The following is a 72089-nucleotide window of genomic DNA, read 5'->3' on the forward strand; positions in this document are numbered from 1 at the left end:
CAGTATCAAATATAATAGATGCGGATAAGTTATTAATGGTAAACGTACCCGTAACAAGCTCCGGGTCTTCACATGCCTCTCTAGCATTAATAACAAATGCTCTCCCACGTGCAGGTCCGATATTCTTCTCTGGATTCGGGCACTGGCTCTTATAGTGACCTTGTTTTCCACACCCAAAACAAGTAATGGTAGCCAAAGCAGTTCTATTTGCATTGGTGGCAGGAGTCTTGGTACCATTTGTATTTGTAACGAGAGCCCTACAATCTTCAGCAAGATGACCCTTTCGATTACATTTGTTGCATACCACATTACAGTAACCAGAGTGATGTTTGTGGCATCGGTTGCATAAAGGATTTTGTCCTTTATAACCAAAGCTTAAACCACTACCCGCACCTTGCGTGTTTTCTTGTTTCTTAAAAGATTGTTGTTGGTTACCTCGATCATAATTTCCATTCCACTTTCTTTTGTTACCTGATACCTTCACATCAGTATAGGATACTTTCTTATCCATGATGACCTGATCCATTAGCTAGTTTGCCATGGTTATAGCTTCATGAATTGTCTTAGGTTTCGATGCTGTAACATTTGCCTTGACCTTTTTGGGCAAACCATCTTTGTACATTTCAATCTTCCGTTCTTCGGTTGGAACCAATTCAGGACATAGCAAAACTAATTCCATGAATCGCTGATTGTAGTTGGTGATTTCAGTACCAACAACCTTCAGGCTTCGTAATTCATCTTCCAACTTCCTAACCTCGTTCCTTGGACAATATTCGTTAATTAACATTGTTTTGAATTCTTCCCATGGAGTATCATAAGCTACATCTCCTCCTACAGCCTTCACATAATTTTTCCACCACGTGAGTGCACTATCTTGTAAAGTGCACGATGCATACTTGGTCATGTCCTTTTCAACACAACCACTGATTTTAAACACAGTCTCCATCTTTTCTATCCACCGGGTTAAACCGATCGGTCCTTCCGTTCCACTGAATGATGAGGGCTTGCAAGCTTGAAAAGTTTTGTAAGTGCACCCCACACGAGGATTTGGGTTAACTGCAGCACCTCTTGCAGCCTCGACCCATAACATTCTGTCGTTCACTCGCTGATTGATGAGTTCCTGGATTTCTTGTTCCGTCATTCGGTTCAATCGCGCCATATTCTTCTATAAGAATGAAAAGAAAATAATTATTCACATGGAATATTATAGATGTAGTGTATATTTACAGTACATTATAGCTTATTAATAATATGAACCAGGTATTATTATAAAAGCCTTTTCTTCTTATTAGCGTTTTATAATTATATCTAGGGTAGTACCTACCCGTTAATGTCCATACTTAATAGCTTAGTACAGAATCAATTACTACCATCTAAATAATACTTAACCATGGAAAATTATTGCATTTCACACTTCACTATTTTACATATGCTTATCTTACATCGAACATTAAGCAAACCACACTAATAATATTATACAAAACATTATATGATCCCATGGTTTAATACGGCAGCGCATCGTTTGGTCTATTTTCTAGGACGTTTAGGTTCAAAGAATCGCTTAACGCTTATCCTGGATGTGTGCCTATATTTTGGCTGTGGGACTGAAGAACTGGATGCCGGGATAGAATGAATAGGAATAGCGGGAATAGGGGTGGTAGTGTCTAGTGGAGTTGGTGCCACATCATCCTTACTAAACTCGGGATTTGAATTTTCTAATTCATTAGCCTTTCGTTTCTTTCCTAGTTCGAACTCGTCTTTTGTAATTTCCTGTATTTCTTCCTCGGGTTCACTTTCCTCCTCGGGTTCACTTTCCTCCTCGGGTTCACTTTCCTCCTCGGGTTCATTTTCCGGGTTCTCTATAGTCGGTTCATCCGAAATTTGTGAGTCTTCCCCAAAGATATTATTTTCGTCATCGGATAGGTTAATGACTGGAACACCATCTGAAGATTCTGGTTCAGAGTCGCTGAACGTGATGACAAGTTTTGAGCCCGACATCTATCACACAACAACTAACCCATTAGTACTACATAATATTTACATATAAATTTTAACCAACAATGATAAGCAATGGTTTTTAAATCAGACCCGGTCAAAGTCCAGACTTACTAATGTATCCTAACGACTTATCAGTTAGACACACTAATGCAAACCTGGTTCGCTAAGACCACCGCTCTGATACCACATGTCATAACCCGTCCTTAACCATAAGAACGAGTTAGATAACGTATGATTTCATTGCGAGGTATTGACCTCTATATGCGACATTTTTAAAAGAACAACTGCATTTATTTTACATTACAAACCATAACTCTTATTTTAATACAAGCTTTAGACAATAAAAAGATGATTATCATTTAGCGATAATCTTAGACTTACAAACTTTACATGTGATGATAACAATACGATTTCTAGCATATTTTACATTACAAATCCTCCGATATGCAGTTTTATTTTTGACACAAATATGCATACTCAAGATCTTGTTTAAATTCAACATGTTGCAGCGGAAGCTTCTAATTATCACCTGAGAATAGACATGTTTAAAACGTCAACATAAAGTTGGTGAGATATAGGTTTAATGCCGGCAGCAATATATATATAGACCACAAGATTTCACATATAAACATTTTAATAAAAATATTCTAAGTGGTTGAGCACTTGGTAACCATACTTAACATTTAATCACGTCGCATATTCCCTTTATTATGAAATCTTACTACACCGTACCAAGTGTAGTCACGAAACGAAGTACTGTGCAACCGTTGAATACTGGTCGTCCAGTCCGGTTGGGGTTGTCAGGCCCGATAGATCTATCAACAGGATTCGCGTTTACAATACCGCTGTAAATAACAGTTACCAAGCTACAGGGAAGTATGCCAGTGGTACAACTCAACGTAGAATATATTTTTCAGTTACTTGTGTCCATAACGTAAAACATAAAATACATGTATTCTCATCCCGAAATACTTAGAGTTTAAAAGTGGGACTATATACTCACTTTCGTCTTGAAGATATGAAATTTTGACTTGGTCTCCGATTGATATCACGAACCTATCCATATATAATATATCAATACCTTTTCTTTTTAAAACAATCGTCACATATATATACTTATTATACTTTTAATACTTTTAATAATTTCTTAGTCCGTAGTTAGCAGTCCGATGTTAGTAATTCAATTTTAATGGTTCATTTTTAGGTGTTTAATAAACCCCCAATGAAATAAATAAAACCCCCATCGTATATATATTGGTCGAGATTAATCTTGACCCACGGTACCGGTGTTGTCAAATGACGTGTTGCGTACATAAAGTACCGGTGTTGTCAAATGACGTGTTGCGTACAATCATGGGATCTTATGATTAATCTTCTCGTATTTTTTACGGGTGATCCTGAACCATATAAAATTAAATTATGAGTACATATATATAAAATATCATGTTATTTTAGAAAGATGTGATTTATTTAATTTTTTCCAATTAATCACGTAGCTAAATTAGTCTTGGATATCCGATTTCGTTTTGGTCATAGTTTCTTCGTTACAACTCCGTTTTCGTTGGTTCAACTTGCCACTTCCTTGGATCGAGTCCCTCTTTAAGAATATGAACTGTAAATACCTTAGTTTGTATTCGAAATCACAGGTCATAGGTCAAACTTTGGTGAAACTTATGAAGTTAATCATTTTCCATTATGTAAACAACCTTAAATGATTATTTTTCTAAAAATACTTATACTTTGAGTTAAATCATAAAATTTTTATGCGTTAACATATTCATAGTAAAAATCATTTTTCCAGAAAATAAACCTCCAATTCAAAGTTTAAGATGGTTTTTAATTATCCAACCCAAAACAGCCCCCGGTTACACTCCGACGTCGTAAAAACAGTTTTTAAGGTGTTCTTTGAAAAACCAAGTTAAACCTTGTTAAATTAGCATATATTTAAGATATATTACAGGTCTTGAAGTATTTTAAAAGTTAAGTTAGAAGGATCTATTTAGTTTGCAAACAAGTTTGAAAACATTCAAACTATGTTCTTGTTGTTAAAATTTTATACCACAAAATAAGATAGCTATATATATATGAATCAAATAAGGTTATGAACATAGTTACTACCTCAAGTTCCTTGGACAAGGTTGCTGTAAAAGATGAGTAAGAACCTAGAACCAAAAGGGTGATGGAATTGGATGAAAGATTGGAAGTAAGTTTGTGTTCTTGGAAAGGATTCTTGAAGTGTTTTTGTAAGGGTTTTCTTATGGTGATTAAGGCTTGTTTCTATGGCTAGATCTTCATGGTTTCTTGCTGAATGGTTATGGAGTTTAAGGGTTAAGAAAGAGTGTGTGTTTTAGCTAGAAAATGGAAGTGAAAGTTGAATCAAAATGAGGATACATGATCCTCCTTAAAAACGTGATTTAGGGGGGAGCAAGGACAAAATTTTAAGCTTGTAATCTTGTGTATTTGTCAAACAATCATACAAAAGCAATTACCTCTACCTTAGGGCAGTAACAAGGGCTAGTTAGGTGGTGATTTGATGTGTATATACCAATAGTAAATACGTATAGAAGTTAGGTATGATACGAGTACATATACTCTAGATATACGTATAGAAATCTTGTGAAAAATAGAATGAGGATTCAAATATAGCTATCTTTTGTGAATACACTTATATGATTTTATGTATTTAAGTCCTTAAAAGTGATTAAATACATTACATATACGATATATGTATAAACATTATAGGTTATAAGTATTTATGTCAAATAACGTTACGTATGGTTATCGTTTTGAAAACTTAAGTTAGTAGTTTCATAATATACTTATAACTTATTGTTATTAATACAAAATGAGATATTAAAACATTCATTAATCATGTTAAATATGTATATATACATATATATACACAAACGTATAATTATCATATATTGTATAGTTCGTGATATCATCGGTCAAACTAGACGGTCAAACGTTGTGTAAAACTCTTTTCGGAAACATAAATCTCAACAATTTGGATTGCTTATCATGTTGGTAAGGTTTAATTTATATAAATATTAATCTTATAAGTATAGAACGATCGAAAAAGTGCGGGTCATTACATCATCTTTTACTACTTCCAAATCCTCTCAACATTCAATCCTTAATTCATCATCTAAATCCGATTTTGGAGGCTAACATCAAAACAAATTACATATTTGGAATCCTCTCTTCATTCTCTACGTTTTGATACTAATTTCAACTCGATTGGGTAACTTTCTAAAAACTCTAAATTTCATAATCTTAGTGTTCTTGACTTAAAAGTGTGTTAATTAGTGTCTATGGCTCATTGTGATGTCGTATATGTAATTTGTATGCTCGATCTTGTGATTTGACATAACTAGCATGAACTTGAAAAAGTGTTTGTTAAATCTTTGATTTTGGATGATGAAATGCGTTTAGATGTTAATGTTTGTATGTTCAAAGTGTTAGTTACTTCATTAGATTCGTTTTGGTGTGTTGATTGACATGAAAACCTTACATTAACATGATTATTGGTTTTGAGATTTTGGTTAGGGTTTGATAGGCTTAATATGAACTTTTGATGCATCAAATGCTATGAAATGTTGTTGATAAGTGTTTGGTTGCAATGTGTGTTTGATTACCTTCAAAACGGCATATCATATGTGTGAATTGGTTTCCCGAAACTTAAAATGCATTTGATGAACTTGAAACATTGATTCTGAACGTTTAATGATCATTCGACGAGGTTTTTGTTGTCTTAAATGATGAACTTGATTTAGTAAATGTATATAGTTGTGTTCCTTGTCAAAAGAGCTTTTCGATGATATAAGATACATGTCTTGATTGTTTGCGGATCATAAACTAGGATTGATTGAAGTTTGGTTCGTGCACTTGTTTTTCTGCAAACAGGGTCTGAGTACCAACTGGGACGCTGTCCAAAACTTAATTCTGGACTCCTTCCAAAACTTAATTCTGGACTCCTTCCAAAACTTAATTCTGGACGCCGTCCAGATACACTATCAGATTCTGTTTTGCTTGGTCGTTTCACGAAAAATGTTTGCTATGCTACGCACCTCCGATTGACATGAAACTTGACCAACATGCTCATACATGATTATAAAACTTAGAAAAATTGTCGGGTACCCGACCCGACCCCGTTGACTTTGACTTTGACCAAGTTTGACTTTTAGTCAAACTTAACCAAACGTTTATGCAATCGTTTTAACATGCCTTTATACTTGATTCTTGTATGAAACTTGACAACGTGATTCACATGCTATACTATTCGAGTCGTATTGAGCCATAGGACTAATTGAACATCTTTGACCAATCGTGACTATCGTTATTGATACAACCTATTTGTTTAGGTCAAGACTAGCATTGTTCTTTGCACACGTTACATGTCGAAGTACTTATTTGCCCTTGCGCTCAAGGTGAGATCATAGTCCCACTTTTACTCTTTTGCACTTACATTTGGGATGAGAAAACATAAACGTTTCTTTTTACTAAGTGAACACAAGTACAGGAAACCAAACATTCTACATACGAGTTTGAACAAAAATCCTCAATTCGATTATCATTAGTTACACTTGCCGGGTGTAAGCGAGAACTTATGTTATATGGCCATATGGGTTTGACAAACCCTCATTCAAATGGTTCGCTACCATTTACGAATGAAATATATTTTCGAGAAACAGTATATGTTCTAACACTATTGTGATGGGGTTCTATGGAAGGAATGTTAAGCATTGATAATTGGGTGCTCGTGAAACAAACTTTTGGAATGTATTACTATTAATTCATTGTTGCAAATCTTGTGGTTCACTTGTACTTACTTATTCAAACCTATGATTTCACCAACATTTTCGTTGACAGATTTCTATGTTTTTCTCAGGTCCTTGAACATTTGTGTGATACATGCTTCCGCTCATTACTTTTGATACTTGCTTGGATGTCGAGTAAACATGCATACGTGGAGCGTCTTTTGGCTACTTTCATTTGTGTCGCATATGTTTAAATTGTACTTTAAACTTTGTTATGTAACTAGTTGTCAAACTACCTTGTAAACCTTGAAACATCTTTACTTTTGAAATGAATGCGACATACTTTTGGTCAAACGTTGTTTTAAAGACTTATGACCACGTAACGGGACCTAAGTAGACGGTGCCGTCAATGACGATTTTGTCGGGTCGCTATAGATGGTATCAGAGCGTTGGTTGTAGGGATTTAGAGTTCATTGGTGTCAACCCCGAGTCATAGGGTACATTAGTGAGTCTAGACTACAACCGGCATATAGACTTGAAGTAGGAATTACTTGACTACTTGTGCATTATACTCGAACGTTTCTACTCACATCTACTTTTATTTCATCTTAATCTCACGTTGTTTAATTTGATTGACGCGCCACCTTGACTTAGTGAAATGATGTCGAATGCACATATGAATCAGGGTAATATAATTTCCGGGATTATATTACGGTGACTCATATGAACGTTCCGATATTGTGGCATAAAGAATTTAAGGCGAGTCAAGGAAAATTTTTCTCTCTATCCTTATTGCATATCATGATTAGTATTATTGAAAATACTAATCAACGGTATTCTTGTGTTTTGAAGGAACAATTCCTCCTCGTCATGTGCCACGCCATGAGACTCCCGAACAAGCTCTACAACGAATGATAGCCACCGCCGTGGAAGCAGCCATGGCCGATCACTCCTCCAACAATAACAACAACCACAATAACAATCAAGGAGCCGGTAACTCAAGCGAGGGATGCTCCTATAAAGCCTTCATGGGGTGCAAACCTCACACTTTTGATGGAACCGGGGGACCGGTTGTACTCACTCGATGATTCGAACAAACGGAAGCCGTTTTTAGTATAAGCGGTTGTCGAGACCAAGATAAAGTCAAATATTCCACCCACACCTTTTCCGGTATCGCCCTCACGTGGTGGAACACCTATGTACAATCGGTGGGTACCGATGAAGCTCACGCCCTCTCTTGGGCCGACTTGAGGGAAAAGATGATTATCGAATATTTCCCTCGTGAAGAAACCCGAAGGCTCGAACAAGAGCTAAGAACTTTAAAGGCAATCAGAAATGATCTCAAGGCTTATAATCAACGATTTTACGAACTAGCCTTGATGTGCCCAAATCTTGTGAACCCCGAAGCTTTAAGGGTTGAACTTTACATGGATGGTCTTCCAAAGAGTATCAAACACGGAGTAATGTCATCCAAACCCACTAATCATCAAGAAGCTTTGAACATGGCCCGCAAATTGATAGAAACGGTGGACGAAATTGTAGTACCGGCACCTAAAGTCGAGGATAAGTCGGGTAACAACAAAAGAAAGTGGGAAGCCCCCCAAACAAGCAACAACAACTTTGCTAAGAAGCCTTACACCTCCGACGGCAAGAAGGGTTATGCCGGGAACCTACCTCTTTGCAACAAATGCAACAAACATCACTTTGGTGAATGTGGCAAGTTAATTTGTCACCGGTGCCAAGGAGTTGGTCATAAGGCCAATGAGTGTAAAAGTGTTGCCCCCATCGCTCGAAAGGGGCCCAATGCACCAAAAACGGGCACTTGTTATGAATGTGGCCAAACGGGCCATTATAGAAATGCATGCCCGAAGAGGAAAGATAACCCCAATACGCGCGGCCGAGCTTTCAACATCAACACCGAGGAAGCCCGAGATGATAATGAATTAGTCACTGGTACGTTTCTTCTCAACAACACTTATGTTACTTGTTTATTCGATTCGGGTGCCGATAAATGCTTTGTATCCAAGACTTTTATTCATTCTTTTAGCACTCCACCACTCCCACTAGATACCACTTATACCATTGAAGTGGTAAACGGGAAACTATTGAGTGCCGACACATATTACCGGGGGTGCACATTAAACATTTTGGGTAATGAATTTGAAATTGACTTGATACCCATGGAACTAGGAAGCTTCGATGTAATAATCGGTATGAATTGGCTAGCCAAAACGAAATCTCACATCCTTTGTGATCTTAACGCAATCCGAATTCCTATCGAGAATGGTGAACCTTTGATCATTTATGGCAATAAGAGTTGCACCGGACTCAACCTCGTTTCGTGCCTTAAAGTTAGAAAACTACTCCGTAAGGGTTGTTTTGCGATCCTTGCTCACGTTAAGAAAGTCGAGTCCGATGAGAAGCACATCGATGATGTGCCAATTGTTAGTGACTATTCCGATGTATTTCCCGACGAATTGCCGGGTCTTCCACCTCATCGACCGGTAGAATTCCAAATCGATCTTATTCCGGGAGCCGCACCTGTAGCTCGTGCACCATATAGACTTGCTCCATCCGAAATGCGAGAATTGCAAAGTCAAATCCAAGAACTACTTGACCGTGGTTTTATCCAACCTAGCCATTCACCATGGGGCGCTCCGATTTTGTTTGTTAAAAAGAAAGACGGATCCCTACGAATGTGCATTGATTATCGTGAACTAAACAAATTGACGGTTAAGAACCGATATCCTCTTCCTCGCATCGATGACCTCTTTGATCAACTACAAGGGTCTTGTGTATATTCAAAAATCAATCTCCGCTCGGGTTATCATCAATTAAGGGTTAAGGGGGAAGATGTCTCCAAAACCGCTTTCCGAACTCGTTATGGTAGTTATGAATTTCTTGTAATGCCATTTGGTCTCACTAACGCACCGGCGGTGTTCATGGATCTTATGAACCGCGTGTGCAAACCGTATCTTGATAAATTCGTTATTGTGTTCATCGATGACATCTTGGTCTATTCTAAAAGCGAAGAAGAACACGAACAACATCTCCGACTTGTGCTTGAACTTTTAAGACAAGAACGGATCTATGCCAAATTCTCCAAGTGTGAATTTTGGTTGAAGGAAGTTCAGTTTCTTGGTCATGTTGTAAGTGATCAAGGTATTAAAGTCGACCCATCAAAAATCGAAGCCATTAGTAAATGGGAGACTCCTACTACTCCTACTCACATTCGTCAATTTTTGGGTCTCGCCGGATACTATCGTAGATTCATCAAGGATTTCTCTTTGGTTGCTCGTCCTCTAACCGCGTTAACTCACAAGGGAAAGAAATTCATTTGGGCAACCGAACAAGAATCCGCATTTCAAATCTTGAAAACGAAGCTAACCACCGCTCCTATCTTGTCACTTCCCGAAGGCAACGATGATTTTGTTGTGTATTGCGACGCCTCGAAACATGGTTTTGGGTGTGTGTGGATGCAATGAACGAAAGTCATTGTTACGCTTCTCGACAAATCAAAATTCATGAACGAAACTATACGACACATGATCTCGAACTCGGAGCCGTTGTCTTCGCACTTAAAATGTGGAGACACTATCTTTATGGAACTAAAAGTACCATCTTCACCGATCACAAAAGCCTTCAACACATCTTCGATCAAAAACAACTAAACATGAGACAACGACGGTGGATTGAAACTTTAAATGATTATGATTGTGAGCTTCGTTACCATCCCGGAAAGGCAAATGTAGTAGCCGATGCCTTAAGTCGAAAAGAAAGAGCGGTGCCTCTTCGTGTCCGAGCTTTAAACATCACCATCCACACCAATCTTAATAACCAAATTCGAGTAGCCCAAGACGAGGTTCTCAAGGATGAAAACATCTCTTTCGAACACTTGAACGTCCTCACCTCTCGATTCGAAGTTAAAGAAACCGGACTCCGACATTTCGCCAGGAGGATTTGGGTGCCTAGTTATGGGGACCTACAAAGCCTTATTTTAGATGAAGCACATAAGTCACGATACTCGATTCACCTCGGTGCCAATAAGATGTACCACGACCTTAAAGAACAATATTGGTGGCCGAACATCAAAAGGGACGTAGCTACTTATGTTTCCAAGTGTTTGACATGTTCCAAAGTCAAAGCCGAACACCAAAGACCGTCTGGACTACTTCAACAACCCGAGATCCCGCAATGGAAGTGGGAAAGGATAACGATGGATTTTATCACCAAGCTACCAAAAATGACGGGCGGTTATGATACCATTTGGGTTATTGTTGACCGTCTCACCAAATTCGCACACTTCCTTGCCATGAAAAAAACGGACAAAATGGAGAAACTTGCACAACTTTACATTAAGGAGATCGTAGCCCGACACGGTGTACCTTTATCGATTATCTCCGACCGAGATGGCCGTTTCGTTTCTAGATTTTGACGTACTTTACAAGAAGTGTTGGGAACGCGTTTAGACATGAGCACCGCATATCATCCTCAAACCGATGGACAAAGCGAACGTACAATTCAAACCTTAGAGGACATGTTACGAGCTTGCGTGGTTCATTTCGGAAAAGCTTGGGACAAGCACTTACCTCTCGCCGAGTTCTCTTACAACAATAGTTATCACGCTAGTATTAAAGCCGCACCTTTTGAAGCGCTATATGGCCGAAAATGTCGTTCACCTCTTTGTTGGGCCGAGGTAGGCGACGTGCAAATCACCGGACCCGAACTCATTCACGAAACCACCGAGAAAATCGTTCAAATCCGAGATAGGCTTAGGACGGCCCGAAGTCGTCAAAAGAGCTATACCGACAAACGATGCAACGATCTTGAATTTCAAGTCGGTGACCGAGTAATGTTAAAAGTCGCGCCTTGGAAAGATGTAATCCATTTTGGGAAACGCGGGAAGCTGAATCCAAGGTATATTGGTCCTTTCGAAATCTTGGAGCGTATTGGAACCGTTGCTTATCGTTTAGATCTTCCACCTCAATTGAGCTCCGTTCATCCTACCTTCCATGTATCTAACTTAAAAAAGTGTCTTGCCAAACCCGATATCGTCATCCCTCTCGAGGAACTTACTATTGATGACAAACTTCATTTTGTGGAGGAACCGGTTGAAATTGTGGACACCTCCGTCAAGACATTGAAACAAAGCCGAATTCCGATTGTTAAAGTCCGTTGGAACGCCAAAAGGGGACCCGAGTTTACTTGGGAAAGGCAAGATCAAATGCAAAAGAAATACCCTCACTTATTCCCGATTCCGGAAACGCAAGATTTCGAGGAAGAAACAACGACTACTACGCCTACTTAAATTTCGGGACGAAATTTCTTTTAAGGAGTATGTAATGTAACATTCCGCCTTTTTCCATTTACTTTTCCGTTATACTATTTTAAACTCCGTTATATGTTTATAACATCTCCCGTTAATACGCATTTTAAATTATCTCGTTTAGGAAATTCACGCACCCGAATGAAAGTTGAGGGACTAGACTTGACAAGGGATCAAACCCTTGACTAGGTCAAAGGGTCAAACTCCTTTCATCCATTCACTTTCATCCTCATCTTTTACTACTTCCAAATCCTCTCAACATTCAATCCTTAATTCATCATCTAAATCCGATTTTGGAGGCTAACATCAAAACAAATTACATATTTGGAATCCTCTCTTCATTCTCTACATTTTGATACTAATTTCATCTCGATTGGGTAACTTTCTAAAAACTATAAATTTCATAATCATAGTGTTCTTGACTTAAAAGTGTGTTAATTAGTGTCTATGGCTCATTGTGATGTCGTATATGTAATTTGTATGCTCGATCTTGTGATTTGACATAACTAGCATGAACTTGAAAAAGTGTTTGTTAAATCTTTGATTTTGGATGATGAAATGTGTTTAGATGTTAATGTTTGTATGTTCAAAGTGTTAGTTACTTCATTAGCTTCGTTTTGGTGTGTTGATTGACATGAAAACCTTACATTAACATGATTATTGGTTTTGAGATTTTGGTTAGGGTTTGATAGGCTTAATATGAACTTTCGATGCATCAAATGCTATGAAATGTTGTTGATAAGTGTTTGGTTGCAATGTGTGTTTGATTACCTTCAAAACGGCATATCATATGTGTGAATTGGTTTCCAGAAACTTAAAATGCATTTGATGAACTTGAAACATTGATTCTGAACGTTTAACGATCATTCGACGAGGTTTTTGTTGTCTTAAATGATGAACTTGATTTAGGAAATGTATATAGTCGTGTTCCTTGTCAAAAGAGCTTTCCGATGATATAAGATACATGTCTTGATTGTTTGCGGATCATAAACTAGGATTGATTGAAGTTTGGTTCGTGCACTTGTGTTTTCTGCAAACAGGGTCTGAGTACCAATTGGGACGCCGTCCAAAACTTAATTCTGGACTCCTTCCAAAACTTAATTCTGGACGCCGTCCAGATACACTATCAGATTCTGTTTTGCTTGGTCGTTTCACGAAAAATGTTTGCTATGCTACGCACCTTCGATTGACATGAAACTTGACCAACATGCTCATACATGATTATAAACTTAGAAAAATTGTCGGGTACCCGACCCGACCCCGTTGACTTTGACTTTGACCAAGTTTGACTTTTAGTCAAACTTAACCAAACGTTTATGCAATCGTTTTAACATGCCTTTATACTTGATTCTTGTATGAAACTTGACAACGTGATTCACATGCTATACTATTCGAGTCGTATTGAGCCATAGGACTAATTGAACATCTTTGACCAATCGTGACTATCGTTATTGATACAACCTATTTGTTTAGGTTAAGACTAGCATTGTTCTTTGCACACGTTACATGTCGAAGTACTTATTTGCCCTTGCGCTCAAGGTGAGATCATAGTCCCACTTTTACTCTTTTGCACTTACATTTGGGATGAGAAAACATAAACGTTTCTTTTTACTAAGTGAACACAAGTACAGGAAAACAAACATTCTACATACGAGTTTGAACAAAAATCCTCAATTCGATTATCATTAGTTACACTTGCCGGGTGTAAGCGAGAACTTATGTTATATGGCCATATAGGTTTGACAAACCCTCATTCAAACGGTTCGCTACCGTTTACGAATGAAATATATTTTCGAGAAACAGTGTATGTTCTAACACTATTGTGATGGGGTTCTATGGAAGGAATGTTAAGCATTGATAATTGGGTGCTCGTGAAATAAACTTTTGGAATGTATTACTATTAATTCATTGTTGCAAATCTTGTGGTTCACTTGTACTTACTTATTCAAACCTATGATTTCACCAACGTTTTCGTTGACAGATTTCTATGTTTTTCTCAGGTCCTTGAACATTTGTGTGATACATGCTTCCGCTCATTACTTTTGATACTTGCTTGGATGTCGAGTAAACATGCATACGTGGAGCGTCTTTTGGCTACTTTCATTTGTGTCGCATATGTTTAAATTGTACTTTAAACTTTGTTATGTAACTAGTTGTCAAACTACCTTGTAAACCTTGAAACATCTTTACTTTTGAAATGAATGCGACATACTTTTGGTCAAACGTTGTTTTAAAGACTTATGACCACGTAACGGGACCTAAGTAGACGGCGCCGTCAATGACGATTTTGTCGGGTCGCTACAAATCTCAAAAAAGGTAGGCAATAATTCAACGATCCAATAGTCAACCCGATATTCAAATCAAACACCACGAGGTACCACTTAAGGGCAATCACCGGCAGAAAACGTGTGAACCAATCACGACAACCACAACAACACCCGAGCTAAATCCGATGAAACTATAAACTGATTAGTATGAATCACACTCAATCTAACCAAGTGGTGGAACCATAAAATGTAGAGAAGTAAGCGGATAGATAACTACGATCGTAAAACTAAAACCAAAATCCACGACTTGATACTCGAAACCACGACTATCAACCGAAACCCGTTTGAAATGGCCACAAAACAACTACCCTAAACTACTACCATTAACCGCCAACAAACATCACCTAAGCCCTCGAAAACCACCGTAAAACACCAACAATTACAGTGGGAGTAAAGGCATTCATCACCAATCATCATTCTGTTTGGTTTCAGTGTGTTCTGAATCGACAGTCCAACATATCGATAGATCTGATAAGCATCTTGGAACCACGATCTGTTAACAACGACCCACCATTATACCTCGAAAAAATGTTTGCAACGACGGTGAACGACCCACCAGAATACCTCGAAAACCCGATTACCTGAAAACCCGATCAGAACCACGACATCTGGATCTACACCACAACCATTGGATCTAAACCACGACCCGATGAGAACCCGAATTTGGACCTGTTGATCGGAACACCTGAAACTCCGATTAGAAGCCGATCGGTAACAACAACCAACCAACGCGACCTTAACAGTTGATCTAAACACGATCTGAAAATCAGCAACGAAAACGAAACACTCGAATGTAAAATCGAAACCTAGAACGAAAAAACAGAGAAAAAAAAAGAAGAAGAAAATACAAAGGACAAATGTGAGGGAGAGGGTCCTCCGGACCGCCGGAGGAAACCGACGGCCGGAGGAGATGAAACAGGGAGGCGGCGACTATGTTAAGCTAGGGTTTATTTTCTTCTGGAGAGAGAAAAGCCTTATTTTAAAAAATAAGTCTCCACATAACTTTCTTCCATTTACAAAAATCAAAACTAAAACATTTCTTACCTCTATTATTATTATAAGTAAGGATATAATAGTTAATTAGGTGTGTATGAATCACATTGAGTGTGTGAGTATCATTCCTTTAAAAATTATCACATTTGGTATATATATATATATATATATATATATATATATATATATATATATATATATATATATATATATATATATATATATATATATATATATATATATTACACGGTTCATCCCTATTCTTTGTCCAAAATTACACATGTGCCTAACGAACATTAGTCAAGCTTCATTACGTGACCCATGTGCGAGAGCATTTTCATCCATTCAATTTTAGCATTCTCTTTCCTTCATCCCATCTCTATCCTTCATCTCATCTATCCTTCAACCCTACTACATCCACATAACTTTCTTCCATTCACAAAAATCAAAACTAAAACATTTCTTAGAAAATTAAAAACTAACACATTTCTTCATTTTAATTTAATATTCCATACAAACATATTTGACAAACATTTATGATAAATCAAAACTCAGATCCTTATCAAAGCTTCATCAACAAAATTGAAACCTAGATGCTTCGTTTCAAACAACAAAACCCAAAACACATTCAAAAAATAAAAACCCGGCATATCATGACTAGGACCGGAGTTTAGGGACTTATACCGAAGCTAGGGACCGTTGCCGGTGGGTCGTTGCTAGAGTTAGGGACCGTTGTTGACAGTTGACACCCATATCTCTCGTTGAGAATACCGTGACCAATAAGAGCTACTCGGATAAGATTCGCTTGAATAGCATTATGTGTTGCCAGTAGTGGAAACAAATTTTTTTTCCACAATGGGCAAAAGATATTTAAAAGCGTAAAAAAAATTTTTAGCAAAATATGGATGCTTTTGGGTAAAATATGGATGTTTTGAGTTAAATATGGAGGTTTTTGGGCAAAATACTGAAACATTTAGGCAAAATATAGAGGCTTTAGGAGCAAAATAGGAAGACTTGGACAAAAAAAGTCCACTAGGAACAAAATAAAAAAAATTCAAACTTTTTACTCTAAAAATTTCGAATCTACTGGGGGCGGGTGCCCCCTCTAGTCCTTACTATCTACTTCCGCCCCTGTGTGCCGCTAGATGCAGACCTTCCATAATAGTTATGTAAAGTAATGAAGATAGGATCTCCTTGACGAGAGCCATATTTAATGAAGAATTGACGAGGGACTTCCGTTTACAAACGGAAGAACGGGCATAATCTAAGCATGCTTGAATCCATGATCTCTATCTCATACCAAAGCCAAGTCGAGAAAGAGCAAAATCTAGATAATTATAGTTCACCGAATCAAAGACTTTCTCAAAATCAACTTTGCAGATGAGAAGTTTTTTGTGCTTCTTTTTGTAGCAGTCGATAACTTCACTAAGTATTGGAGGCTCATACAAAATTTGACGTCGCTGAATAAAATTCACTGCTTACAACACTATTAATGACTTTAGATAATCAGTTCGCAAGAACTATGGTAATGATATTATATGGGGCTCCAATAAGAGAGATGGGTTGATATCCTTAATGTGGATCCCATCCGATGTCTTTCGAATCAAGGTGATAAAACGAAGAGTTTGAACCACACTACATGATACTCGATTGTGAGCAATCTGAAATGAATTTAATACAACTTTTAACAGGTCCAAGGTTTTTTAATGAAGAAGTATTGAACCACCACATGAATCTATCTTCAACAGGTTAAGATACTGGTAACCTGTAAAAAAAAAAAAAAAAAAAAAACACGTGAATCTATTTTTAACTCGCAGAAACCAGTGGAGCAAACTTTATTAATAAGCAACAATTACAACTCGAAACAATGAATTGTCCACAAAACATGTGACGAAAATCATTGAAGTTACCAACGAGCTTCTAGCTCAGTGGTACCCGATGCCTTTGATCCCTGGGCCCACAGTGGGGGAAGCTTTGACACAAATCATTGAAGTTTATAACTCAACTCGACAAATACACCATCAATTAAGCAATGAACACCCTAATTTTGATGTGGAAACGAAAGACAGAAAACAGAGAAATTGTAAAACTGAAAACGAAATGAGTTGCACAAATTAATAAATAAATGTGTTTTATACTCCAGATATTTTTCCGACTTTCATTTTAGCTCCGGGAGAATTGTTAATGACAGAACCACCACAACCTTTCATTTGAGAACCTGAAGTTATAACAGAATGAACAGAAATATAACAACTTTATAACTGCACATTAACAAACTCAACAAACCTTATCAATACATAATTACCAAGTCCAAAACCAAATGTTCCATGGATCCTTTGAACCTTCTTAACAGTCTCCCCTCCAAACCAAACCAAACATTCAAAAAAATTTGAGAAAAATATGTATATGTATATGTATGTTGATTATATGACAATCCTTCAGTCAATATAGGAGCTACATTCACATTAGAATGAACATTAACGATCTCAATAACCTTCTTAATAAGTTTCTCTCTCACAAAATACAGGTCAAACTATAAGTGTTTAGTTATGCAATCAAAAATAGCCAATTTATTATCACAATATAACCCGAATGGAACAAGTCCAGTTATTCACAAGTCTGCCATTATCCTAATTACTTAGATTATCTCACAAGTAACAAGAATTATTGCATGTACTTTTACACTTACCCCACTCAAAATCAACATATGCACTTAAAGACAAATTAGATTACTTAGAGAACATAACTCCTTCACCGGGAGCAAGTTTTAAGAATCTTAAAAGTCTTAAAGCAATTTTTAAATGAGACTCCAAAAAATCATGCATCAGCTAAACTAAACATTGTACAACTTATAAAATATGAAATATCCAATATGGTCAAGGTAAGCTAGATAAGTCTTCTAAAAAGTTATAGATATTCAATTATGTTAGTTAAAAAAGCAGTAGCATATAAGTTTTATAAGAATAAATAGTGTTTTTGACTCCAAAAGAGTGTTATCAGGATTGGAGCCTAACAAACCAAAATCAGAAAGTAATTTTAAACAATAGTTTCTTTGAGACAAGCACAAACTTTTACTACTTTAAAATTACTACTTTAAACAAATTCAGTACCTAAAAAATATTTCAACTTGCCTAAGATCTTTTATAAGAAACTTTGTACTAATAAATTTTTTAACATTATTAATCTCATCAAAATTATTTTTATTAATGCTTATGTCATCAACATAAATCAACAACACAACTAATAAACCTGATATCAGATTTAACAAACATAGAGTAATCATTCAATATCTGCACAAAACCATATTCATTGGAGCTCCAATGAGCTTTTCATTCCATTTACTTAGAGCCTGTTTCGGGTCTGACAAAGACTTCACAAGTTTACATACCTTAATCTCCCCTATTTAGATAAACCCTCTTGTAAATCTGTGTAAACATCCTCTTCTAACTCACCATATAAGAAGGGTATAATTTATATTTATATTTATATTTATATTTATATTTATATTTATATTATATACCTATATCTAAAAACTAAAGGGGAAATGAATAGTACTATTCTTTTTTTAATTTTCACAAACTTAACCCCCTAACTTTCATTAAAATACATATCGAACCCCCACTTTTTAAGTATATTTTTCCCCAAATTTCACAAGCTTAACCCACTACCTTTTATTAAAATACAAATCGAACCCCTACTTTACTAATTTTTTTTTCTTCCTAATATTCAATTTTCACAAACTTAACCCCCTAACTTTTATTAAAATACAAATCGAACCCCCACTTTATACGTAAAATTTTTTTCAAATTTCACAAACTTAACCCACTAACTTTTATTAAAATACAAATCGAACCCCCACTTTACTAACTTTTTTTAAAAAATAAAACCCGAACGCTAAAAGAAGCAACTTTCACAAAAGGAACAACCCTTCAATGTTATGTCGAAAAAAATTCTTTTTTTCAAAATAGATCAAGACTTTTTTTTTTTAACTCGCATTCAAAACGGAGCCCCCGGCGCGAAGCGAGGGCTCCACAACTAGTACTATCTAACAGACAAAAACTGTGAATAGTAACTAGGATCACTTTCGTCCTTTCACCTTTTTTTGTTTTTTTTTTTTTGTTTTTGTGTTTTCACCTTTTTTCCCTTTTTTCAAAAAAACTCCCAAACTTTGTTCTAAAATTAAAAGCGGCCCCCCAAACAGAGGAGTAAAGTGTCAAATAATCATTTTCATAAAAAATCTTAACTAAACTCCACCCAAATATTCAACGGGTCATATCTTCTCGCTCGCAACGAGTTAAATTTTCCCGACATCATCGTTAAACTCGAAATAATTTTAGGAACACAATGTCACTAACTATACGCAAAACGGACGCTTTTTAAAAAACGCTAAATATTTGAGGTACTTTTCATACACGTTGATTTTGCGTTAAATTTTTTTAAAGTCGACAACTTCATAGCGAAACGCGCAGATGCACATATATTGTTAATATAAAATAACATTTAAATCTTTCACGGATTATACCTTTTTCAACGACATCATCGTTAGCCACGAAATAATTTTACAAACTAAACGCAATAAAATACATTGAAAACCGAACCCCCGGCGCGTAGCGAGGGTTCGTAAACTAGTTATCATCTAATTGGTAAAGACTCCGATCATTTTGAACAAGACTAATTTTAACATCTAATCGCTGCCATCTTAGCCACAGGAGAAAATGTTTTATCAACATTAACCTCTTCTCTTTGGTTATAAGTTATAACCATTAACAATCTAGCTTTAGCCTTGAACCTTTCTATTTTACAAGTAGATTTATATTTGATCTTATAAAGCCACTTGTAATTTAATGTTTTCTACCATTTTTTTTTTTTGTAAGCGAGGAAACACTCCTATGAACGAGCACATTGACTGCCCCATAGAAGGTAAAATCTCGGGTAATCAAGCCCCTCGAGCGCGAGACCTAGTACCGGGTGAATTGCGCACTATGCGCACCCCTGGCCACACTCTCTTTTTGAATAATCTGGCATAGCCAGGAATTGAACTCGGGTGGTGTGCTTCATTAGTCAACTCGGTGGCCACTCAGGCAAGCCTGTGTGGTTTAAAACCATTTAGTTGATATGTAATCATCCAATTTCTATTCATGTTGAGAGCTTTCATCTCAAGATTTTGGTTTAGTTGCTAAATTTATCCTGAAACAGTACCACAGTACCCCTCTTTGGTACCATAAACCCGCCTGACTTTAAAGTTAATGAACATTGTTTTATACGTTAACAAAGATTAATTTTGAACAAATAATAATATGATATTTATAGTTCGACATTTAAAAAAAAAAAAAAAAAAAAAAAAGATGAATGTATTTTATCATGATTGATAATGATAATTATCTAATATTTGAAAATTTAAAATAAATGTTAAAATAAAATAGTGCTGATAAAAGAAAACACGTACACATACATACAATATAACATTCCAAATTTAACAATGCAGAAGTAGAATATGCAATGGCAGACTAAGCATCAAGTCAATGGAGAGGGGTGCCTGTGCATACCATGACCATGAGCCATAATCATATCAGCTCAAGTATAAAGCTCCATTACAATAAGCCCATAAGATTTGAAAATAAGCTTATATCCAAACACCCCTTAACCCGTCTGATTTCAATGTCACCAGTAATCACCACAAGAACAGACCCCATTACTGAAACGATGAAACCGATTAGCATCTCTCAGCACAATTTCTCTTTCAAACACTTTAGATATATGTTTTATCGCATTATGACAATCCCCACAAACTCTAAGGTTTTTTATAACTCGAATTGTCGTAGATGAAGGCGTGTTCATTAATCCAAAAGCTATTGCTAATTTCTCACTGTGATAAAACAAAGATCGCTCCTTTTCTTCTTCATCAACATCAAGTAACACGAAATCTGTATCAGGGACATATCCGTCATCTTTAATTAATTTTATCAAATCTTCAACCTTTTCGTATATCTTTTCAGTTTGTGGATGAGATCTATCATCCACAAGAAAAACATGAGATTTATTTATTATATTAATCCAACTAAATCCAGGGTCCTTTTTAACATTCTTGTTCATCATTGTTTTCCTAGCTTCAGATACTTTACTCCATTGATTCGAAGCCGCATAAATATTCGATAAAAGCACATAAGCTGAAGAATCAAACGGCTCTATTTCAAGAAGCTTTTTTGCAACACGTTTTCCCGTTTCCATGTCCCCTTGAACCCGACAAGCACCAAGTAAAGCTCTACACACTGAAGCCGAAGCTTCAAATGGCATACTCGTAATTACTTTTTCGGCTTCGTGAACCCGACCAGCCCGACCGAGACCATCAACAAGACACGCGTAATGGTCGATTTCGGGTTCTATGCCATAATCTTTAGTCATTGAATCAAAATATGCATAGGCTTCTGATATCAAACCAGCATGACTACAAGCTGATAACACACCGATAAACGTGACTCGATCGGGTGACATATTACCGACACGTTTCAGATCATTAAAAAGTTCAAGAGCTTGTTTTCCATGTCCATATTGAGCTAAACCGACCAACATAGCGTTCCAAAGTACAATATTTTGAACACGTGTTCTTTTAAACAACTTATATGATTCATCTATGTTACCACATTTAGCGTAAAAGTCTATAAGTGAAGTGCTAACATAAGTATCCAAAGCACAATCGGATTTAATAGCATTCGCATGTATTTGTCTTCCTTGTTCTAATGAAGTTGAGTAAGAACACGCTTTGATTAACGTAGCAAACGTGTACTCATCGGGAAAAACACCCGATTGCCTCATTTTATGGTAAATTAACAGCGCGCGGTTTTCGTCTCCGTTTTCAACGCATCCCGAGATCATAGAAGTCCATGCCACGTCATCAGGAGACACAATTGTTTCAAAAGCTTTATGAGCATCAACCATATCTCCACATTTAATATACAAATCAAGAATGCTACTACTTAAATACAAATCTTGATCAACTCCGAGTTTAATTACGTATCCATGAACTTGTTTACCAAGTTTTAAACTTACTAAGAACCCGCAAGCTTTAGCCATGGTTGCTAACGTGATCTCGTCTGGTTTTTCACCATTTTTGAGCATCAAAGTAAAAATCTCCCATGCTCTATAACTTTTCCCATTATTTATATATCCAAACATCATCGCGTTCCATGATCCCAAATCGAATTCTTCTTTATTAAGAGAAATAAACTCTGCTTGTTCCATTTTTCCATTTCTAGAGTAAATATCAACAAGCGTTGTCGAAACATACGGGTCGTTATCAAGTCCACTCTTAATTGCATGAACATGTATCTGATCAGTTAAATCTAACCCTTGAGATAATGAAGAACAAGCTCTTAATGCACTTACCAACGTAAAATGATCAGGCTTTATCCCGTCACGTATCATCTTTTTGTACAAATCAACAGATTCTTCCATTAATCCGCTTTGTACATAACTGTTTATCATCGAGTTCCATGAAACAACATCAGTTTCCTCCATTTCAAAGAACACTTTTGTTGCTGATTTTAAGCAACCCATCTTCGAATACATGTTAATTAGACTATTGGAAACATTAAGATTGGTGTCAAACCCTGATTTTAAAGTCAAACCGTGAATCTGTTCTCCTAATCTCAAATTACCAAGTGACACCACTGTAGCAATAGACACAACAAGCGTCACAACATCATATTTTACATTTGACCTGTTTATGTCCATAAAACACTTGATAGCAGACCAATAGTCACCCGACTGATAATACTGAGAAATGATTTTATTCAAAGGTATTACATTTGAAAATCCATTATCAGTTAACCATAACTTAATACCATACGCTTGTACTTGCTCCTTATACTTTGTACACGTATCATCAGTTTCATTGAACCCGTAAAGAACACATTGAACGCTGCCAACATCGGGACGTACAACCTCACTTCGATGAAACTCTGATAAAAAATGGAACGCTTCAAATTGAAGTCCCATTTTTGCGTACGCTTTCAGCATCACATTCCATAGCACCACATCCCGATCATAATCTGCCATCTCGTCAAACATTAACCTCGCCTCTTTTATCTTCCCAAACTTAATATAAATATTAACAAGAGCTCCAGAAACAAGCAACTCCAATTCTAACCCGATTTTTGTAGCATACGCATGAACACATTCTGAAGCCCCAACATAACCAGACGTCAAACACATCTTCAAGACCGGTGCAAAAGTCATCTTAGTCAAATTAATATCCGATAATCTAAGTAACAGCTTAAAAAGATGAAAACCCTCTTCTACATTATGTGGATTAGAATCACAGGAGGAAGCATAAGCTGCCAAAATCGAGTTCCAGGTAACAAGGTCTCGTTCAGGCATTACATCAAACAGTTGGCGTGCGAAACATAAATGACCACATTTTGAGTACATGTTGATTAAATTGTTGGCTAGAAATCGGTCTGATGCAGTGTGTCCGTGAGTTATTGTGAGAGCATGAATCGATTTGCCAAACAGTAAGTTGCTTTGAGTAATGGCAGTGCGGATTAAGGGAAACCATGGTGACTGCGACGATGATGACGTGGCGATTGTGGTATAGGGATTTTGGGTATTTTGGAGAGTAAAGTTAGAGAGATTTGTTCGGAGTATGGTAACGCAATAATGTCGAAGGAACGAAGGTCGTCGGAATTTACAATGCCGTTGCATTTGTGTGTTTTCCCTCCAAATTATAGTAAACACATTCTGTCAACTGGTAGTTTTTGTTAGTTATTGTTTGGAGTACTCCGTTTTATTCCTTTCTTTACGACATACAGCATAAACTATAAGTAAGTTTTCAGGTTCGCCTACAATGATTCTGGAATGATTCTGGGCTGCGCGCATAGTGGGTAGTCGTCCTGGAATTAGTCAGTTAAAAAATGTTGAATACCCAGGTTACCAAAAAAAAACTACAAGTAACATTTGCTTTTCGTTTCTTTTTGTCAGGGGCTGAAAGATAATGATAATGATGTTAATGATTCAAAAGTTTGCATAAATTTGATTCGGAATAAATAATAATTTGTTTGATAATCATTTTCAATAAATAAAATAATGATGTAAAATTAAATTATTAACTCAGTGGTTGAGGCCCTGAGTTCTTTGCAAGATCCCAGGTTTGAATCTTGTCTAGAACGAATATTTTATGGTGGTCAGGGGAGGGTCGGAAGCAATCAGGAAGTAATCATGCTGGGTTGAGTACACGAAGTCAAATTACCCGCCTTTTCAGGTAGCTCAAACATATAAGACCTTCTACCTTTTACCTTTTTACCTTAATATAATTTAAAAAATGTATTATATAAAAATCTACGTGTTTAATGGTTAATAGTTTATTTCAACTTTAAATGGTTCAACATTGAATCATTCACCATCATATGTCATTCAGAGGTAAACAACAAACTCGTTTAATACTGAATGGTCCAGCATTTAGCGCTGAACCATTCAATTAAGAGGTAATCAAACACCACCTTTGTATTTTGTTGGTATAGTTGGTAGAACATGAACAAAAAGAGAGATATAAATGCACTACAACAAATTGAGACCATAAATTAGCTGCAATAGAAGAACGGCCACACGGTAATTCAGTTAAAAATTAAAATGCATAGATCTAGTCCATTTTCTCGGGTAAAAGAATGGGAAAAACCTTATTCTTTTACTTACACAACCTAACTAGGCATATGTTATGTCAGCGTATCACGATTCTGGTCCTTAATATAACCATCATTTCTTTTAGCCAATGTAAACAATAGTTTTTAATATAAGCCCCACATTTGTATTCAGTTGCCCATCACAGTTTGAGAACAAAATAGAAAGTTTTTTATATAAACCCCACATTTGTATTCGGTTACCCTTCACAGTTTGAGAACAAAATAGAAACGGTTACCCTTCACAGTTTGAGAACAAAATAGAAACGGTTACCCTTCACAGTTTGAGAACAAAATAGAAACGGACCGGGGCGTAATCGGTAAGGATCTAAGGATCATTACACTTCTCAGTTCCTGTTTATCTAATTTTCTATTATCCCATTCCATCAGATGAAATCTAAACAACAAAGTCCATCGACACAAAACTTACTGACAAAGATGGCACACAAATAGGCCCTTATGCTTTACCATACCACCTGCAGTCCACAAGTTAAACTAAAAACAAACTCAGTAATCTGAAGGTAATGTGATAACATCGTAGAATATATCATATCAAAGAATCTTTTACACTACACCTGCAACCGAAAAAGTACAACAGCCACTGAAGTTTGTGACTGGTCAAAAACCTCACTACAAAAGGTAATTCTGTTGTTGGATGATTACATCTTTATAATACACACACACTTTTCTTTTTTCCTTTCTGTTTAATTCCAGTTTCCATACTACCCACTAATCTCTCTGCCCTTCCATGTACACGTACAAGAATATCATTTTTTTCAAACTTTTCAAGTTTACGGCGTTATGGTTTTTTTTTTTTTTATGGTGTCAAACTTTTTATGTCCCCTTGATTATTGATCAATTTAGCACAACTCGGAGGAGCCCTGGCTGAGGTTCAGAGTAGTCGAGGCCTTCTTCCTCCAGAAGATATCTTTGAACTGCAACAGGAAGCCTTGCAGGAGTGCGGGTCCCTTTTGTGTGGTGGCCCGTTCCAACACATATGTACACCTGCAGCCGCTGGTCTGCTGACCTGGCAATGTTCCTCAGGGTAATGAGATCTCTTTTTAGGACATGAATGGCTTCACTTACGTGTAGCCCATGGAGATCGATTATCCTCTCTTGTCCTCTTCCATTGCCCTGCATATTTTGACTAACTGGATTCCTGCAGAAATAATCAAAACAAAAACCCAATTAGGGGTTTGTTCCATTTATTACCTAAGATTTAGGATTTCGGTTGTACGTATTTCAATAGGTCAAATGGGTAGATTTTGACACGTAGTATATGAATCCAAAATTTGAAGTATCAGATGCTAGTTGTTTAAGTACTATTTACATATTTTGCACCACCTTTCTGGAGTTTTAAGTACAGGTGGCAAAATCCGCATGTCAGTCAGGGTTGGTATCAAAAAAGATTTGTGTCACATGATATACATTATATGATAACAACATTAATATCATTGGAATAATTAATACTTATCTCAAAATGCTTAAAGGGGCCCTATGCATAAAAAATATAATTCAAGTAAACTATGTGTTTGACCATGTGTCCGTTTGATCAATAACATAACAACCTAGTCAGAGTTATTGAATTAAGTTCCAACAATTACTTTATTTTGACCGAAGAACAAAAATAAAATAAAATAATAAACAATTGACAAAGCTGGTTCTGTTTAGAGTGGAATGAACTTACATACTCGATTTGTCATTGTCAAATGCCAGATGTGTAATCTTCTAGTTAAATTATAGGGTACAAAATGTCTAACCTCTGATAGTAAATAGATTCTTGGGCCTTTTCATGAGCAGCCTTCATTTGCATGTTGTGCAATTGCCCTTTTACACTCAGTTCCTTGGCTAAAGCCTTGTGGCCGACAAGGTAAGCCTGCCGTGCCTATTTTTTATGACAGAAATGCAATCAAATAAAGAGTAAATTAGTGCATATAAAAACGAAAATAAACATTTGATAATAGAACTCGGTAAATATGGCGTATAACACTTCGAATACTGAGAGTCCAGAATTTGTAACACAACTAGGTTAGATTCAAGTTTGGATCACTTCCTAACAAATCCGAGTCTAATTTGCAATTTATCTCGAATCGTATTCGACTGCAAGTAGTTTCTAGGATCGATACACTAAATAACTGTTCTTCGAATGGCAATATCAGATATTCTTAACAGCATAACCAGAATTTATCTTCGATTACCATATTCTTCCATTTTGAATCCAAGCAAATATACAATTCAAAAATGCATTCTGGATGCATTCTGGATCATCTACCTTTGCACCTTGTTATCGCGTAGTTAAATTACCCTTGATAGTTAGTATTTCTGTAATCTAAGAGGTATGCCAAAATAGGAGGTTTGGAGGGATGATGATGGGCAACACAGGTAACAGTTACTGCATGTTAGACTGGTTTACTCACACACCATTTTAGACAAATTTTTAGACTTCTTTCAAACTAAGTAATGCATCAAGATGATTACAAAAAACAATATTATAATAATAAGTATAAATATAAGAATAAAACTTTTTATTTATTTATTACGGAGTATATTATATATTATATTGTTATAGATTATTGTTAGTATCTAAGTATAATAATTAGCCAGTTTAAAACGTTGCATGCAATATACAACTTGGGGAATGTTTGCCTTTATAACCCCCTCAACTCATTGACCAGTTCCTTACCTAGCTATTATTATGTTTCACCCTTCCAAAATTAAAAATAACCGATGTCAACCTTTTCATATGCATATCGAATGGAAAGTGAAACCGCTAATTCTAGCGACGCAAATAGGCCTTGAAACGACTGAATGTAATGGGCTATCAAGTGCCTCAAAGGGTTAATTGAATGTATTTTATTATCATACTTCCCCGTATTTACCATACAAGAAACTATAAAGCTCATATAACTCAAACAAGAAGTAAGCACTGGCAAGTGGCAACCAAGGATGCACTTAAAATCCAAATTTGGAAAACAGAAACAAATAATATTAATTAAACATAAATAAATAAATAAAACTGAACAAGAGGTGGCGGTTTGTTTAAACTTTAAAGCAAGTTTGGTTCAAGATGCGTAAGTTTTTAGTGGTGTGATCAAAACATATTGGCCCATGTTAGGCCAACCCACAAACACTCTCCTTTTAATTCATTGTTTATAACTTGACAAATACTTAACGTGTATGATTACAAAACAGAACTACAGAAGGCTCAAGAAGTTTAATCACTAATGCATTACGCGTTTAGATCCTTTCCTACATCTCAATTTTATACGGAGTACGTAATTTCATTAATAACAATAACAAAGACAATACCATAAATATAAAAGGTTATACCTGTTCAAAATATGCATTGCGTAGGCGCGCATGATCACGAGCTTCACCCCGCATTTCAGAATACATATGTGCTGTGATCTCAACAAAGTTAAAGTGCGTAGAAACAAGCCATTTAATAAAAAAGATATTATGTAACTATATATACTTCAGCGAAAACATTACCGACTGCGTCCCCAGTTTCAAGCCAGACAGGAGCAGAGCGGCTTGAACTCCGGTTAACCAACCTATCCCCATAACCGGCCCTTCCATTTCCAGAACCACCATAACTGCTGGCCAATGTATGAGAACTTCTACTAGATCCAATAGTGGAATTTGGGGGAGTTTTATCATACTTCCATAAGCTCGAGTCTTGGGATGCCATTTTTCTAACCGCGGAAGCAAAATCTGTAGCTCCTAGAGATGGAGAAGTAGGCGAGGTTTTAAACATTAATAAGTCCTTCTCCAAAGAACGGTAAGAGTTAAGACTCTGCTGCTGATCATTGGGAGAAAATGTTGGCACGTTATTCCGATTATCTGTAGGGGAGAGTGCGGGAAAATCTAGAGCACTGAGATTTGGAGCAGACAATGCTTTGGAGTTCAGATTCTGGTTCAGACCATTATCCACCTGATGCTGCGGTAATAAATTACTAAGTTTAATGTTACTATAAATAAAGTTTATCTTACATTTGTAAAGCCTAAAAATGGATTTGAAACAAACTATCCGTTGTTCAGACAATAATAACACAAAAAGAGATAACAATAAGAAAATCTTCCTGGTAAGCGCGCAAATAGTGCTACAACTAGAGGCTATTTTGATGTCTGTTGTATAGCAGGCTGAAAGAAATAGTATTTGGATGTGGTTCAGTTGTTTTAAGACGGTTATTTGTCAGTTCTGATTATTTGACTAACAAATAACCAAATCGGACATCTTTTATATCAGCAAAAGTATGACTTTAGAATGAAAATATTATTTTTATCAACTAAATATTTTATTTTGTCATAAACTATCTGTAAATAGTTTAGCAGTTATCATTTTTCATAATATTAATTAATACCAACAATAACAAGTAGATGAAAAGTATGTCAAACGAAGAAAGTAAATAGATTAAATCGTGTAAACTGAATCAACTGGACCCAAACATGGAAAGGCGGGAGTACCTCAAGCTGAGTAAGCATCTCAAATGTCAAATTCATGTCACATCCATTAGCATAATAAACTTCTGCAAGACTTTCAGCTGCAAAACCTGGAAACTGAGAAGCCAAAAACTCAAGTGAATTTACTTCTGTACCCTCCATCTGCTGCTGCTCATTAAGGATGTCATCTATGTATCCTTGCCCAGAATCACCATTATACGAGGGCCCATCTACGATACCAGCAAGCAACTGACCCGCATGCATATCCCACTGCTTAGCAGACGCTGGTTGAAAATTAGCAGCGGATGGATTTTTTCCATATCCTGAAAGCGGATATTGAATCTTCTCAGCATAATGAGGCGATGACTCACGTTGACTTGAAGGGGCAAAACGTGATGTTCCGTTGACCTCAGCTAAGGACAAATTTGCAAAAGGAACACTATTGATTCCTTGAGATTCTTCTCCTATAACATTGAAGTCGGGAGTGATGTCATCGGGTAGCTGGTGACGCCAGAATTGGTGGGCCTCGTCATCTGAATTATTCGAGACAGATGACTCCGACCTGTTCAGTATTGATTTCCCTTGTGTTGAAGCACCAAAAGTATTGAAACCTGAAGATGTATCTGCAGCACTAGTGTTTCCAGAGGGTGATCTCAGAGCAAATGGGACAAATTCTGCAGCATCTGGATTTAAACTTTTTGCCTTTCCTGTTGCACTAAGTGTTTTGTCAATGGCAGACGCCCCTCTATTGATCAGGCTCATACTTGTTCACGGTAAGAAAATAAAATGAATCTAAGATAATACAATAGAACTCTAAAATCAAGCTGCCAGTAGCAGCTGAAGTTACCCGTATCCTGCAAAACAGATATTTCAGATTGCAGAGTAACTTAAATGAGTTCAAATTTACTTATATGCTACTAAACAGGCAATGAGAATCATAAGAAGAGATTGACCGCTAACAGATAATAAAAAAAACATAACGAAGATGAACACGAAGGTCATGGATAAGTTAACATAAAATCATTCTTACCGCAAAATTTAGCACATTAGCATCAAACTACTTGCATGCATTTCCTCCTTAGTCAACAATTTGGTAACTATTTTATTCGTAAACAAGTTCAAAACTGAATCACATTAATACACTAGTAAATACACCAACAGTCTCAAACTACCGTTAATTTAACAATCATTGCTCGAACTCTTAACCATGTGTGCAATGATTTCTTCAACAAAAAATTCATCTGGATATGTAATTCATCTAAATAACACAAAACTCAGTTTATTTATTTCACTATGTTACTTGCTCAACAAATCATTGCTGCGAATAAACAACTATGGATTGAAGGTAAGAAAACCTATATAATCAGAAAAATATTATTTGCATAACGCGAAATACTATATCTAACAAAATCTCACTTTCTAATATTCGGATTAACCAACATCTAATGTAAATTAACATAACATAACATAACCATAACATATAAAATATGTGATAACTAGCATAAATAACAAGTAACAAGTCAATAAATTAAATCTACAAATAGCTAAAAAGTAAAAACCACAATTTCACACATATCAGATCCATAAACATTAGCAGATCTCAAAATTGAATCAAAAAACACAAAAATTAACAACAAATCCATAAGATCTGATGATTACATAAACTGTATGTAGTGAAATAAAGTAAGTATCATCATAATTAATAATTTTTACCTTTACGCAGCTCGATGATTGATGAAACCATACGAAATCGATCCATTACCGATTGTATATATAGATATATATAAATTTTACTCGTATTATAGTTAGATATACGAGTGTTTTAGATATATGAATTGAAAATATTAATAAAAAGTATGTGCAAGTGTATATGTGTTTTAATCTGCGGATGTGTGTGTGTGTGTGTGTGTGTGAGATGTGTTTATTGTTGGTTGACGAGTGTGATTATTTTTCTAATTTTAGTTTTAAATTTTTTTTTTTTTTTATTATCGGTAAAGAAGAAACCCTGGTGATGAGATTGAGATGAGCAGGTACCACAAAATATATGAGATTTTAAAGAGAGAAGCATCTATCTATCTATCTATACGATCTATCTTCTACACGTTGACATCGTTGTACCACTTGCACCAACCTTTGTTGCTAATTTGACCTTTGGTTGCTATTTGGAGGTGCTTTTGGTAATATTCTAATTTTTTTTTCGTTCACATAAATGTTAGGATCGCAACAATTTTATAAAAATAGTTAACAACATGAGTTATTGTGTTTATTATGTTGACAATTTGATTTCTTATTTCATATACCGATTTGGGGTAGAAGCAACCCGCCTGTTGTGGCGGGACAGCTTTTTTCTTTCACAATAAGACTTGGACGATTATTCCTACCCTCGGTAGCTTACGAGTTTACGTCCATCCCTGGTCGGGGCCTTCCTTTCGCCCTCGGTTTCCTTCATCTTTTTCGAAAGCCCAGACTCATTCTTCTGGATCTGCATTAGTCCTATTCCGAGTGCAAAGCCTCTTCAATAATGACCTCTTTCTTTTCTTTCTCCCTCATGCAACACTAGACGATCCACCTCGGGTTATTGTGTTTATTATGGTGACAACTTGATTTTTTGGTCATCTAAACGTCAAACGACTGTCTCGTTCAAGTAAAGGTGAATACCGGGGCGTTGCCAGTGTTGTTGCATAATCTTGTTGGCTACGAAATCTTCTTCTAGAATTACACTGTCCGATAACAAAAGCAACATCGGTCTTTTGTGATTTGCCATTTACCTCTCTGGAAATCCACTTCATTACCAACGGACCAAACACATCGAAATGGATATTCACTTTGTTGGGGAAAGTTGCTACATGTCAAGTTCGTATCTTGCACGTCCCCACACGATATCAAATCGCGGATATATTTACTAAAGGTCTACCTAGAGTCCTCTTTGATGAGTTTCGATCCAGTCTACGCGTTGCTCTGCCGAACGCTTCGACTATGGGAATTAATAGCTGTATATTATCTATATATTTAGTCAAAAATCTTTATTTGTGTAGTTTATATGATCTCATTAATAGAGAATAACTATTGTATCCATCAAAAAAAAAAGGATGTTAGATTAGGCATTAGAGAATTCCATAATCACATATGTAACACCCCGTCAAAAATCCCTTTAACGGAATGTTAACTCTGGTCCCAATGCTTGGCTTGACTTCTACGTGACAGCAATATTCTACAGCGGAAGCAATTAATACCTGAGAATAAAACACGCAAAACGGATCAACAACAATGTTGAGTGAATCTACAGGTTTTAGGTAAACAATAAAGTATGTTTAAGAAATACATTTCGAAAACGGTTATTAGTGGAAGACCACCAAGGTTCAATGTTAAAAGTTTGTAGACAACTCTATGTCCCATTTCAAAAGTTTGTTGACACTACCATGTCAAGTTTCAATCATTTGTAGACAATACCATGTCAAGTTTCAAATATTCGTAGACAATACCATGTCAAGTTTTATTTCATTTGTTCGTAAACCACAATTTTAAATAACGTTGTATAGTATCTAAAAACAGTTATCAGAAAATAGTTTAAGTTCCTTGACCACGAGATTTTACAAGTACAGCTCTAAGTTGCGAAACGTTTGCATAATCTATGAGCACCTGAATACTAGCAATGACTCGAGTATAGAATCCACTATACCCGCCTTTACCTCATAAAAATGTTATACACTTGTACGAATGTATTATGTTCAAAGTAAATGCACCACAGTTTTTATAGCGGGTGAGGTTGTCAACCTAACGGATCCGTCCATCTAAATTATGCCTACACCGATGGTATTTAAAGTATTCAAGCTAGAGGCTTTGTGTACAAACTCAATATGCAGATATAGTACTCGTGTTAATACAAAAAGCATTTGATAATATAAGTATAACAGCGTGTATTCTCATCCCTGAAAACGTGTAAAAAGCGGGACTGTAGACTCACCTTGAATAAAGCTCGGAATGAAAAGTGGACAATTTACTTGTATGGTTTATAGCCGAGTAATGCAACCTAAGTATACGTATATAGGTTGGTCAATAAATATGTCCTAAACAAATGTGGTTTCATAGTATAAGTTGTCTTATTGCTCGACTAGACGCGTTTCAAAGTAGAAGTCAACATACAGTCAACTAATTCATGCAAGTCAAACAAAGTCAACCGAAGTCAAACTGAAAGTCAAACTTGGTCAAAGTAGTCAACTAAAGTCAACATCAGTTGGTTCATGTCAAATATGGGTCAACATGTCAAACCTAAGTCAAACAACACGTTTCAGGTCATGAATAATCATTTTCACAATTTCAGTTTATCGTTGTGCACAAAATTCATGAACACGTAGCATACTTAGCATATTATCTCATGGTACATAATTCATATAAACATGGAAAACTCCAGATCGTAAATATACTTAAAATCGATTCCAAAAAGTCCAGCTAGGGTCTCATACGATAATTAAAAGTCAGAAATCAGAAGGGGTACATTTGGGGTTCACCAAGTCAGTTTCTGACCGCGCACTGATTTGGTTTCGGCTATAACCGGAGTTAGGAACATGAAATTGATACAAGACCAGTGTACATAGTTCAAAAACAAGTTAAACTAACACATATCAAAAATCGAGCAATTTTGGTTTAGCCAATTTGTACAGTTTATTCATGCAAGTTGAATATTCGGTTTTTCAGCTCTATCAGAATTTACATAAAGTATGGCTCTATTGTGCCCAATGCATAAGGTTTCAGAGATTGACATAAACTAAATATAAGTCACATATCATGTTAAAATTCATATTCCAGAAGCTTACATGCTCATTCAATAAACACAATTCTCAGAGTATAAAACAGGGAGCAATTTACAGATTCGATTCTAGTCTCGCTAGTCACATTGGCACGCGATTATCCAAAGATCTAGATACAATTAGCCTATGATATCTACATGAAAGATGAAGTAATTTTTGAGTAGATTTCAAATATGCAAAGATTTAATCACAGAAGTTAACACATCTTATTATACAAGGTCGTTTTCATGCAAGTGCTGTATAAAACTACTTTTACACTAATTCAAGCATAACTCGGGTTTCACATGAGTAAATGACATGATATCCTAGTCTAAAGTGTGTGTTTTTAAATTATCTTTCCAGTGATATAAGTTTCACAAGCCAATTCGTGGTCTATCAAACCCAGATTTCTGATTACACAACAAAAACACAACGTTAATTTCAAATGGACATAACTTGATCATCCGGAAACGAAATCAAGCAAATCCAAAGCCTAAAATCAATAGTTTTTCGATAGCTATCCATATAAATACTTTTCAATTATAGAAAAAAAAGTCACAAAATCAGTAGCATAGAAATACAATTCGTGATTAAACCCTAACTCGTAATTCGGACAATATAACGACTAAATACATGTACAAACGCGACCAATTGAGCAATAGAACATCTAAATCATATGATAAACAATTAAATCTGGAAAAATAGATTTTTTAGATCTTACCCTAATCATACAATTGTTGGTATAGATACGTAGGGCTCGTCGAGAGGAACACGGATATGCGATCAATTTAACGATCAAGCAAACATCGAGGGTGTTCTTGAAGAAAAGATGATCGATGATGGTGAGTATTCATGAGATATGATGCACCATTTAACTCTTTATTTTCTGATTACTAGTTTTACATGTAAAAGGTGATGCACATGTCTAAAAAAAATTATGGGATTACCTACTAATGGCCTCCTCTTTTTGACTAATATAAGATATTTTATGATATAATGGCCACCTTCTTTTGACTAATATAAGATATTTTAAGATATAATGGCCACCTTCTTTTGACTAATATGAGATATTTTAGAATATGATGTATGAGGTCACGGCCATGTGGCCTCGGGCTCGGGTCTCGAACTCGTTTTGTGTAAAAGCTCGTTCGCGCGTGGTTCGTTTCGAGTGCCGTTAACTGTACCGAATCTCCGGAACATTAACTAGTCGTTGAAACAAAATCACCGTGTTTAATTCATTAAGTAAATAATAAATTAAATTTCTTTCCTAAGTTCAATAATTATTAACAATAATTATTCTATCGTTTTTCTGAGTTCCGTTAACTGAAAAGTTTTCTAGGCGATTAACTTTAATCGTGTCGTTTCTAGTTTAATTCGTCAACCGAATTAAGTTTACTAATTAATATAACATATTAATTTAAGTAATCCACTAAGGATCAAGTACGCATTTAATTTCTTTAAATACAAAAAAAAAAAAATTCACGTAAGTTCCATTAACTAACTAACGGACAGTTAAGTAACGGAAAAAGTTGGGTTGTTACATTACCTCACCGTTATTGAAATTTCGTCCCGAAATTTGGATGATGGCAGTTATTGATGAAAATAAAATATTTTCGTATCATTAGAAATCCACGTTTCAACGTGAGCTTGAATTCTATAACGAAGTTTGCAAATAAAGTTCATACTTGGCTTGAATAGTTTGTCTTTCCAGACGTAAGCCTTCATAGATTCTTTTAATAAAAGAATTTAGTCATATACGATTCTTTCGTCAAATAATATGATAAGATTAAATAATCTTTCGAGATCTTTATACGGATGGACTTCTAAGGTCCGTTCGATTTCGTAATGAATACCAGTTAAGTGTATAGAATTTCTTATCATCAAGAATATGAATGAAATGATTCGGTTACGTGTAAAAATACGACTGAATATGTCACTAATGGATATATTGAAGTAATAGTTGTCCGCCTTGACTTTTCGATGTAATCACTATTGATTCTCCTAAATTCAAGGGATTTGAATATAATCGTTTGAAATCTGTGAGATTTGAATCCCGGTAATTAAGGAAATTAGAATCCTTTTCTTTTTAATTTAATACGATTATCTTAATCGGCTGACACGTTGCTATGGTAAAAAGTTCTGATATAAATTAATCATCTCTGCGGCATTATTTTCTCAACCTCAATCTTCTTACTTTCAAGATTCTATTTTCGAAAATTTTGTGAAGATGCTTCATCCGCTCTTGATTTTCGTTACTATTTTGACTGTGTATACAGTCATTCTTCTTTTTAGTCTACCACCAGAAGAATCTCTGTTCTTCTATAATACTCTAGGGGTGACAGTATTTTTAATTCTACCACTCCTCTGTTTTTCAATGCTTATTGATATAAATGGTTTATGATCTTCCATGTTTGTTATCTTTTATGTTCTGACCTATTTTTCGAAGACTCATGCTTTTTATCCAAGAAGATCTTCAACTTGTTCTTCTATACATGGTCAAATAATATGGATCAATAGCCGATGATGATGCAGAAACATTCATTGTTCATCGTCATAGTATCCGTTTTCACCTTGTTTTCTCTTCTCGACTTTAAATCAAGCAAGTAATGGTCCAGAATTCGTAGGTATGGAGTTTCGAATGATCATAATATACAAGGTAGAAAGGAAAGGTAATAGCACGATTTGATTTGTCAAATTACCAGAATATTCGAAAAAGACTGAATCATCAAGAAATATATTTCCTTGATATGTTTAGTAGTTAAATAGAATGAAAGAGTTATGTAACATGGTTCACGATGATTGTAAGGTCTGTAAATCATCATCTTCCATTAGAAATTCAGCATGACTTCGGAGCAAGATATTCTCTAAAGATATCATCGGATCCAGAATTACCTGGATTCTTTGAATATAAGGTTTGGTCCTTATATTTGTCCTTGGTCTCCTTCATGGTTAGCTCAATCCGTTTTTCAGTTCCAAATCTGAGCTTTTTCAATACGTTATTCTTTATCATTAAATTTTTAGCCATTAAGACCATCTATAGCTTTTGCTGCTTCGTCAGCATTCTCAAGGTTAACGAATCTGAATCGTTGGTTATCAATCCGAGATGGTTTCAAGAGATTTTATTTTTAGATGATTAAACGCTGATTGTAATCGTTAATGGATCTAATGGTTGACGAATAGGCGTTGTTGATTTCAAAAGTAATGAATGATAATTTCGATGGTTTTATGTGATAATTCATCATGGAATACAAATGAATATAATTCATGAATGTAGTGATCTTTAGGAAGATAACACTTGCTAAAGCTTTACTTAGATTCTGATACGTCAAAATCAGAATATGTAGTAGTTGTTCTTTAGTGAACGGATACACATATCTTGTGAGTGTAATTAGTATAGTTACTGATTATTGAATCAGAATTTGAAGAATGTATAATGTAACATATTAATGTAAGATATAAATATTTCTCGGGTTTTACCTACCCGTTAAATATTTTTACAATTTACAGTTTCTATAGAAGGGTTTTTAATTACAATCTTTATGAAGATATATATTCGTATATATTCTTCAGATGTAATCATGGATTTAATGAGTTAATATAATATTAAACTCATTTGATTTACGGTTGAAGATAATCTCCAAAGCCTTAGAGATTTCATAATTGTCGCGAAATATTTCGCTAATGAAGTTATGAATCAATACTTCATCGTTCATTGTTTATTGATATATCTCGGTATATGATATTGATGCTCGTGGAGTTCTTGTGAAATTTACAAGGCACGAATAATGTTTTCTAGAAAGTTTCGAGTACATCGAAAATAGAAGTGAAAAATCAAACATGTATTTGAATAATACACTTAGTTTATTATGAAATGGAGTTTATTGTGCTGAAGCAGTGATTAATGATTGTTACGTCATTAACGAAGGATGTACATCATAGTATATTAATGATATGATTTAACCAAGTAGCACATACTAGTTAAGATTCACACGTAATAGCTTAGTACGAAAAGATTTATTATTGTTCCAAACCATATATTTATATAAAGTATACATATATAATTTTTTTTCAAGGAAGAATGAGTCAATACATCTTAACTCACAATTAATAATATTCCCTTGGTATCTATGGGGCGTATGATGTTGATATCCGAAGTACCGAGTGTGATGTTGAGGTGTGGGATGCGGATGTTGTTGTTGGTGAAGCTGATGCTGTTGGTGGTGATGTTGATAGTACTGGTGGTGCTGGTTATGCTGCTGGTACTGCTGATGCTCTTAGATTTTGCACCATATTCTCCAGAGCCACTACTCGAGCGCGAAGCTCGTTGACTTCTTCCACTATTCCGGGATGATTGGCAGTTCGGACGAGTGGATGAATAAGATCTAGAATTCTAGATATTATATATTCGTGATGGGATATTCTGGAAATGAGGGTGAAAATAGTATTTCGAACTGGTTCGCCGGTAAGTGCTTCAGGTTCTTCGCCAATAGGTGAATTCGGTTGGTGGAAGGGATCGCCTTCTTCTCGCCTCCATTGATTAAGTCGACTACGAACCCACCCCCAATTCATCCAGAAAAGATGATAGCTAATAGGTTCATTCGTTCCGGTTACGCTGTCCATGGAGTTCGAGGAATCAGATAAGAAATCCATATTATGTGTTTGGAATAGGGTTTAATATGAATTGAATGTTGGATGATATATTCGTCTCCTTGAATACGTGTATATAGCAAAAAGATTTTCGTAATTTACGGAGGAAATTTAGGAAATATATCAGACAAAATCTAATATAATAAGTATGATAGCGACAGGATTAGTCTATATATAATCGGTGCAATAATTGCAGTAAGATGTCGGTGGATCAAAAATGATAAGCAGTGAGAAGTAGCGATCGGTCGCGACTAGTAGTGAGAGGCGGTGTTGAGTAGTAGTTAGCAGTGATAAACAGTACTGGGTAGTGGTATAAGATGACGAGTGTGTCCAAGTAGTGTCTTTGTTGTGACAAGTAGTGGTCGGTGGGAACGGACGGCGTCGAACAGTGAAGAGTTGTGTCATGATTACAAGTTACTTATAAGTTATAATAACAATTAGCCTCTACTTGCATTTGAGATTACACGGTTTGTTCTAAACGTTGTTTATCCTAGTAACCTACTTGACTCGCTCCCAATTCCTTATTTTGTGGTGTCGGAACTTCTATATGAGTTACCGTAATGTAATCCCGGTCATTACATTACGCTATCTCACATTTCCATTCGACATCACTCTATAAGTTCAAGATGGCGTAATCAACTTAATTTAGTTAAATCTCGCGTCACGTGTACGTATGTGTTTTGTAGTATGGTGTTCAGTTCAATTCCATATCATATGAGTGTAAGGTGTATATGTACGTGATGTAATGTGTAGCTCTACATGTAGCATAGTGACACATACAGTGTAAGTACGGTGCATAAAAGTCGTCCAAGACACACGGCTATAGACTAGACTTCACTAATGCGTCCTACGGTTAGACACACTAATGTATCCTAGTTCCCTATATCCAAAGCTCTGATACCAAATGTAATACCTTACATTTGGGGTAAAACCCACCCAATGCCTTTCCTGCGAACAGGGTGACCACTGAGCGTACCTCAGACACTGATTTTACGGCCCGCATTTCTGCCAAACTGCCAACCCTTCTCTTTTTTTGTAAGGGATCGCAAGGGGTAAGAGCCAATGCTTCGTCACAGGTTACACTGTGAGAACCCCCTCTACGACTAACTCGCCCAAAGTCGTTGCCGTTAACCAAACCCGAATCCTGAAAACGTTAACTGGTCGTTGCCTTAGACGCAGTTAAACCAGCTCTGATACCAAATGTAACACCCCGTCAAAAATCCCTTTAACGGAATGTTAACTCTGGTCCCAATGCTTGGCTTGACTTCTACGTGACAGCAATATTCTACAGCGGAAGCAATTAATACCTGAGAATAAAACACGCAAAACGGATCAACAACAATGTTGAGTGAATCTACAGGTTTTAGGTAAACAATAAAGTATGTTTAAGAAATACATTTCGAAAACGGTTATTAGTGGAAGACCACCAAGGTTCAATGTTAAAAGTTTGTAGACAACTATGTGTCCCATTTCAAAAGTTTGTTGACACTACCATGTCAAGTTTCAATCATTTGTAGAAAATACCATGTCAAGTTTCAAATATTCGTAGACAATACCATGTCAAGTTTTATTTCATTTGTTCGTAAACCACAATTTTAAATAAGGTTGTATAGTATCTAAAAACAGTTATCAGAAAATAGTTTAAGTTCCTTGACTACGAGATTTTACAAGTACAACTATAAGTTGCGAAACGTTTGCATAATCTATGAGCACCTGAATACTAGCAATGACCCGAGTATAGAATCCACTATACCCGCCTTTACCTCATAAAAATGTTATACACTTGTACGAATGTATTATGTTCAAAGTAAATGCACCACAGTTTTTATAGCGGGTGAGGTTGTCAACCTAACGGATCCGTCCATCTAAATTGTGCCTACACCGATGGTATTTAAAGTATTCAAGCTAGAGGCTTTGTGTACAAACTCAATATGCAGATATAGTACTCGTGTTAATACAAAAAGCATTTGATAATGTAAGTATAACAGCGTATATTCTCATCTCTGAAAACGTGTAAAAAGCGGGACTGTAGACTCACCTTGAATAAAGCTCGGAATGAAAAATGGACAATTTACTTGTACGGTTTATAGCCGAGTAATGCAACCTAAGTATACGTATATAGGTTGGTCAATAAATATGTCCTAAACAAATGTGGTTTCATAGTATAAGTTGTCTTATTGCTCGACTAGACGCGTTTCAAAGTAGAAGTCAACATACAGTCAACTAATTCATGCAAGTCAAACAAAGGCAACCGAAGTCAAACCGAAAGTCAAACTTGGTCAAAGTAGTCAACTAAAGTCAACATCAGTTGGTTCATGTCAAATATGGGTCAACATGTCAAACCTAAGTCAAACAACACGTTTCAGGTCATGAATAATCATTTTCACAATTTCAGTTTATCGTTGTGCACAAAATTCATGAACACGTAGCATACTTAGCATATTATCTCATGGTACATAATTCATGCAAACATGAAAAACTCCAGATCGTAAATATACTTAAAATCGATTCCAAAAAGTCCAGCTACGGTCTCATACGATAATTAAAAGTCAGAAATCAAAAGGGGTACATTTGGGGTTCACCAAGTCAGTTTCTGACCGCGCACTGATTTGGTTTCGGCTATAACCGGAGTTAGGAACATGAAATTGATACAATACCAGTGGACATAGTTCACAAACAAGTTAAACTAACACATATCAAAAATCGAGCAATTTTGGTTTGGCCAATTTGTACAGTTTATTCATGCAAGTTGAATATTCGGTTTTTCAGCTCAATCAGAATTTACATAAAGTATGGCTCTATTGTGCCCAATGTATAAGGTTTCAGAGATTGACATAAACTAAATATAAGTCACATATCATGTTAAAATTCCTATTCCAGAAGCTTACATGCTCATTCAATAAACACAATCCTCAGAGTATAAAACAGGGAGCAATTTACAGATTCGATTATAGTCTCGCTAGTCACATTGGCACGTGATTATCCAAAAATCTAGATACAATTAGCCTATGATATCTACATGAAAGATGAAGTAATTTTTGAGTAGATTTCAAATATGCAAAGATTTAATCACAGAAGTTAACACATCTTATTATACAAGGTCGTTTTCATGCAAGTGCTGTATAAAACTACTTTTACACTAATTCAAGCATAACTCGGGTTTCACATGAGCAAACGACATGATATCCTAGTCTAAAGTGTGTGTTTTTAAATTATATTTCCAGTGGTATAAGTTTAACAAGCCAATTCGTGGTCTATCAAACCCAGATTTCTGATTACACAACAAAAACACAACGTTAATTTCAAATGGACATAACTTGATCATCCGGAAACGAAATCAAGCGAATCCAAAGCCTAAAATCAATAGTTTTTCGATAGCTATCCATATAAATACTTTTCAATTATAGAAAACAAAGTCACAAAATCAATAGCATAGAAATACAATTCGTGATTAAACCCTAACTCGTAATTCGGACAATATAACGACTAAATACATGTACAAACGCGACCAATTGAGCAATAGAACATCTAAATCATATGATAAACAATTAAATCTGGAAAAATAGATTTTTTAGATCTTACCCTAATCATACAATTGTTGGTATAGATACGTAGGGCTCGTCGAGAGGAACACGGATATGCGATCAATTTAACGATCAAGCAAACATCGAGGGTGTTCTTGAAGAAAAGATGATCGATGATGGTGAGTATTCATGAGATATGATGCACCATTTAACTCTTTATTTTCTGATTACTAGTTTTACATGTAAAAGGTGATGCACATGTCAAAAAAAAAATTATGGGATTACCTACTAATGGCCTCCTCTTTTTGACTAATATAAGATATTTTATGATATAATGGCCACCTTCTTTTGACTAATATAAGATATTTTAAGATATAATGGCCACCTTCTTTTGACTAATATGAGATATTTTAGGATATGATGTATGAGGACACGGCCATGTGGCCTCGGGCTCGGGTCTCGGACTCGTTTTGTGTAAAAGCTCGTTCGCGCGTGGTTCGTTTCGAGTGCCGTTAACCGTACCGAATCTCCGGAACATTAACTAGTCGTTGAAACAAAATCACCGTGTTTAATTCATTAAGTAAATAATAAATTAAATTTCTTTCGTAAGTTCAATAATTATTAACAATAATTATTCTATCGTTTTTCTGAGTTCCGTTAACTGAAAAGTTTTCTAGGCGATTAACTTTAATCGTGTCGTTTCTAGTTTAATTCGTCAACCGAATTAAGTTTACTAATTAATATAACATATTAATTCAAGTAATCCACTAAGGATCAAGTACGCATTTAATTTCTTTAAATACAAAAAAAAAATCACGTAAGTTCCATTAACTAACTAACGGACAGTTAACTAAAGTAACGGAAAAAGTTGGGTTGTTACAACATATGAATATATATATGTATCTATAGTTTCTATTAAAATGCTAAAATGATGATGTAATAAATAGTCTTTTTTCCTTCTATAAAAAAAATAAAAATAAAAAGAAAAATTGTGAGGCCCTCCTGCTGATGTCATAAACATAATTATTTTACAATTAAAAAAAATCTACTAAATATTAAATTAAGAAAAAGAAAAAAAAACACACGCGTGATCGTAACCCTAATCCGTAGTATAAACCCACCGTTCAAAACTTTGCTGCCTGGAGCTCCTAACCCTAAAGCTTTTTCCTCTGATTAAACTTTATTTACTCGATGTCGAAATCGTTTGTGTAGATGAGGAGTTTTACAATTGTTCTAAGGATTCACGAAAGAATTCTATTGATTGTAAGGATTCAAGAAAGAATTTTATAATTTCTATTGATTGTAAGTTCTATTAAATTCGTTTTCTTTAGTTGATATTTGCAGGTTAAGAATCAGAATGGTAAGGAAATATTTAAGGTAATTTATAATAGAATTTTTTGTTTACATTGACTATGAATATTTCAATTTATATAACTTTCGTTTGTAATCTTAAGGTTAGGTTATATGGTTTTTGAAGGATTCATCACTAGGTATGTTAATTTTGGCATATGTTGACTGAAATACAGTTTTGTTATATATTTTAGTTTTCAAATAGTTCTTTTATTTGTTTGTTGGAAATTTCGAAGAATTCCTAGCAATAGCATTGATAAAGACTTTCTTGCTTTAGTTTTAAGTGTGTTGAAGGAAGGTATGGAATTATAGCATAAATGTTTAGGTAACCCAACATGGTAATTGATTTCTTCTTCTACCTTCTAAACAAGTTTCTCCTTTAACCTTTTTCACTCAATTTTTTTTCCTAATTTGTTTGTTGTATTCAGTATTCAGAAAAGCTTTGGCTTCCTTTTCTTCGATTTCAAGGTATTCCTCTTTATCTAATTTACGGTTTTTGTTGTTCCTTTATTTCTAGGTTTTTTCTAATTTATCTTAACGCTCCAAAACGTAAAAAATTGCGTCTTCTTGGATGAACACCAGGTGTTTGATGAAATGACAGAAGAAATTGGATATAAGCAGCCAAGCAGGTGTATGGTGTCCATATGAATGAGTATGTACCTAACGTTTTAAGCTCTTCTATTATGTGTTTATTGCTACGCTTATACATTGCTTGGAAATCTTATTTTAAAATGTGGTTTGTATTGAAGTTTTTTGTTATGGAAGTAGCTGTAGACTAACTTTTGGTTTCATTATAGAATGTAACATATACTGAATGAAGGTTTTATTCATTTGTTTATTGTTGATGGATATCACTTCTAAATTTCTAAGGTTTCATATAATATGATGTTTATTAGGTATATATATGTTTATTATGAGGTGGATATATCATGAAATTTAAACTAATATTACTAATTACCTTAACAATACAATATACTATATAATGAATCCGATAACTATACACCTTAAAAGTTCATACAACTAAGATAAAAGTTGCAGGGATGATTATATCGTTTTCATACCTCTCGGTGATCTGTGATAATATCGTTTCATACTTCTCGATGATCTGTATTGTAGATGGCCAGTCATTGCTGCAAAGTTACCCGGAAGAAGTGATAACGAGATGAGAAAACCATCGACAGGCATGAGTTAAATCCAACTTAATATGATCATTATGAACAAAAAAAGTATTAAAGCTTGATAAGATCATTATGACAAAAAAGGTATTGTATCTCATTATTGTTTTTATTTAATTGTTCAAATATGATCAAGTGTATTCATTTGTTTTGGGTTACTTTGTATTTAAGGTGCTTTTTTTTTGGATTTTGTTGTCTCAGTTGTGTTTCTAATTTTATTAAGTCTCAAAATAGGTTCTGATATGTAACACTAACATACTAATATAATAAAATGGACATGGAGGATTGATGCTTATATGAGTGTTTTTTTTTTTTAATTAATTGTTTCTATCCTTTTTGAGATTGTGCGTAATTAGGTATATCGCTTTTTGAAATGTCCCGTTCTTATTGATTAAAAACGTTCCATATTAATTGATTTCGTTGCGAGGTTTTGACCTCTATATGAGACGTTTTTCAAAGACTGCATTCATTTTAAAACAAACCATAACCTTTATTTCATCAATAAAGGTTTAAAAAGCTTTACGTAGATTATCAAATAATGATAATCTAAAATATCCTGTTTACACACGACCATTACATAATGGTTTACAATACAAATATGTTACAACAAAATAAGTTTCTTGAATGCAGTTTTTACACAATATCATACAAGCATGGACTCCAAATCTTGTCCTTATTTAAGTATGCGACAGCGGAAGCTCTTAATAATCACCTGAGAATAAACATGCTTAAAACGTCAACAAAAATGTTGGTGAGTTATAGGTTTAACCTATATATATCAAATCGTAACAATAGACCACAAGATTTCATATTTCAATATACATCCCATACATAGAGATAAAAATCATTCATATGGTGAACACCTGGTAACCGACATTAACAAGATGCATATATTTAAGAATATCCCCATCATTCCGGGACACCCTTCGGATATGATATAAATTTCGAAGTACTAAAGCATCCGGTACTTTGGATGGGGATTGTTAGGCCCAATAGATCTATCTTTAGGATTCGCGTCAATTAGGGTGTCTGTTCCCTAATTCTTAGATTACCAGACTTAATAAAAAGGGGCATATTCGATTTCGATAATTCAACCATAGAATGTAGTTTCACGTACTTGTGTCTATTTTGTAAATCATTTATAAAACCTGCATGTATTCTCATCCCAAAATATTAGATTTTAAAAGTGGGACTATAACTCACTTTCACAGATTTTTACTTCGTCGAGAAGTAAGACTTGGCCACTGGTTGATTCACGAACCTATAACAATATATACATATATATCAAAGTATATTCAAAATATATTTACAACACTTTTAATATATTTTGATGTTTTAAGTTTATTAAGTCAGCTGTCCCCGTTAGTAACCTACAACTAGTTGTCCACAGTTAGAAATACAGAAATAAATTGATAAATATTATCTTGAATCAATCCACGACCCAGTGTATACGTATCTCAGTATTGATCACAACTCAAACTATACATATTTTGGAATCAACCTCAACCCTGTATAGCTAACTCCAACATTCACATATAGAGTGTCTATGGTTGTTCCGAAATATATATAGATGTGTCGACATGATAGGTCGAAACATTGTATACGTGTCTATGGTATCTCAAGATTACATAATATACAATACAAGTTGATTAAGTTATGGTTCGAACATATTTGTTACCAATTTTCACGTAGCTAAAATGAGAAAAATTATCCAATCTTGTTTTACCCATAACTTCTTCATTTTAAATCCGTTTTGAGTGAATCAAATTGCTATGGTTTCATATTGAACTCTATTTTATGAATCTAAACAGAAAAAGTATAGGTTTATAGTCGGAAAAATAAGTTACAAGTTGTTTTTGTAAAGGTAGTCATTTCAGTCGAAAGAACGACGTCTAGATGACCATTTTAGAAAACATACTTCCACTTTGAGTTTAACCATAATTTTTGGATATAGTTTCATGTTCATAATAAAAATCATTTTCTCAGAATAACAACTTTTAAATCAAAGTTTATCATAGTTTTTAATTAACTAACCCAAAACAGCCCGCGGTGTTACTACGACGGCGTAAATCCGGTTTTACGGTGTTTTTCGTGTTTCCAGGTTTTAAATCATTAAGTTAGCATATCATATAGATATAGAACATGTGTTTAGTTGATTTTAAAAGTCAAGTTAGAAGGATTAACTTTTGTTTGCGAACAAGTTTAGAATTAACTAAACTATGTTCTAGTGATTACAAGTTTAAACCTTCGAATAAGATAGCTTTATATGTATGAATCGAATGATGTTATGAACATCATTACTACCTTAAGTTCCTTGGGTAAACCTACTGGAAAATAGAAAAATGGATCTAGCTTCAACGGATCCTTGGATGGCTCGAAGTTCTTGAAGCAGAATCATGACACGAAAACAAGTTCAAGTAAGATCATCACTTGAAATAAGATTGTTATAGTTATAGAAATTGAACCAAAGTTTGAATATGATTATTACCTTGTATTAGAATGATAACTTACTGTAAGAAACAAAGATTTCTTGAGGTTGGATGATCACCTTACAAGATTGGAAGTGAGCTAGCAAACTTGAAAGTATTCTTGATTTTATGAAACTAGAACTTTTGGAATTTATGAAGAACACTTAGAACTTGAAGATAGAACTTTAGAGAGATCAATTAGATGAAGAAAATTGAAGAATGAAAGTGTTTGTAGGTGTTTTTGGTCGTTGGTGTATGGATTAGATATAAAGGATATGTAATTTTGTTTTCATGTAAATAAGTCATGAATGATTACTCATATTTTTGTAATTTTATGAGATATTTCATGCTAGTTGCCAAATGATGGTTCCCACATGTGTTAGGTGACTCACATGGGCTGCTAAGAGCTGATCATTGGAGTGTATATACCAATAGTACATACATCTAAAAGCTGTGTATTGTACGAGTACGAATACGGGTGCATACGAGTAGAATTGTTGATGAAACTGAACGAGGATGTAATTGTAAGAATTTTTGTTAAGTAGAAGTATTTTGATAAGTGTATTGAAGTCTTTCAAAAGTGTATAAATACATATTAAAACACTACATGTATATACATTTTAACTGAGTCGTTAAGTCATCGTTAGTCGTTACATGTAAGTGTTGTTTTGAAACCTTTAGGTTAACGATCTTGTTAAATGTTGTTAACCCAATGTTTATAATATCAAATGAGATTTTAAATTATTATATTATCATGATATTATCATGTATGAATATCTCTTAATACGATATATATACATTAAATGTCTTTACAACGATAATCGTTACATATATGTCTCGTTTAAAAATCATTAAGTTAGTAGTCTTGTTTTTACATATGTAGTTCATTGTTAATATACTTAATGATATGTTTACTTATCATAGTATCATGTTAACTATATATATATATATCCATATATATGTCATCATATAGTTTTTACAAGTTTTAACGTTCGTGAATCACCGGTCAACTTGGGTGGTCAATTGTCTATATGAAACATATTTCAATTAATCAAGTCTAAACAAGTTTGATTGCTTAACATGTTGGAAACATTTAATCATGTAAATATCAATATCAATTAATATATATAAACATGGAAAATTTCGGGTCACTACAGTACCTACCCGTTAAATAAATTTCGTCCCGAAATTTTAAGCTGTTGAAGGTGTTGACGAATCTTCTGGAAATAGATGCGGGTATTTCTTCTTCATCTGATCTTCACGCTCCCAGGTGAACTCGGGTCCTCTACGAACATTCCATCGAACCTTAACAATTGGTATCTTGTTTTGCTTAAGTCTTTTAACCTCACGATCCATTATTTCGACGGGTTCTTCGATGAATTGGAGTTTTTCGTTGATTTGGATTTCATCTAACGGAATAGTGAGATCTTCTTTAGCAAAACATTTCTTCAAATTCGAGACGTGGAAAGTGTTATGTACAGCTGCGAGTTGTTGAGGTAACTCAAGTCGGTAAGCTACTGGTCCGACACGATCAATAATCTTGAATGGTCCAATATACCTTGGATTTAATTTCCATCGTTTACCAAATCGAACAACGCCTTTCCAAGGCGCAACTTTAAGCATGACCATCTCTCCAATTTCAAATTCTATATCTTTTCTTTTAATGTCAGCGTAGCTCTTTTGTCGACTTTGGGCGATTTTCAACCGTTGTTGAATTTGGATGATCTTCTCGGTAGTTTCTTGTATAATCTCCGGACCCGTAATCTGTCTATCACCCACTTCACTCCAACAAATCGGAGACCTGCACTTTCTACCATAAAGTGCTTCAAACGGCGCCATATCAATGCTTGAATGGTAGCTGTTGTTGTAGGAAAATTCTGCTAACGGTAGATGTCGATCGCAACTGTTTCCGAAATCAATAACACATGCTCGTAGCATGTCTTCAAGCATTTGTATCGTCTTTTCGCTCTGCCCATCAGTTTGTGGATGATAGGCAGTACTCATGTCTAGACGAGTTCCTAATGCTTGCTGTAATGTCTGCCAGAATCTTGAAATAAATCTGCCATCCCTATCAGAGATAATAGAGATTGGTATTCCATGTCTGGAGACGACTTCCTTCAAATACAGTCGTGCTAACTTCTCCATCTTGTCATCTTCTCTTATTGGCAGGAAGTGTGCTGATTTGGTGAGACGATCAACTATTACCCAAATAGTATCAAAACCACTTGCAGTCCTTGGCAATTTAGTGATGAAATCCATGGTAATGTTTTCCCATTTCCATTATGGGATTTCGGGTTGTTGAAGTAGACCCGATGGTTTCTGATGCTCAGCTTTGACCTTAGAACACGTCAAACATTCTCCTACGTATTTAGCAACATCGGCTTTCATACCCGGCCACCAAAAATGTTTCTTGAGATCCTTGTACATCTTCCCCGTTCCAGGATGTATTGAGTATCTGGTTTTATGAGCTTCTCTAAGTACCATTTCTCTCATATCTCCAAATTTTGGTACCCAAATCCTTTCAGCCCTATACCGGGTTCCGTCTTCCTGAATATTAAGATGCTTCTCCGATCCTTTGGGTATTTCATCCTTTAAATTTCCCTCTTTTAAAACTCCTTGTTGCGCCTCCGTTATTTGAGTAGTAAGGTTATTATGAATCATTATATTCATAGATTTTACTCGAATGGGTTCTCTGTCCTTCCTGCTCAAGGCATCGGCTACCACATTTGCCTTCCCCGGGTGGTAACGAATCTCAAAGTCGTAATCATTCAATAATTCAATCCACCTACGCTGCCTCATATTCAGTTGTTTCTGATTAAATATGTGTTGAAGACTTTTGTGGTCGGTATATATAATACTTTTGACCCCATATAAGTAGTGCCTCCAAGTCTTTAATGCAAAAATAACCGCGCCTAATTCCAAATCATGCGTCGTATAATTTTGTTCGTGAATCTTCAATTGTCTAGACGCATAAGCAATCACCTTCGTTCATTGCATTAATACACAAACGAGACCTTGCTTTGATGCGTCACAATAAATCACAAAATCATCATTCCCTTCAGGCAATGACAATATAGGTGCCGTAGTTAGCTTTTTCTTCAATAACTGAAACGCTTTCTCTTGTTCATCCTTCCATTCAAATTTCTTCCCTTTATGCGTTAATGCAGTCAAGGGTTTTGCTATTCTGGAAAAGTCTTGGATGAACCTTCTGTAGTAACCAGCTAGTCCTAAAAACTGGCGTATGTGTTTCGGAGTTTTCGGGGTTTCTCACTTTTCAACAGTTTCTATCTTTGCCGGATCCACCTTAATACCTTCTTTGTTCACTATGTGACCGAGGAATTGAACTTCTTCCAACCAAAATGCACACTTTGAAAACTTAGCGTACAATTCTTCCTTCCTCAATACTTCTAACACCTTTCTCAAATGTTCATCGTGTTCTTGGTCATTCTTTGAGTAAATAAGTATGTCATCAATGAAAACAATGACAAACTTGTCAAGGTATGGTCCACACACTCGGTTCATAAGGTCCATGAACACAGCTGGTGCATTAGTTAAACCTAACGGCATGACCATAAACTCGTAATGACCGTAACGTGTTCTGAAAGCAGTCTTTGGAATATCATCTTCTTTCACCCGCATTTGATGATACCCGGAACGTAAGTCAATCTTTGAATAAACAGACGAGCCTTGTAGTTGATCAAATAAGTCGTCGATTCTCGGTAGTGGGTAGCGGTTCTTGATGGTAAGTTTGTTCAACTCTCGGTAGTCGATACACAACCTGAATGTACCATCTTTCTTCTTGACAAACAAAACAGGAGCTCCCCACGGTGATGTGCTTGGTCGAATGAAACCACGCTCTAAAAGTTCTTGTAATTGTCTTTGCAGTTCTTTCATCTCACTGGGTGCGAGTCTGTAAGGAGCACGAGCTATTGGTGTAGCTCCTGGTACAAGATCTATTTGAAATTCAACGGATCGATGTGGGGGTAATCCCGGTAATTCTTTCGGAAATACATCGGGAAATTCTTTTGCAATGGGAACATCATTGATGCTCTTTTCTTCAGTTTGTACTTTCTCAACGTGTGCTAGAACAGCATAGCAACCTTTTCTTATTAGTTTTTGTACCTTCAAATTACTAATAAGATGTAGCTTCATGTTGCCCTTTTCTCCGTACACCATTAAGGGTTTTCCTTTTTCTCGTATAATGCGAATTGCATTTTTGTAACAAACGATCTCTGCTTTAACTTCTTTCAACCAGTCCATACCGATTATCACATCAAAACTCCCTAACTCTACTGGTATCAAATCAATCTTAAATGTTTCGCTAACCAGTTTAATTTCTCGATTCCGACATATATTATCTGCTGAAATTAATTTACCATTTGCTAATTCGAGTAAAAACTTACTATTCAAAGGCGTCAATGGACAACTTAATTTAGCACAAAAATCTCTACTCATATAGCTTCTATCCGCACCCGAATCAAATAAAACGTAAGCAGATTTATTGTCAATAAGAAACGTACCCGTAACAAGCTCCGGGTCTTCCTGTGCCTCTGCCGCATTAATATTGAAAACTCTTCCGCGGCCTTGTCCATTCGTGTTCTCCTGGTTCGGGCAATTTCTAATAATGTGGCCCGGTTTTCCACATTTATAACAAACTACATTGGCATAACTTGCTCCGACACTACTTGCTCCGCCATTACTCGTTCCGACACCATTTGTTCCTTTCGTTCTATTAACCCCTGGTCCGTAGACCTCACACTTCGCCGCGCTATGACCATTTCTTTTACACTTGTTGCAAAATTTGGTGCAGAACCCCGAGTGATACTTTTCACACCTTTGGCATAGCTGCTTCTGATTATTGTTGTTGTTACGGTTATTATTGTTATTGGGATGATTGTTGTAGTTGCTGTTGTTGTTGTTGGGCCGTTTGTTGTAGTTGCGATTGATGTTGCGATTGTTGGGATAATTGTTGCGATTATTGTTGTAATTGCTGCTGTTGTTGTATTGGTGATTCTTATCACCGTTTTCCTCCCACTTTCTTTTGACTTGCTTCACATTGGCCTCTTCAGCAGTCTGTTCTTTAATCCTTTCTTCAATCTGGTTCACTAGTTTGTGAGCCATTCTACATGCCTGTTGTATGGAGGCGGGCTCGTGTGAACTTATATCTTCTTGGATTCTTTCCGGTAATCCTTTCACAAATGCGTCGATCTTCTCTTCCTCATCTTCGAATGCTCCCGGACACAATAGGCACAATTCTGTGAATCGTCTTTCGTACGTGGTAATATCAAATCCTTGGGTTCGTAACCCTCTAAGTTCTGTCTTGAGCTTATTGACCTCGGTTCTGGGACGGTACTTCTCGTTCATCAAGTGCTTGAATGCTGACCACGGTAGTGCGTACGCATCGTCTTGTCCCACTTGCTCTAGATAGGTATTCCACCATGTTAACGCAGAACCTGTGAAGGTATGCGTAGCGTACTTCACTTTGTCCTCTTCAGTACACTTACTTATAGCAAACACCGATTCGACCTTCTCGGTCCACCGTTTCAATCCGATCGGTCCTTCGGTTCCATCAAATTCCAAAGGTTTGCAGGCAGTGAAATCTTTGTAGGTGCATCCTACACGATTTCCTATACTGCTAGATCCAAGGTTATTGTTGGTATGTAGCGCAGCCTGTACTGCGGCTATGTTTGAAGCTAGAAAAGTACGGAATTCCTCTTCATTCATATTCACGGTGTGTCGAGTAGTCGGTGTCATTTCCTTCAAAATAGTTAAATGGAACAAGTTAATCATACAGAATATTAAGAGTAGTTAATAGTATTTCGTAGCATAATATGAACTCATTTATAAAAGCTTTTTCTTCATATTAGCGTTTTATAAGTTTAAATTCGGGTAGTACCTACCCGTTAAGTTCATACTTAGTAGCTAATATACAATTAAACTACTACAATTCTATATGAAAAACTGATTATAATAATATTTCGCGTTCAAACTTTTACACAATATTTTACAAACTTACAATACCGCTTATTTTACATATAGCATGAAATATAGCACACAATAAATTTGATACAAGATGGTTGTGAAGATAATTCTAGCTAGTACACAAGTCGTTCAGCAAAGGCAATAAAGACACGTAATTCATACGTCCAGAAACAAGTCATGCATTCTGGTTTTACTAGGATTACTTCCCATCCTTGGTCTTGTGGAACATAACCGTTATGGCCGTTGATAAGACAGCGTGTTGTAACGTCGTCAAAGGGACGAGGGTTACGTAATGTCCAACAGTCCCGTAACAATCTAAAAACCTCATTTCTTACCCCAATTACCGACTCCGTCACTTGTGGGAACGTTTTGTTTAATAGTTGTAGCCCGATGTTCTTGTTCTCACTTTGGTGAGAAGCGAACATTACTAATCCGTAAGCATAACATGCTTCTTTATGTTGCATGTTAGCCGCTTTTTCTAAATCACGAAGTCCAATATTCGGATATATTGAGTCAAAATAATTTCTTAACCCATTGCGTAAAATAGCATTTGGGTTCCCCGCAATATATGCGTCAAAGTAAACACATCGTAACTTATGGATTTCCCAATGTGATATCCCCCATCTTTCGAACGAAAGCCTTTTATAAACCAAGGCATTCTTGGAACGTTCTTCGAATGTCTTACAAACTGATCTCGCCTTAAGTAGTTGTGCCGAAGAATTCTGACCGACTCTAGACAAGATTTCATCAATCATGTCTCCGGGTAGGTCTCTTAAAATATTGGGTTGTCTATCCATTTTGTGTTTTTATACTGTAAAATAGACAAGAGTTAGATTCATAAAAAAAAAAACTTATTAATACAAGCAATTTTTACATATATCATAAAGCATAAGCACACTATATTACATATATTACACCACACGAATACAAGTATCTTATTACGACTCGCTTGTTTCTTCTTCTTCGGTTTTGGTTCGTTTTGCCAAGTTTCTAGGGATATATGATGTTCCCCTAATACGAGCCGTCGTTTTCCACATTGGTTTAGAAAAACCTGGTGGTTTAGAGGTTCCCGGGTCATTGTTACAACTTAAGGACTTCGGGGGTTGACGATACATATAAAGTTCATCGGGGTTGGAATTAGATTTCTCTATTTTTATGCCCTTTCCCTTATTATTTTCTTTTGCCTTTTTAAATTCAGTTGGGGTAATTTCTATAACATCATCGGAATTCTCGTCGGAATCCGATTCATCGGAGAATTGGTAATCCTCCCAATATTTTGCTTCCTTGGCAGAAACACCATTGACCATAATTAACCTTGGTCGGTTGGTTGAGGATTTTCTTTTACTTAACCGTTTTATTATTTCCCCCACCGGTTCTATTTCTTCATCCGGTTCCGATTCTTCTTCCGGTTCTGATTCTTCTTCCGGTTCCGACTCTTCTTCCGGTTCCTCTTCGGGAACTTGTGAATCAGTCCACGAATCATTCCAATTTACATTTGACTCTTCATTATTATTAGGTGAGTCAATGGGACTTGTTCTAGAGGTAGACATCTATCACATAATATCAAACGCGTTAAGATATTAATATATCACATAATATTCACATGTTAAAAATATATAGTTTCCAACAAAATTTGTTAAGCAATCATTTTTCAAGTAAACACGGTCGAAGTCCAGACTCACTAATGCATCCTAACAAACTAGATAAGACACACTAATGCAAAATTCTGGTTCTCTAAGACCAACGCTCGGATACCAACTGAAATGTCCCGTTCTTATTGATTAAAAACGTTCCATATTAATTGATTTCGTTGCGAGGTTTTGACCTCTATATGAGACGTTTTTCAAAGACTGCATTCATTTTAAAACAAACCATAACCTTTATTTCATCAATAAAGGTTTAAAAAGCTTTACGTAGATTATCAAATAATGACAATCTAAAATATCCTGTTTACACACGACCATTACATAATGGTTTACAATACAAATATGTTACAACAAAATAAGTTTCTTGAATGCAGTTTTTACACAATATCATACAAGCATGGACTCCAAATCTTGTCCTTATTTAAGTATGCGACAGCGGAAGCTCTTAATAATCACCTGAGAATAAACATGCTTAAAACGTCAACAAAAATGTTGGTGAGTTATAGGTTTAACCTATATATATCAAATCGTAACAATAGACCACAAGATTTCATATTTCAATATACATCCCATACATAGAGATAAAAATCATTCATATGGTGAACACCTGGTAACCGACATTAACAAGATGTATATATTTAAGAATATCCCCATCATTCCGGGACACCCTTCGGATATGATATAAATTTCGAAGTACTAAAGCATCCGGTACTTTGGATGGGGATTGTTAGGCCCAATAGATCTATCTTTAGGATTCGCGTCAATTAGGGTGTCTGTTCCCTAATTCTTAGATTACCAGACTTAATAAAAAGGGGCATATTCGATTTCGATAATTCAACCATAGAATGTAGTTTCACGTACTTGTGTCTATTTTGTAAATCATTTATAAAACCTGCATGTATTCTCATCCCAAAATATTAGATTTTAAAAGTGGGACTATAACTCACTTTCACAGATTTTTACTTCGTCGAGAAGTAAGACTTGGCCACTGGTTGATTCACGAACCTATAACAATATATACATATATATCAAAGTATATTCAAAATATATTTACAACACTTTTAATATATTTTGATGTTTTAAGTTTATTAAGTCAGCTGTCCTCGTTAGTAACCTACAACTAGTTGTCCACAGTTAGAAATACAGAAATAAATCGATAAATATTATCTTGAATCAATCCACGACCCAGTGTATACGTATCTCAGTATTGATCACAACTCAAACTATACATATTTTGGAATCAACCTCAACCCTGTATAGCTAACTCCAACATTCACATATAGAGTGTCTATGGTTGTTCCGAAATATATATAGATGTGTCGACATGATAGGTCGAAACATTGTATACGTGTCTATGGTATCTCAAGATTACATAATATACAATACAAGTTGATTAAGTTATGGTTGGAATATATTTGTTACCAATTTTCACGTAGTTAAAATGAGAAAAATTATCCAATCTTGTTTTACCCATAACTTCTTCATTTTAAATCCGTTTTGAGTGAATCAAATTGCTATGGTTTCATATTGAACTCTATTTTATGAATCTAAACAGAAAAAGTATAGGTTTATAGTCGGAAAAATAAGTTACAAGTTGTTTTTGTAAAGGTAGTCATTTCAGTCGAAAGAACGACGTCTAGATGACCATTATAGAAAACATACTTCCACTTTGAGTTTAACCATAATTTTTGGATATAGTTTCATGTTCATAATAAAAATAATTTTCTCAGAATAACAACTTTTAAATCAAAGTTTATCATAGTTTTTAATTAACTAACCCAAAACAGCCCGCGGTGTTACTACGACGGCGTAAATCCGGTTTTACGGTGTTTTTCGTGTTTCCAGGTTTTAAATCATTAAGTTAGCATATCATATAGATATAGAACATGTGTTTAGTTGATTTTAAAAGTCAAGTTAGAAGGATTAACTTTTGTTTGCGAACAAGTTTAGAATTAACTAAACTATGTTCTAGTGATTACAAGTTTAAACCTTCGAATAAGATAGCTTTATATGTATGAATCGAATGATGTTATGAACATCATTACTACCTTAAGTTCCTTGAATAAACCTACTGGAAAATAGAAAAATGGATCTAGCTTCAACGGATCCTTGGATGGCTCGAAGTTCTTGAAGCAGAATCATGACACGAAAACAAGTTCAAGTAAGATCATCACTTGAAATAAGATTGTTATAGTTATAGAAATTGAACCAAAGTTTGAATATGATTATTACCTTGTATTAGAATGATAACCTACTGTAAGAAACAAAGATTTCTTGAGGTTGGATGATCACCTTACAAGATTGGAAGTGAGCTAGCAAACTTGAAAGTATTCTTGATTTTATGAAACTAGAACTTTTGGAATTTATGAAGAACACTTAGAACTTGAAGATAGAACTTGAGAGAGATCAATTAGATGAAGAAAATTGAAGAATGAAAGTGTTTGTAGGTGTTTTTGGTCGTTGGTGTATGGATTAGATATAAAGGATATGTAATTTTGTTTTCATGTAAATAAGTCATGAATGATTACTCATATTTTTGTAATTTTATGAGATATTTCATGCTAGTTGCCAAATGATGGTTCCCACATGTGTTAGGTGACTCAAATGGGCTGCTAAGAGCTGATCATTGGAGTGTATATACCAATAGTACATACATCTAAAAGCTGTGTATTGTACGAGTACGAATACGGGTGCATACGAGTAGAATTGTTGATGAAACTGAACGAGGATGTAATTGTAAGAATTTTTGTTAAGTAGAAGTATTTTGATAAGTGTATTGAAGTCTTTCAAAAGTGTATAAATACATATTAAAACACTACATGTATATACATTTTAACTGAGTCGTTAAGTCATCGTTAGTCGTTACATGTAAGTGTTGTTTTGAAACCTTTAGGTTAACGATCTTGTTAAATGTTGTTAACCCAATGTTTATAATATCAAATGAGATTTTAAATTATTATATTATCATGATATTATCATGTATGAATATCTCTTAATACGATATATATACATTAAATGTCTTTACAACGATAATCGTTACATATATGTCTCGTTTAAAAATCATTAAGTTAGTAGTCTTGTTTTTACATATGTAGTTCATTGTTAATATACTTAATGATATGTTTACTTATCATAGTATCATGTTAACTATATATATATATCCATATATATGTCATCATATAGTTTTTACAAGTTTTAACGTTCGTGAATCACCGGTCAACTTGGGTGGTCAATTGTCTATATGAAACATATTTCAATTAATCAAGTCTAAACAAGTTTGATTGCTTAACATGTTGGAAACATTTAATCATGTAAATATCAATCTCAATTAATATATATAAACATGGAAAATTTCGGGTCACTACACTTTTCATCCAGGTTGTGTCTAATAACCATCCATTTTTTCATCCAGGTAATATTTCACTTTTGATCTCATTTGCTTTATTTAGTTTCTTATCATTTCCGTAGATTTTTGGATGCGTACATTTGAGATTTGCTCACACTTACGACTGAATATGTACCATTACATGATATTGGTCTTTGTCGGTACAAGAGGGATTTAAATGGTGAGGTGGGTAATGGGTCATGACGAGTACTCTTAATGAGGATCACAAGAATTTTTAATATGACAAGTTTTATATTTAATTTAATTTTTCTTACCATGTTGGCCATTTACATGTTATTGTGCACATATATTGAAGTTGTATAAACTGAACAAAACATGTCAAACACTAAACAAGATCCAAAGTTTGAATCAGTGTGGTATAGTGATGATTTCTTAGCTTTGGTTTTTACTTAATTTGACCCATATTGTATCTTGATTTCATTCGCATATGATACCAAACAACCTTAGATTTTCTTGACATGTTGCGTTCTATTTCTTCACATCATCTTATTCCTCCATATATTCAGATTTGAACTTTTTTCTGCAAGACCCAAGATCGACTGTCCTACAGGTAGTAAGATTTGTTTACTGATTTGCTGAATATTTATTTATAGCATCTATAGTTTCTATTAAAATGTTAAAATGATGACATCATTATCGATTATAAATGCTATATTCTTGATAAGGCTCAGTGGACATATATACTGGTAGTAATGACCAACTTATCTCGGTGGGCCCTTTTTGAATAGTATACAAAGTTAATAGATTATGGAGTAGATGATAAGCAAGTGATAGCATCTGAAATAATGTTGCAAGATTTACCTGTAAGCAGTTTATGTTGTGCTACCATGCTACTTAGTGTTGCTTATCTGTGTTAAAATTGGTAAGAAAATAAACTTTGTTGTTTTCGGTGCTTTTATTTTATTTTCTTTATGTAAAAATGTAGTTTTTTGTGGAAGGTGATTTATTTGAAAACATTTGCATTTTTAGACTTGCAGAGTTGCAGCAAAACATGTCTATAAATGAAGAAAATGATGTTTTAAGTTTTAAGTCAATTGAATGACAGGTGAGTAAACCAATCACTTATACACCATTGAAGGTGTGATCCTTTAGTGCCATATGGAGGTAAAACTGTTATGTACAGTTTGACTTTTAAGGTCAAAGTGTGCAGGAAACCATGAAGTATTTGCAAGATATTTATTTGGATCTTGATGTTCTGGAAGCTGCAACTTTTATGGGTTGGAAAGATATGATGATACAATTTGGGACTTTGGTGGAACTAGAAGATGTGGTGATAGTAAACAGAGATATGTAAATTTATATTTTTAATGTTTTTTGGAAACTATTTATTTATTAGCTCAATTTATTATTGTTGGAAATTGTACAGGAACAAATAGGAAATAGTTTGTTTTAGTCTCTGAATTATTGTGATAGTGGTTTAACTTCAATTTCTAAATTGTATGTTAAAGTTTTGTGTTTTTACTTTAGGGTTTGATTTGAATATTTGATTGTTTATTTATATATTAGTCTTAAATTGATTTGTTATTTTTTGTTGGTGGCTATTTAGCGTGGATTTGAATTATTTTGATCCTAAGTTAGCGAGTTTACAATTGACATTTATGATTACGTAGATGTAGATACTCAAGGTACATTATATACAATGTTCATTTTAAAACTCATGAATTATTAGTCATTAGTATATAGTATAAGTATATGTCAGGTTGTTAAATTAGATATATTAAGTAATTGTAATTTGTAAAGTAGCAATTTGAACCCATTAAGTATTGTGCATATTGTGTTTATGTTTGACTTTTGAAGTTTGATTATTTGGTTTGAATCGTATGCAGTGTTTTATGGTGGTTGAATATATGGAATTAAACTTGGGAGATAAGCATGGGCATGAAAGAAGATTTGAAGTTTGATAATGTGGATCGCTAAATTGTTGTCTATGGTAACTTCATCTCTTAGCTGCAAATAATTAAATTAGCACCAAAGTGGATGATCTTCTTCAACATGGGTTTTTAAATCAACCCATAGCCATTTATAGTCTTCAGGTTAGAGAATTAAGGCTCTCTATTCTTATACTTGCATTTGTCAACTACTTACAATGTGTATATACATGGCCAATTGGAGTTTACAATTGCCTAGATTCACAAGTGATAAGTTGTACATGTTTATGAAAGCATGTTTCAAATAGGTAAAGTGCAATTGAGAATCAATTTAGTATTAAACTGTATGACTTTAGCATTTACGTTCACTTAATACCTAAAACTTATCATTAAACTGTTTTGTTTAAACAAACCCGTGATTCCACGGGTCATTTCACTAGTGTATATATATATATATATATATATATATATATATATATATATATATATATATATATATATATATATATATATATATATATATATATATATATAGGGGCATGATCAATGGGAAAGTAACCAATCGGGGGAAAGCGGGGGGAAGCAAATTTTTTATTTTTTTTTCGTTTTTTTGGAATTTTTTTTTCCGGCATCAAGATCACACGAAAATATGAACATTTAGAAAAGACACTTCGTGATGAATGTTATTATTTAGGCGGGAAAACGATCGACAAAAATAACATTCAAGATAATATTGTTCGTGAAGAATATGAACGTTTTTTTTTCTTCATGTTTTGTGAAGTAAAATTTAGCCCGATTTAGAGTTTAGGGTTTAGGGTTTGATGTTTTGGGTTTAAACCCTAAATTTCTAAACCCTAATATCTAAACCCTATAAACCCTAATATCTAAACTCTAATATCTAAACCTCAATAGTTAAAACCTCAATATACGCTTGAAAAACACGATAATTGTTATATATTACTTCTTCGAGCGTTTTTCCGCCAAAATAAAAATATTTATCACAAAGTGTCTCTACTAAATGTTCATATTTTCATCCCATCTATAATGTTCGTGAACAAAGTTTTTTCAAAAAACGAAAATAAAAAAAAAGTTTTTGCTTCCCCCCGCTTCCCCCCGATTGGTTACTTCCCTCTTGATCCTATATATATATATATATATATATATATATATATATATATATATATATATATATATATATATATATATATATATATATATATATATATATATATATATATATCGTTTGTAACAAGGGAATACACACGATTTACATATTTTACATTCAAGTCAAAAGTTTTGGATGGATAGCGAATCGTTCGAGTAAATGTCCTCCTACTTAGTTAACGTGGTTGTCTAATCCAAAAACCCTCGATGACCCGGATAAACTCGCTAGATCCCTTAGTATATCAGCTCATTAAGTATATAGTCATTGATGTATCATCTGTTGTGTGATTAGCTGAGTCTTGTCTAAATCTCCAAGAGATCATGTACAAATTGTCGTTATCTAATAAAAGTTGGTTGTTGTTAAAAACAAAAAAGTTTCATTTCCTTTATTCCACTTGTAATTATAATTTTTTATTTTGTAACACTTAAAACTTATTTGAAGTATGTTATTTTCATGAAGATATTTGTTTTTAACTTTTAATCATAACTTCATTACAAAACTACTATGGGTGATTGTCAAATTCAATTTTTTTGAGAAATTTATTCAAACAATTAAACGGGTTTGACCTTACAGCCTTACTTGAATAATGATTTGTTTGTAACAAAATCAATTTTTTATATATATTTCTAATGTTTCAGTTATAAAAAGTGTCGATCATATGGGTGAGCAACGATAAGACCACTTATATCGGGGTCAAGTGACGGGGGTCACTTGCTCATGTGGACATCAAGAAACGCCTCCCTCCTTCCGTATCCGTGTGTCACTTTAGGCGTTTCTTATGCGTCAGTTAGAAAGTGACACCAAAAGAATCCTTTTTTATATCGAGTATTAATTAGTAAAATATATAAAACATTTACATTTGAAACCCTTCAGCTATTTACATATTGCTGTTTTTAATCCAGGATGTTGGGCCAAAACTTTGGAGGTAACTAAGAATGAATCACATGCACCTCAACTAGAACAGCCCAAAGTCTTTAATAAAACTCTTCGCAATTTCTTGATTGCCTCCTCGTGATATTCAGCTTTCTTAGAGCTTGAGGTGTGGGAAAAAAAAACCGGCGTCGCCACCACCTTTTTATGCAGACGACGGTCGGACGACATCGACCTGGCGTCGGAGGTCCCGACGACGTCTGCTCGACGTTGGGTGAAGGAGATGTGTGGGACCCAAATTCAAATTTTGTAACGTTTGATGCCAGTTTTCTTTTTTTTCTTCTTTTTTTTAGCACATTTCTCTATCCCTATATAAAAATACCCACAATCTCATTTTTTACACACACATTTACACAAAATTCTCTCTTCTCTTCATTATTTTACACATTCACAACTAAAAAAAAATATGGCCAATCGTTGGTTGATCAACCTCGACGTCCATCACAATGGTGAGCTTTCCGATAACGGCCAATATTGGTACGACGGGTACGCACAATCGTTCGAAGCTCTAGATGTGTTAAAAATATATAAGAAAATGTATAAATAAATAATTGGTGGACCCTATTTTCTCTCTCCAAGGACAATCGTCCTAATTTCTCTGTTTTTTCACTTATGTCAGTTTACAATGTCAGTCCAGTCAGCGTCCAGTTATCAGCAAAACACTGAACTAACACTGAACTGACGCGTCACGACACCCTGTGCTCTTATATTTGTTGGTTGATTAATAATTAGTTAATTTTATATTTGGATTTAAGTGATTATTGTGTACAATATCAGTTAGCTCCATGTATATTTCTTGGCTATTGTAACTCACATATTTTTATGTTCAAAGCAAGGTTTAAAGCAAGAAATGTTGATTTAAGCTCCATTTATTGTGTGAATCTCGATCACATAGTTTCCCGTCACTGCATTTTTATATAAGATATGATAATCCGTATAAGATAAGATGTATAGTGATGATAAATACAGTTATGAAAGCTCTACAAACCAACCATACCTACATATTGGTGGGTACGTATTGGCATTTATATTGATGCAACGACATTTTTTATCCATAAATGCAGTGCTTAAAAACGTGACAATTGCGAGTGTCACATCTTATGAGACAATATTTATATGACTAAAAAACTCCATCTCACACCCAAATCGACTATTATTATAGTCCTTTAAAATTTAGCTAGGAAAATCAAGTCTGAAACTATACATTTTATCTTTCTTAGTTTGTTAAGAAGTATTTTTTTTTTGTGAAAAGCAAGATATATTAACTCAAATTGCAAATGGTACAAGACTTACAAGCATCTTAGATGCCTACATACCACACACACATATACAAACACAAGCTAACATGAAGACACGAATAAAAAATAGGTTGCAAAGGGTGCAACCCTTACATTCACACGATACTAAACATAATAAATACTAGGATTTGTTATCCATATTTGCCAATGGAACTTCCTGCCTTTTGCTCTATTAGATATCCATTCAAAGGACTTGACTTGTATCTCGTTTAGTGTAACCGGCGAGTTCCACGCTTTGTTTTGAAAGATCAAGGAGTTCCGATTCTTCCAGACAAGATACGCACAAACCATCGAATTGCTTGCCACACCAAATGACCTTGTTTCGAGCCCTGATTCGTTTGGTTTATGCTGAAAAGATCTTCAAGGCTTGAAGTAGAAAAATTCCCAAGATCACACCAATTGTACACTCGCTTCCAAATATCGATGACCCGCTTGCAAAAGATAAGTGAATGATCCATCGATTCCAAATCATCGTCACATAAAGGGCACCGCACACTATGCAAGTAGATACCCCTTTTATCGAGTTCAACTCTTACCAGGATTTTTTTCTGTGACGCTCTCCAAATAAATAGCTCCGCTTTTTTCGGTACTAGTTTGTTTCTCATTGTTTCCTTCACATTATTGATTGAACCCACGAATTGTGTATCTAGAAGTGTAGCCATTTTCTTCACTGTGAAGTTACCATCGGAGGATAGACCCCATCTCCATGAATCCGCTTTGTTTGAATCCAATGAGATCGAAGATATCAGCTCCAATAGCGCCTTCAATTCGTTTGTCGTACGACCCGTTGGTTCTCTAATCCATCTCCATGAAACATGATCGCCTACTAGTCGCTCACTGACCTTTGCTGATTTTGAAGCTTCGAGTCTATATAACCTTGGGAATAGAACACGAAATTTCTCAGGACCGCACCACTCTTCTTCCCAAAACAGTGTATTCGAACCATTGCCCACCTTTTTGACAAACGAACTTTTAAATGGGATGTTAAGGCTTTCGATTGAATGACCTACACAAACAATATCACGCCATACACCTGTACAACATCGATTAGTAGCTTCTGTTTGGCAAAAAAGACCTCCATCAGGCCCGTACAAACTTCGGATGACTCTAGTCCATAAAGTGTCGGTCTCGGTTAAAAACCTCCACCACCACTTTCCAAGTAAAGCCAAATTTTTACCCTTGAGGAACCCAATGTTTAAACCCCCGACCCCATAAGGAGAAATAACATTTTCCCATTTAACCCAAGCCATTTTAGAATCCAAACCCGACCCGCCCCAAAAAAAAGAACGTCTTACTTTTTCAAGGATTTTTAACACACTAGGGGGAGCAGGAAAGAGCGAGAAATAGTACAACGGGAGACTCGAAAGAACCGATTTTATGAGAACCAATCTTCCACCAAATGACATCGATCGCATCCTCCATTCCGAGAGGCTTTCTTTTATTTTTACTACTACCGGATTCCACGAATTATATTTACTCATTTTAGCACTAATCGGGATCCCAAGATAGATAAACGGAAATACCCCCATCTGACAACCAACACAGCTAGCCAACGAGTTAATTTCCTCCTGAGTGGTTCCAATTCCATACATAGAACTTTTATGAAAATTTACTTTTAATCCCGATGCCATTTCGAAACACTTGAGTAGCTTAATAAGATTGAAAATGCTGCCTCGATTCCATTCCCCGAAAAATATGGTGTCTTCTGCGTATTGAAGATGTGATATGATTACCTTTTCAGTCCCCACTTCGACCCCTCTATACATGCCTTTTTCTAATGTTGCTTTCACCAAAATATTAAGACCTTCAGCTGCTAAAATGAAAAGAAAAGGCGATAATGGATCGCCTTGCCTTATGCCCTTCTCGAGATTGAATTCCTTTGTAGGTGACCCATTTATTAAAACTGAAACGGTTGCTGAGTTTATGCATGCATTAATCCATTTAATCCACCTGCTTCCGAATCCCATGCACTTCATTACCTCAAGTAGAAAATCCCAATTTAAGCTATCGAAAGCTTTTTCGAAGTCCACTTTGAAAACAAAACTTTTGATACATTTAGCTTTTAGAAATTCAACTGTTTCGTTCGCAATCAGAGCGCCATCAAGAATATATCTGGCTTTTAGAAAGGCACTCTACTCAATACCGATAAGTGATGGAATGACCTTACGGAGACGATTTGCTAGAACCTTAGCCACAATCTTGTAATAGCTACTGATCAAACTTATAGGTCTAAACTCTCCAAAAACCAGAGGGTCTAGTTTCTTTGGGATAAGAGTCACGAAGGAAGCATTACAACCCCTGGAGAATTCACCCTTTTCCCAAAACCAACAAATTGCTTCCACAAGTTCACCTTTGATTACCTCCCAAATTTTTTTATAAAACCTGATGTTGAAGCCGTCGGGACCCGACGCCTTATCACTACCACATTCACTAATGGCTTCAAGGATTTCTTCTTTTGTGAACGGAGCCTCTAAATTTACGGCTTCACTTCCTGTAATTGACGGGTAAACAAGATCCTCTAAGCTCGGCCTCGGTGTATCTCTTGCCTCGAACAATGCTTTGAAGTGTCTGAATGCTTCGAATTTGATGTCTGATGGTATCTCATTCCATACCCCATTTATGTTGATGCCACGCAAGTTTGTTTTATTATAATTGTTTCTAATCACCGAATGGAAGTAGCGTGTGTTTTCGTTGCCTTCAAGTGTCCATCGTACTCGAGCTTTCTGCTTCAGCATACTAGTTTTTTGCCTTTCTTTATTCAACTTTTTTTTTCTTGTCTCCAACCATAACTCTCGGTCACTATTCATTTTTCCTTTTTAGATCGTCTCGAATTGATTACTCATACCTCAAATAATTAGTTTAAGAAAATTTGATCATAACTTTACCATATTTCCTTAACTATACTTTTTAATTACAAAAAGTAAAAGACATCTTAAATTAATCAATGGTAAAAATAGCATTAAATTGGTTAAAGGTTATAAATACATTCCTTTTTTTTTTTATATATAAAGCAACTAGGTATATTATATTATATACTTATATACAACGAATATTACTAGGGGATGGAGATGGGGTGAATTACATTATGGACACAACCCCCAGCATTTCCATGAGATCATCACACAGAAGTGAAGCAATATCACAGAATGCAGTATGCCCACTCACGCCACTCACGTATACGTACGCGGAGGGACTAGAAAGATCATTTATATTTATAGTATCTATTAAAATCATATAATGATCATGTCATTATTAGGCTAATTCTTTTGTTAAAAAAATCAAAAAAAAAAAAATCTAAGCATGGTGGGTGATGTCATTAATTTAATTAATTTTGAATTAAAATTAAATCTTATAAATTAATTATTATTATTAATTAAAATTAAATAATTATGAATTATTTTGATTAATTATTTTGAATTGAGTACGAAAAGGTATAAAAGCTAGGCAGAAGGAAACCAATTCTAAATTTATATTTTAATTTACACTTTTAAAATAAAATAACAACCAATATTATCTCTTATGATTGGATGTTGATTGTTTAATATGCATTTTAGGTGCTTGATGACATGTTCAGCTGACGAGTTTCTTAGTCAGACTCTGTGGTTCCACGAGTCATTAAACTAAATGACTTTAGCATTTACGTTCACTTAATACGTAAAACATATCATTAAACTGTTTCGTTTAAACAAACCCGTGGTTCCACGAGTCATTTCACTAGTGTTTTGTATAGCCTAATTAAATTAGAAGTATTCATCGGTTTGATTTTCAGTTTCTTAGATTTATTCGTTTCGGTTTAAAAATTTTAGCGGTAAAACCAAAAACGAATTCAATGTCAAAACCAAAAATTGACACAAATTGATAACTTCGAATTCGGTTCGGTTTCGGTAAAAACCGAAAATTCAAAAAATCATATATACCAAAAATAATTGTAACAAATCAACTTTAATTCGAACTTTTATTAATATATTAATAAATTAATATATTATCAGTTGAATTTATTTTTCGGGTCAATAAATTTAAATAAATAAATAAATAAATAAATATATAAAAATATATATATATATATATATATATATATATATATATATATATATATATATATATATATATATATATATATATATATATATATATATATATAATCAATAACTGAATTTAAATTGAAAACGGAACCTAAAACTGTAACACCCAGCACAATCTGAAACCGAAGGTTATGCGCCGCCAAATGGTACTCCATATGGCGGCGCATATTAATGATTTAAAAAAGTGTGTTTAATGAAGTGACATTAGATTCAAATCTATATCTTTTATACATAATTACATTGCGAGTGAAATAATAGGCCTAATAACAATATGTACCATGCTAAGTCATGCATACACAAAAGGAATAATATGAATGAAATTCAAAACGGCCAAAATCGAAAAAGGCAAAATTGAAGGCTTTTGAGGTCTCATTTCAAAAAATATTTTGGACAAACTGCCTACGGAAGTTTGCCAACGTATAGATCCTGAAAATATACACGATTTGAAAAACAAACGGTGACTAAATCGGAGCTACAAATAAAAAGATACGATAGATCGAACATTTTGGCCAAAGCCACAAAACACCAAGCACCACGAACCGTCGGTGGTGTTTGGTGCGTGGTGCGATTTTGCGAGGAAATATGTCTTTTTCGGAATCTAAACAACCTCGAATGGCAAGCACGTTCAGAGAGTCTCGCTCGTTCGGCCGTTTTAGGGTGATCTTGAGAATTTCAGCACAATTTGAAACCGAAGGTTATGCGACGCCAAATGGTACTCCATCTGGTGGCGCATACTAATGATTTTAAAAAACGTGTTTAATGAAGTGACATTAGATTCAAATTTATACCCGTCATACATAATTACATTTCGAATGAGATAATAGGCCTTAAAACGATATATACCATGCTAAGTCATGCATACACAAAACTAATAATAAGATAAAAATTGAAAACGTTCAAAGAGAACATTAAAAATGAGTAAAAGGTCTTTTTTCGGCATCCCGACGACCTAGATGTCAAGACAGTATCCAGGAGTCTTGATGTTAGGGTCGTTTCAGGGTGATCTTGAGAATTTCAGCACAATCTGAAACCGATGATTTTGCGTCGCCAAATGGTACTCCATCTGGCGTCGCATATTAATGATTTAAAAAAGCGTGTTTAATGAAGTGACATTAGATTCAAATCTATATGCGTTGTACATAATTACATTGCGAGTGAAATAATAGGCCTTAAAACAATAAGTACCATGCTAAGTCATGCATACGCAAAAAGAATAATATGAATGAAATTCAAAACGGTCAAAATCGAAAAAATGCAAAATTGAAGGCTTTCGAGGTCTTGTTAAGAAAAATATTTGGGACAAACTGCCTACGGGAGTTTGCCAACGTATAGATTCCGAAAAAATACACGATTTGAAAAACAACGGTGACTAAATCGGAGCTACGAGTCAAAAGAGACGATAGATCGAACATTTTGGCCAAAGACACAAGACACCAAGCACCACGAACTGTCTTTTTCGGAATCTAGACGACCTAGAATGACAAGCACATTCAGAGAGTATTGCTCGTTCGGCCGTTTTAGGGTGATCTTGAGAATTTCAGCACAATCTGAAACCGAAGTTTATGCGCCGCCAAATGGTACTCCATCTGGTAGCGCATACTAATGATTTAAAAAAACGTGTTTAATGAATTGACTTTAGATTCAAATTTATACCCGTCATACATAATTACATTGCGAGTGAGATAATAGGCCTTAAAACGATATATACCATGCTAAGTCATGCATACACAAAACTAATTTTAAGATATAAATTGAAAACGTTCAAAGAGAACATTAAAAATTAGTAAAATGTCTTTTTTCGGTTTCCTGACGACCTCGATGTCAAGACACTATCCAGGAGTCTTGATGTTAGGGTCATTTTAGGGTAATCTCGAGAAATTCAACACAATCTGAAACCGAAGGTTTTGCGCCGCGAAATGGTACTCCATCTGGCGGCGCATATTAATGATTTAAAAAAGCGTGTTCAATGAAGTGACATTAGATCCAAATCTATATGCGTTATACATAATTACATTGCGAATGAAATAATAGGCCTTAAAACAATATGTACCATGCTAAGTCATGCATACATAAAAGGAATAATATGAATGAAATTCAAAAGGGTCAAAATCGAAAAAAGGAAAAATTGAAGGCTTTCAAGGTCTCGTTTCGAAAAATATTTGAGACAAACCGCCTACGGCAGTTTGCCAACGTATAGATCCCGAAAATATACACGATTTGAAAAACAAACGGTGACTAAATCGGAGCTACAAATAAAAAGATACGATAGATCGAACATTTTGGCCAAAGCCACAAAACACCAAGCACCACGAACAGTCGGTGGTGTTTGGTGCGTGGTGCGATTTTGAAAAGAAAGATGAATTTTTTAGAATCTAGCCGACCTCGAATGGCAAGCACGTTCAGAGAGTATTGCTCGTTCGGACGTTTTAGGGTGATCTTGAGAATTTTAGCACAATCTGAAACCGAAGGTTATGCGTCGCCAAATGATACTCCATATGGCAGCGCATACAAATGATTTAAAAAAACGTGTTTAATGAAGTGACCTTAGATTCAAATTATACCCGTTATACATAATTACATTGCGAGTGAAATAATAGGCCTTAAAACGATATATACCATGCTAAGTCATGCATACACAAAACTAATAATAAGATATAAATTGAAAACGTTCAAAGAGAACATTAAAAATGAGTAAAATGTCTTTTTTCGGCATCCTGAAGACCTCGATGTCAAGTCAGTATCCAGGAGTCTTGATGTTAGGGTCGTTTTAGGGTGATCTTGAGAATTTCAGCACACTCTGAAACCGAAGATTATGCGCCGCCAAATGGTACTCCATCTGGCGTCACATATTAATGATTTAAAAAAGCGTGTTTAATGAAGTGACATTAGATTCAAATCTATATGCGTTATACATAATACATTGCGAGTGAAATAATAGGCCTTAAAACAATATGTACCATGCTAAGTCATGCGTACATAAAAAGAATAATATGAATGAAATTCAAAACGGTCAAAATTGAAAAAGGCAAAATTGAAGGCTTTCGAGGTCTCGTTTCGAAAAACATTTGGGACAAACCACCTACGATTGTTTGCCAATGTATAGATCCCAAAAAAATACACAATTTGAAAAACAACGGTGACTAAATCGGAGCTACGAGTCAAAAGAGACGATAGATCGAACATTTTAGCCAAAGACACAAAACACCAAGCACCACGAACCGTAGGTGGTGTTTGGTGCGTGGTGCGATTTTGTGAGGAAAGATGTCTTTTTCGGAATCTAGATGACCTCGAATGGTAAGCACGTTCAGAGGGTCTTGCTCGTTCGGCCGTTTTAGGGTGATCTTGAGAATTTCAGCACAATGTGAAACCGAAGGTTATGCGCCGCCAAATGGTACTCCATATGGCGGCGCATATCAATGATTTAAAAAAACGTGTTTAATGAAGTGACATTAGATTCAAATTTATACCTGTTATACATAATTACATTGCAAGTGAAATAATAGGCCTTAAAACGATATATACCATGCTAAGTCATGCATACACAAAACTAATAATAAGATAAAAAATGAAAACGTTCAAAGAGAACATTAAAAATGAGTAAAATATCTTTTTTCAGCATCCCGACGACCTAGATGTCAAGACAGTATCCAGGAGTCTTGATGTTAGGGTCGTTTTAAGTGATCTTGAGAATTTCAGCACAATTTGAAACCGATGATTATGCGTCGCCAAATGGTACTCCATCTGGCGTCGCATATTAATGATTTAAAAAAGCGTGTTTAATGAAGTGACATTAAATTCAAATCTATATGCGTTATACATAATTACATTACGAGTGAAATAATAGGCTTTAAAACGATATATACCATGCTAAGTCATGCATACACAAAACTAATAATAAGATATAAATTGAAAACGTTCAAAGAGAAAATTAAAAATGAGTAAAATGTCTTTTTTCGGCATCCTGACGACCTCGATGTCAAGACAGTTTCCAGGAGTCTTGATGTTAGGTTCGTTTTAGGGTGGTCTTGAGAATTTCAGCACAATCTGAAACCGAAGATTATGCACCGCCAAATGGTACTCCATCTGGCGTCGCATATTAATGATCTAAAAAAGCGTGTTTAATGAAGTGACATTAGATTCAAATATATATACGTTATACATAATTACCTTGCGAGTGAAATAATTGACTTTAAAACAATATGTACCATGCTAAGTCATGGATACACAAAAATAATAATATGAA

General features: G+C 35.0%; 2 protein-coding genes across 3 annotated transcripts; both read right to left on the reverse strand.

Moving 5' to 3' along the window:
* Nucleotides 1-20837: 20837 nt before the first annotated feature.
* Nucleotides 20838-24108, reverse strand: LOC139890708 (pentatricopeptide repeat-containing protein At4g33170). The gene has a single exon (XM_071873618.1). The coding sequence runs from the start codon at nt 24102-24104 to the stop codon at nt 21066-21068; it is 3039 nt and encodes a 1012-aa protein (XP_071729719.1). The 5' UTR covers nt 24105-24108; the 3' UTR covers nt 20838-21065.
* Nucleotides 24109-25565: 1457 nt separating this feature from the next.
* LOC139894303 (polyadenylate-binding protein-interacting protein 7-like) lies at nt 25566-31417 on the reverse strand. Of its 2 annotated transcripts, none has more exons than XM_071877521.1 (6): nt 31232-31417; nt 29543-30372; nt 28568-29015; nt 28406-28476; nt 26836-26960; nt 25566-26234 (listed from the first exon to the last, which is right to left on the reverse strand). In XM_071877521.1, the coding sequence occupies exons 2-6, from the start codon at nt 30278-30280 to the stop codon at nt 25931-25933; spliced, it is 1686 nt and encodes a 561-aa protein (XP_071733622.1). In that variant the 5' UTR covers nt 30281-30372; nt 31232-31417; the 3' UTR covers nt 25566-25930. The 2 variants fall into 2 exon arrangements, with proteins under 2 accessions (XP_071733622.1, XP_071733623.1); XM_071877522.1 differs by having other exon boundaries at nt 26097-26234; nt 26763-26960.
* Between the last annotated feature and the right edge of the window lie 40672 nt (nt 31418-72089).

Source organism: Rutidosis leptorrhynchoides, chromosome 2 (genome assembly GCF_046630445.1).
Source record: "Rutidosis leptorrhynchoides isolate AG116_Rl617_1_P2 chromosome 2, CSIRO_AGI_Rlap_v1, whole genome shotgun sequence".
Taxonomy (NCBI): domain Eukaryota; kingdom Viridiplantae; phylum Streptophyta; class Magnoliopsida; order Asterales; family Asteraceae; genus Rutidosis; species Rutidosis leptorrhynchoides.

Coding starts and splice junctions, on each gene's coding strand:
- LOC139894303 (XM_071877521.1), bottom strand. CDS start 30,280: ATGAGCCTGATCAATAGAGGGGCGTCTGCCATTGACAAAACACTTAGT. Junction 29,016..29,542: donor AGATGCTTACTCAGCTTGAG/GTACTCCCGCCT, acceptor TTATTACCGCAG/CATCAGGTGGATAATGGTCT. Junction 26,961..28,405: donor GCAATGCATATTTTGAACAG/GTATAACCTTTT, acceptor CATAAAAAATAG/GCACGGCAGGCTTACCTTGT.
- LOC139890708 (XM_071873618.1), bottom strand. CDS start 24,104: ATGCAACGGCATTGTAAATTCCGACGACCTTCGTTCCTTCGACATTAT.